Below are 55,247 nucleotides of genomic sequence, written 5' to 3'. Positions count from 1 at the left end.
TATAAGTTATACCTTTATGAAACGCTAAATGTTGTGTATTTAAGCATTGTGTTATCAATATAAAAAGAGAAAATATGGGCATTCATCGTAGCTTAATCTATCTTTTTAAGTTTAAAGATATTTATCAGTTAGGTTTCATTTACTATGTTTATGAACGGTGTTGATCAGTTCATGTTACCACCAACGGAACTGATAAATTGTTTTTGATGTATCATATTAACTACTCAATAAAAATTTGATGTCATGCGACACACTGGTTCTAAGCATACTAAATAATTTCTGTTCACTTATTACAAATCCAAATTGACCTTATACAAGTTAAGTATAGTTTTAGTAAACATTACTTAAATCCAAGCATCTTGCATATCACTATTGCATCGCTGCTTTGAAAGCTGTTACGACATATCTGTCCCCAGGTACCATTGACCTTGAGCTCGACGATACCATCGGTAAGACCTATACCGTTGACAAGCCGTATGTCAGTAATGTTCAGTGGATACCCTGTAATTCAATTCAACAGTTTATTGTATAATTAGGCCACCAGCCCATACACATTACATTACATTCCATTACATAATACATGATACATAATTATAGTATAACAGCCCTGTGATGCAATAACATTATATTTATGTTTTCAAGAAAACACAACAATTATACACAAAATTATTTCAGACATATTTTATGTACAAAGTCAATTAAATAATATTCTAGTCAGACGTAAGACATTGTATTATTTCTTTTGTAGCAAAATACAAATATATAGCAAGTTCTCTTAGACTTCTAAACTTTGACAAGACATTAAATTATAGAATATTAATATTCATTTGGAGTCTGATAATATACAGAAGGTATGTATTTAATCCTAAAGTCATTGTAAAGAGGATACACTAACAAAAAATGGTAAAAATCTTCCAAATAACATTCACAAAAAGGACAATTCCTACATTAAACAGTAAACTCATAATGTCTACATTTTTTACCATAAGGCTATGTGCTGAACTACGTTACCTTGCCATACAAGTTCTAATTTTTTATTTTTTTTTTCAATTACATAGTTTTGTTTAAAATTTAAATAATGGATGCATAATTTACTCATAGTACTACACCTATCTCTCCATTCCTGTACATATTGATCCTTTAATCTTTAACAAAAATAACTTTGGATTGTCAACACTTTGATCCTCCCAAACATAACTATAGCCATTTAAAAATAAAAGCACACGAACATCTGTAGCCCAGTTATGAAAACCCATGTTGTTAACATTTCATAACATAAATTTACAATATGAAATGTATTTTTGCAGTATTTATATATATATAATCCCCCAGTAAAACTGTTCAGAACTATATAATAATGTGGCTGCTTCTTTACATCATACAGTTTAAAAAAATGTAGTGCTAGGTAGACAAGGTAACTGATCTAGAGTGTTAATCATTAAAACTGCAGTCGTTTTGCTTTATTTGACATTTTTTCCGCCATTTTATAGATACACAATCTATTTGTAAAATAGATGCCAACATATGAAAAGACATTAACAACTTCTAAATAATCGTTACCATATTTCATTCCTCTCTTTCAGCTAGCCTACCACCTTTCTTGAACACCAATATATTGGTCTTGGATATATTAACAGTTTACTTTAGTCATTACAAAATTTATGTAGAGAACATTTAGCTGTTTCTGCAAACATACAACTGTATCTAGCATGAGGGCAATGTCATCTGCAAACATTAACATGAATAATTCAACCAAACTAAAAACCAACTGTATACCACCAATTTGTTCATTACATACAACTGTATATAACTCATTTATAAACATAGAAAACAATATTTGACTTAAGGAACATCCTTGACGGAGCCCCACAGGGAAGCCAGATACATTTGTTATCTCTGTCCTAGTTCTAAAACATGATTTTACTGAAATATAAATTGAATATATAGCCTTAAACAAATGACCTTTGATACCATTATTTCTTAGAGATGTGTATAATAAAGATCTATCAACAGAATCAAATGGTTTTTGAAAGTCTATAAATGTTACATATACTTATTTTCCATTCATTCTAAAATATTTAGTGACAACAGAATAAAGAATAAGTGCATTGTCGATAGTCCTATATACAGTTCTAAATCCAGCTTGATATTCACAAATTCTTCCATAAGCTTCAACATAAAAATTAATCGTCTAAGCTTCAACATAAAAGTTAATCGTCTTGTAATGATAGAGATATAAACGTTATTTAAAACATCTATTTAAGCGATCCTTCAATAGGTTGATGGGTTTTTTAAATTGCCCCTCATTAATATTGGACTAATTATTTTTTCAGTCCTTTGGTACAAATAATCTATTAAAAAGATTCATGTTATCTATGGGCGATTTTTAACATTTTGATATTCACAAAGCAACGGAGATACTATTTTGCGCATGAGCAAAAAAGTAAGGTCGGTGTATCAGTATCAAACAGTTTTTTAAACATTCTGACCTAATCCATATAGTTTATTTTGTGTGTTCAATTCTGACATAAGAAATTTATATATGATATTAAACATATAAATAGATTGAAATGGAATCTTTTATTTAAGCGATAAAATGTAAATAAACCATATGGGTTACATCAGAATTATCTTAAAGAGGAATGTAATACAATTAATGTGGTTTGATATCAAACCATCCGGATTTTTCTATCAAACATCACAATGGGCGTTCATTATGTAACATCCTCATCCGAAATACTATTCAGTTAGTTATCTTAGTTGAAGCAGCAAACTTACCTTTAGCCTGTTAAATATTAATGACAAGCGAATTGCATAATCTTGCATACTAGTAATTGGTACTGGGAGCTTTCTGTATTTAGCTTGAACGTATTAATATATATTAAGTATAATGATGGTCCATTCATTTTAAATGTGCGAAATATCAAATAACGGTAGTGTGTATTTATCTGTGATTGTGATAGCAAAAAACGGTTAAAGCAAAAGAAACAACATTATTTCAAGGGCAAAACATTCCAAAACGAAGTCGATGACAACCCCACCCTCTATCCATTGTTTTCATTAAAAATATTCCTTTTATCTTATTCGAAGATAATTCAAGGTTTAAATGCATTCTTTAAAGTAGTTTTCAGTCTGGTTAATATCTTTATGTAACCCTAGAATACACCTTTAATCTAATGTTCCAGTTATATTGCAGGTAAAGACGAAGGAAGTGGCGTTGGAAAGGCTATTACATCTATTGCATAGCAACATTTTAATAAAGCTAACATCTGACCTTAACATGCAAAGAAAATAAAAGAAAATCAAAATTTATAAATGTATCTCTTTCCTCTTGCAAGTCTAGCTCAAGTCTAGCGCATTAGCGTTAACTTATCAATCCAGAAAATAATTCAAACTTACCAGATGTTGCACATATAATGTTGTTTGACCAGCTGCCATTAGTTTGGCATACACTTGTGTGTGTGTTTGTCTGGTAGTCAGTTACACAAGAGGTTGTAAGAACTGTACCATTTGATGATATTGACTCAATGATTCCATTTTTGATGTCGATTTCTCCACATTCTGTCAATGAAATGAAATGATCATTCATAGTGTTCTCACAAACCATTTTACCTATGTGTTTCACGAATTAAAACTGGTTAGTGTTAATAAACTTAATGTTATGAAATAACTTTTATTTTTCATGTTATTACTAAATATTATAATAATGTAATGATCAGTAATCGTTTATAGGTAGGTTTTTAAGAATTAGGAAGTTTAAAGAGAAGACGTTTAATTGCTTTTTATATTTATGAACTTGTTGGCCATAACAGATAATATTTGATATGTTTTTCTAAAGTTTCTGTGACTCCTTATTTTAAAAGTTCACACCTATTAAAGATAATTAACATTTTCTGTGAACGAATCTGTACCTGTGCAGATTACCCCAATATCCCGTGAATGAGAACAAAAAGTATTGGGGTCGAAGCGACAATCTCTAAGGTGACTTTCATGTCCATAGCAATGAAACCTTTGAGCAAATACTGGACCTTTACCTAGCCCATAGTGTGCTCCCGTAAAGAATGATGTTGCTCTGAAATGGAAATTAATATTTTAGCATATAAATAGTCTTTGGTATTATTTATCTAACATTTAAAATGTGTTCAAAAAACAAATCTATTATAACATAAACGGAAATGTTCAGGTCTGTTTAGAATACAAATGCAACATAAGATTGAGACATTTGACAGGAAAACACGACAAATGATAAGCTTACATAAGAAGGATAAAACTATGTAATGATACAAGAAGATATTACATTCGTGTTCATGCAATTATCAAAATTTCATCAAGAATAGATAAGGAATAGTGTACTGAATAACTAAAATAGAGAGAAATAAGAATCCCGAAAGAAAGCCCAACACAGCACAATTGAAAATGTTGCAGGCTCGGTCTGATTTAGCCAGTTCATGGACGGTACTGTCAAGTGAAAACTACCGTCCACGCCCCCTAGCACCGGCTTAAGCAGAATTCAACATTTAACATGAACTGGTAAAATTTAGAATTTTGAAACATCCGCAGATGTGTTCATGTGGCGGTTATCATGGAACCTTCAATGTGAAACGTTAGTGCCATTCCATGTTAAGCGGCATATGGTTCCCAAGTAAAAAGATGTGTGTGCCCTAAACGAGAAAACAATGGGCGGAACTAAATAAAATGGAATTTTGAAAGGGGATCAGAAGTTATGAAGCCTGCATATCACAGATACGACGTCAACAGGACAAATTTAAAAAGCAGGCCACATATACTAAGGGTGATTCAACAGTATTCAAGCGAGGAATACTGGAACCACCCAACAAGAAAGATGCCAAATAAAAAGAACGAAAAAACCACAAGCACAACAATAATGTCGTGCTTAACGATCTTTAAGGATCGGAAATATAACATCCCTGATTGAATGTACGGGGTGACTTTTTACAGCCTCCACACGGCACAAACAACGCTGATGTGGCGATAAAATAGAGAAAAATAAGAATCCCGAAAGAAAGCCCAACACAGCACAATTGAAAATGTTGCAGGCTCGGTTTGATTGAGCCTGTTCATGGACGGTACTGTCAAGTGCAAACTACCGTCCACGCCCCCTAGCACCTGCTTAAGCAGAATTCAACATTTAACATGAACTGGTAAAATTTAGAACTTACGACGTAAATAGAAAAGAAAATAGGTGATGAGTTACATATGTAGGTTACACAGGCTTCTGCACTGGTTTGGAGAGTTTATGGCTGCCATTTCCCATCCAATGAGGAATTGGTTTATTTTTATTACAATTGAAAGAAAACTATACAGTATGTTTGTTTAACAAAAAGAGGAAAAATATTGAAGAGATTATTACAAAATTTAATATAATAAACATACGTCAGATTCAGTGTTCTGCATATAACTTCGGCGTCGTTCATGTCAAAAGCGTAATCACAGATTGTTCCCCAAACACCGTCAACCTTGATCTCAACACGTCCGCTAAATGTACCATTGCCATCTACAAGTCTTACTCCAGTAATGTCCAAATAATCGGCACCTGGTTATTGATACAAGGGATAATTTACTTTATGGTATTAGTCTCGAAAGTTATCTAGTAAATTGTAACAGAAGCATCCGTGAGTATTAACAATAGTCTGCAGGCCAATGAATATAGCAAATTGTACAGTTTAAAATATATGATTCGGATGATACATAAATAGCGGCAATTTTAGTAAGGTGATTGGTACTTGTAGCTTTCGTACAAATGCGCCTTTGATAGTTTTAGCGGTTATACAGTATAAACTATTTAGCCATATTCTCAAAAAATAAATACAGAAAATTTTTACTCATATTCAAAATAGCCTTTCAATTTTTGTTAAGAAATTGTAGGTCCATTTCCAAACATTTGCTTACACGTTGACAGGCCTGACACTGGTAGATGTTTTTAAACCTTTATCAAGCAAGAACATAAACAAATAACAACAAATCAAACAGAATGGTAATTACCATTGACATATGAAAGTAAGGAATTATAAGTTACCTGTTGTTGTGTGGACTGACGTCAGCAGGAACAACAGCATAAACCTTATCTTGCACATTTTATCTGTAAAAATATTTTTCTTTTGACTCGTTTTACTTTAACTACAAACACATGCATAGTAACATGAGAATACAGCGTATTTCCATTCAAAGAAAATTAGTTTCATCTTCTGCAACATTTACGGTACAAAAGTTACAGAGAATAAGTGTACATGTATATCATTTCCAACATTTACATGTACTCGTGTTGTTTAAAATACCTATGTGGTTACAACTACAATAAATTCACTAAATTATATAAATGAATAAATAAAGCGATGGCTTAAAGCCATCTTATGCCAAATACATATATGCATTTACTACAAAAAATATCTGCCACTTTCAAAAAGTTATCACCTCTGAATTGACAAAAGAAAATAGTACATGCTTAAAAGGATTTTTATATATTTTCAGCTGAGCCAAATAACATGATATGAGCCGCGTCATGACAAAACCAACATAGTGCGTTTGCGACCAGCATTGATCCAGACCAGCCTGCGCATCCGCGCAGTCTGATCAGGATCCATGCTGTTCGCTATCAGTTTCTCTACTTGTAATAGGGTTGGTAAGCGAACAGCATGGATCCTGATCAGACTGCGTGGATGCGCAGGCTGGTCTGGATCCATGCTGGTCGCAAACCCACTATGTTGTTTTTGTCGTGACACGGCTCATATTGTTTTTATTTTGTTTTTATCTCATCACATATCTATTATCGGCATGATCAATACTCGTCACGTATCTTTTTTTATCACATATGTGTAATCAAAACAAAATGCGAACTTAGACAGATATTCATATTCAATGGCAGATTTGATAAGCTATATAAAAGCTATTCATAAATTTTATAATAAAACAGATGTGTATTTTTTAGCTGGTAAATATGATGTGGTATGTACTGCAAAATTGATATTGACATCGGCTATCATATTCATCAGCTAAAACGTCCATATTTGTATAACATACTCGTATAATAGAAAAAAACGACAATGTTCACGCTATGATAAGTATATTCAACAGTTAAAAGTGTGTATTTTAAAAAATATTGTGTCAGCCAATAAAATATAAATATTTTGTTTTGAAACATAGTAATCTCTTATAAAAAAAATATTTTTGAATTAAATGTTCTACACTCTGATGAAACGAAAAACCTTTAAGTATCTATTCCATGCGCTAATTTTTAATTGTATGTCTGCACGTAAAGTTGATCCCTAATTTATTTGCATTTGTAAATCATATACTTATATACTCAATAAATGCGCAATTTGTTGTCAAATGATAGAAAAATATCAAACATTTCATTGATTGTTGCCAAATTATTAAAACAAAATATCATTGAATAAAGATGTTATATTCAAAGCGGAAGTTCTTAATATTAATATTTGCAATCATAAGTTCCAATGGGACGTTAGAATCCATATAAGTTTTGTTTGTCATACCCTTTTCACATTTCTGATGCGTGGGTAGTTGAAGCCTTTTATTAACACCCGCATAATTAAGTATTGCACCAGCTAGACCATGAACCATTATACATCTTATGAAATTGAAGAAGTCTTGTAAACTACATGTACTTGATAATCATATTTACTACCTATACACATTACATATTAACGTTATTTATATGGAAAGAAGCGCACGTTATCGTGATTAATCCCTGATAGCTTTAAAAGATTTTTCAGAAGGAAAAAACGAAAAAGAAACAAGATAACAAAACGTTTAACAGTACCTTATAGCAATACAACAAATATATCTTTATATTTTTGAAATACGGATTATCAAATAGAATAAAAAGAATTGATAAATTTTGAGACTCATGGAATCTGCAGCAACAGAAACCATTATAATGCTACAATATAGAACAAACAAACAGGGAAGAACATGCTCAAGCGGACATATTTTTCTTTGGTCTTCTCTTAAACATTGATGCATGGTAAACAACGGCCAAAAAGAAGTTCACATAAACTCCAATTAAACGAGGTGTGATCAAAAAGTTCTCGGCCCGATAAACTTCTAGCCATTACACTGACATTTACACACAATACGTCGATACCGATATCTTATTGAAGATTACTGACCGAGTTACACGCGGTTTTACACAGATAAAGTAATGATGACTATTTCTATAGAATAGTCTCTGTTATTTGGGGAACAACTTTTATCCTGTCACTTGTCTCAATTTCGGCCCGATAACAAGGTGCCGTATATTTTTACTGATCTACGGCACTTGATCACGTGGTATGCATGTTTGCCGGACTACTTTTCAAGAAAAAATATAAAAACTGTCGTTAAATCTTCTGTGTGTAGAATAACGAATTTTGGAAACGTTGATAAAACTTTGTTTGTTTATTTTATTTCACTCTATAATTTTTCAAGCGAAATAAAAATTATTTAAAGTGAAATAAATGTAAAATTTAACTGTTTGCGACATTTTAGAATAGCGTACTTGATTTGATTGTTTTGCACGTGCTGTTTGGCGCTACATTGTGACGTCACGTAAACAATACTTTAAACGTCTGTACAGCGTTAACGACTGAATAAAAGATATTGGTATCCGAATTCATTTTCTTAGTTAGACCATTTTCTTTCATTCTAGATAGTTTTCACAACAAAATTCGACAAAAAATTGTTTTTATTTATCACATTTTTCAAACAAAATGGCGCCCTCAATGTGAAAATACACGGGGAGATAATAAGAACGGCGAGTGCATTGGTGTAGAAAAATTAGGGCCTTCTTTGTTTATATAGAAACATTTCCGATAGTGTGATTAAAGGTTGTTTGCCTAATAAAATTCTTTAAAAAAACGGTGACGGGATAAATAGAATAATAGATTGGTGCCGTGGATGGAGAAAGTTTATCTGGCTCTGCTCCGGAATTTATTGGGTTCGCCTTCGGCTCACCCAATAAATTCCTCCGCCTCGCCAGATAAACTTTCTCAATCCACGGCACCAACCTATTATTCTCTATATACCCTGCCCTGGTTATGACGTAGGTACTGTATCTACGTCATATTCTTTTAACGCTGGCGTCGAATATTGTAACAAGGAAGAAATGAATTGTTGAAAAAAATCAAAAGAAATCGCTGATCAAAACAACAATCGATAGTAGTATCTTTTAAATATGAATCGATAAGACGTCAGTGATTATCTGTGTGTCCTATAAGCAGCAATTTTGTTGATATTTTCCACGATTGAAGCGGATTTGTTCTTGATGTCTTTGGTGGGAACATGCCTTTTACATGGAACACTGAATCAAGCAGGATATTATATGGACAGAGAAGTTTTCTTAGTCAATTCAGATTTAGAGATCTAGATCTTCAAAAGATTGTTGTCGAGAACAGTTTAATTTTAAATTATTCATATGCATTGTTTTGTGAAATGAACATAAGGTTGTACTTTGTCTAGCTTTACTGTACAGTATCGTAAATTGACAATTTTATTATGACGATCCATGGATCTACTCTCACCCACGGCTATTCATTTAGCTATGTCTGTATCTCGCTATAATGATAAATCATTCGCTGTGTGGTAACGATGATGATTGTAATGAAAACCTTTAAAAAAAGAAATGATGGAGGGTTCATCTAGCTAGGTGCACTTTGCTATTTTCAATGGCGTTAAGAATGGTGGAAGCAAGAAATTTTTGTTAACTTGTGCCAATTGTCCTGAATTCGGGAAAAAAGGTGTCTATAAGTCTAACACGTTCATAATAAATCAGTTATTATTAATCAGTTTTAAAATATATTTTATTTGCTTTTAAATCTTCAAAATAGATCTATAATTTTCTTTTTGCTGGACGAGATTGGAAGAATGTGATTAAAGACAACACTACTGGTCTGTATGGGAAATGTGGAAATAAATGCGATGGTGATCAGCAGCTTCTTGTGATGACTCCTGACATTTGATGAATTGTGGTATGAGATAAATTGGTGACTGATGTTAGGTGAGGTAGTAGTTTAGTTCCTTACAGTATTAGGTGAGGTATTTCCTGTTTAAATGTTTATTTTATACATTATTTTACAATGTGGAACCTAGGTTTAGATCTACATGTTGAACAAAATAATTATTCAGTTATATTTCATTATTTGTTATCATAGTCACATAGATGTGAATACATTGCCTTAATTTAGGGCCTGTTGTTTTTATGGTAAAATGAAGTATGCATAATTAGCAAATTATGTTGGATAAGAAGGGGTTAAAATCACATTAATTAGAAACTGATAAATTAATAATGCACCAATAATTAAAAGATACAGACTTCAATGCAACATCAATCACAAGATTAAGATATTAGATAATAATAATTATAGTAAATTAATAAACATTATATAAAAATAAAATAATAACAATAAATTAATAGTAATATATAATAATGAATTGATAATAATAATAATAATAAAAAAAATTATTAATGATGATGATAATAATAATAATAATAAAAATAATAATGAATTGATAATATAGTAATAATAATAATGATGATGTGATCTAATGATAATAATAAGACAATCATGAATTCATAATTATAATAATAATAATAATAAATTATTTATAATAATAAATTAATAATAATAATAATTTTTAATAATTGTCTTTGTTTGACTATGTTGTTTATAATTAATGGTGTAGGCTACATTATAGTACAGATTTATAACACACAATTTATTGCAATTTTAAGTTGACAAGTTGTAGTTCACTTGTAAAATTTATTTTCCATTGTACCTTTTATTTACTTTACACAACCTAAAAAGATAAATATTTTAATATAATAAATGAATAGCTTATTTATTAAATTATTATGAACCTCTTTTAATGATTTAGGCATAGTGAACACCATCCAAATATAAAACTTTAAATTTGAAAGTATATCATTTATTTTTTATTTTTTCTTATAGTTTGACCATATATCTACAGATAATTAAACTTAAAACTTTAAAGGGATATTCAGGCAAAATAATGACAAAGATATATAAATGATTTGCGTACTCAAATCAGGCTAAAATGACATTTCTTGAAGTTTCAGCATGATTTTGTTTGAATTCTATATATTTTGGGTTTGAAACGTAAATATATCTATATATGTTGAACAAAATTTAGACGCCAATAGAATCACCAAATAGTTTTAAAACAAGTCAGGTGACCTGAACAAACCTTTTAAGTTACAATAACAGATATTTTGGATATTGTATGATTGAAACAAGTCTATGTCATTCATTTGAAATGTTCTTTAACGTTTCCAGAGCTCATTTTGACAAATATTGCGAAATCATAGCGCTCTAACCTGACCCACGCGGGTCAAGTTAGGAAACCACCATTTTATTCTTTATATGGACAAAAGTTTTGTTCCATTGACTGTCTTATATATTCATTTTGAGGGCATTAACAGAATAGTGAATGAAAAATCCAAAACTAAGAAATGAAAATTTTGCCTGTGTCTCCCTTTAATTAAGAGGTTAAAAGTTTTCTATTTCTTTAGGTTTTCTTATAATCTTATGCTATATGATAGGTACTCATTCCCCTAAACTAGTAATAAAAGTGAACACCCTTCTTAAATTTTAGTGTTAAACACTGTTGATAATATTTACACAAAATCATGCATTCAACGTTTAACTTTTATTTCAAAGAAAAATCATTCAAGACAGTTTTCTCTTGGCTTTAGTATAATACCCAACTTTGGTTGAATTGCAAGACCAATTTTATGTAAACTCATATAGGGTATGACGTTTGACATTTAAAATGTTAATATAAATCGTCTTACTTTAAATTCGGTGTTGAAACAATATTTCATTGTGAAAAAGTACACCCTATTAATTACAAAATAACATGGTTATGATATTAAAATGACATTGTGCCTATTTTGCCATGGTCAAGTTATGCTGAATTGACTTTATGTTTCAAATAATTGACTGAAAAAATGTTATTGACCTACAGCTGACATTTTAAAATGTTTATGATAAAATATAAGTATGCCTAAAATTTAAAAAAGACTGTCCCAAACTTATATAAATTGATTGGGTAATTTCCAATTGCATTAATTTATCGTTCAAAAATGGAAAGTACATTATAAATTTGAAAAGATTATTGCAAGATGTAAACTTATTTGACTTTCACCTGTTCACTCATTATATAATTAAAGCCTTGGATGGGCATTATGCGTTATGTCAAAAATATCTATTACATACTGTTTAATACTGTTTAAATTCTATTTGATTAGTGTCAATTAAATCATTTAATGTACAAATATTTTCATAATTTTGTAATAAATTATTATGCACTTCAGAGTCCATACCATATTTATATAATTTTTGTTCTTAAAATGATTGCCTTTTATCTTCATGGTAATAAACTTTGTCGTTTTCTGTCTGGATTATTTTATTAACAATAAACATATTAAGGCACATAAAAACACTAACTTTACAATGTTTAAATAAAATGATGCAAATACTTTGGCAATGTTCTAAGGTTTCACTTTGTTCAAAATCTTAAATTACCATATTCTTAAGCAATTTTTTTTTCAGCAGCTACTTAATTTGATAATCAAAAATATCTTGGCTGATAATCAGCAAATGCTTTCTGTATTGCAGATAGATTAATGAATGCGGCTTTCAATTAAAATAAAATGTAAATACGTTAGTATTATTATAATCAATGTTTATTTAAGTCTATTAATTGGTTGAATTGACTAACAACCAATACAGAATCTGACAGTATAGCTGGATGCTGCAAATTGACCAGTGAAAGAATATTTTGTTAAATTGCTTATAACACTGGCAGTAGAATTTATGTCCAACAAAAAGCTTAAACCATTATTCTTGAAGTTTGGGAATTTAGTATGTTTTGGCCAATAAAGATATTTTATTAGTAAATATTCCATGAAATCTATTATTTGTTTCAAATCTTTTTACAGCTCAGTTAAGTATATTAGTATAAGTCACTATTTTGAATAAGCGCTTCACATGTAGTTGTAAGAAAGACAGTCCAGGACTGACCAGGATGGGTGGTGTGAAATGCTGCAAATTGAAAAATATAGCTCGAACCTATGTACAATTGTGGCAACCTATGTACAATTGTGGGGTAAAAAATTAGGACAATTTCTAACACGTTAATATTGCATGCTATTCTAATGACAATAGGTGCTAAGCATACTAAAATGTAATACCAGTGTTCTGCCTTGTCGACGATATGATGCATTGAATTGTTGCTAGTTTTCTTTACCGCATGGAGTGTAATAGTTTACATCATGCGATTTAAAAACAAATGGAAACCTGATTAATGTAACATTATTAAACATGTTGGTTGAATTGGAAGGATTCGAACCCATGGAGTGCAATTGGAAATATCTGCTCTCAGAGTCATGCAGGTCTCACGATCTTGATGGTCACTATTGTATTGGGCATATGTTTTCGGCGCGTTGGTTGGTGGCTGCCCCCGGGGGACCCTCGCCCACTTTGCGGCCCTCCAACCTTTCAGAACCATAATATTGAAAATTGGTTAAAAAAAACGTTGGGGTTATGGAGTTCAATTATTATTAAGATGAGTGCTGAAAAATGTGCAGCGAGTTGCATACCTTTACTAAATATGTATATATTAATAATTAATCAATTTTTTATTTTTTGTGGGAAATGAAGGTTATTGAATTAAAAGCATATACCAAATATTAAAACATGTTTCAAATGAAAAATACTGCAGTTTACATGGTTTTGGGGGGTGGGAGGGTTGTGGGGTGGGTGGCCGATCAGCGCGCCGAACACCTATGGCATAGAGTGGTTCAGGAAATGTATATATGAAAAGTTGATGTGTTGATGCATAATTTATAGTTCAGTTGATTGAATGCACTTATTGTATACATGTATCTAGCACATATTTGAAGCAGTTTGAACGTTATTGCTAAATTAATATCTCGAAAAAATGCACCGTCAAATGTATATACATTTAACTAGCACATATTTGGAGCAGTTAAAATTGAATGCTTTTGCTAAATTCATGTCAGGAGAAATGACACTGAACTCGAGATCTTGGTGGTTACTACCCAAATTATTGTGTTTCAGATAGTGTCATATTTGATTTATGAGCGCTAGTATATGCATATTTGTTGGAATGCTGCTTTATTTGCTAAGTTGCATTACCTACATGGCAGTGTTGTATTATAAATCATAGAATGGCTGGGCACGACTAATTTTTTTTCAAGTATTCAATTCGCCGGAGCCAATAATAGTATGATATTGGCGAAGCCAATATTATATGTTATTGGCGGAGCCTTCGACTGGAAAACGGGAAATCTCCCGTTCACCATCCGAAGTCTAGTGGCGGCCGGCGAATAGACATTTTGTGATACTGGCGATACTGGTTTCTGCTTCCCAGAACCAATTTCGCGCAACAGTGTCAATGCTGTGTTGTTGCTCATATACATTTGTGAAAATTGACTATTTTGTGAATGAAGAATTGAAAGACTAGTATTGCTTTGATCAATTATTTTTTAGAACATACTGTTCCAAAAAGCTATACAGTTTGTTCCATTTGCTTGTTTTGATTTTGTGTCATTTGTTTGCATTGCTATGGATGCCCTAACAGGGTTTTGTATGCCCGGTATCCAAACCTTTTGGCTTTTATTAATGGAGTCGTGCCCATAAAATGCCAAAGATAAACTAAAACATTACTCAGTGAGATAAATTACATATGCCACTATGTATGACTATAAAATAAAATTAGTTAAAGTATGATATTGTTTTGTTGTTGTCCCAGATAATGATGACTATTTCTATAGAATAGTCTCTGTTATTTGGGGAACAACTTATACCCTGCCCTGGTTATGACGTAGGTACTGTATCTACGTCATATCCTTTTAACGCTGGCGTCGAATATTGTAACAAGGAAGAAATGAATTGTTGAAAAAACCCACCCGCCCTCCTCGGTCAATTATGAGTGTGAAGTGTGAAAGACTTGAGCTTAAATTTAATATTAGTATCCTGCTTTTTTGTTGTTTCTGTCCTCTTTTGATATGTTTTCAGATTAGCCAACATAAGCGACGTGTTTCAAGACAGCTAGCCCTACTAAATACTACGGAAGAGGTATCTTTTAGGAAAACTGCTTGGGCCAAAACCACCAGCAGAGAGAATTCGACAACGGTGCGACTCCAGAGATGTGTTCTATGAACTTTCAAATACTAGGTCTGCTAAATTTGCATTTTGCGGCCGGCGAATAGACATTTTGTGATACTGGCGATACTGGTTTCTGCTTCCCAGAACCAATTTCGCGCAACAGTGTCAATGCTGTGTTGTTGCTCATATACATTTGTGAACATTGACTATTTTGTGAATGAAGAATTGAAAGACTAGTATTGCTTTGATCAATTATTTTCTAGAACATACTGTTCCAAAAAGCTATACAGTTTGTTCCATTTGCTTGTTTTGATTTTGTGTCATTTGTTTGCTTTGCTATGGATGCCCTAACAGGGTTTTGTATGCCCGGTATCCAAACCTTTTGGCTTTTATTAATGGAGTCGTGCCCATAAAATGCCAAAGATAAACTAAGACATTACTCAGTGAGATAAATTACATATGCCACTATGTATGACTATAAAATAAAATTAGTTAAAGTATGATATTGTTTTGTTGTTGTCCCAAATAACATAAAACATACTTTGATCATGAGAGGGGTGTGTCATTTAGACCAAATGGAGAAAGTTGAAATCAGATCCGTCATTAAGTACCTATGTAAGAAAGGGAAGTACTTAAAGGAAATCCATGAAGCCTTAATGGATACACTTGAGACGGAGTCCCCTTCCTATAGCACTGTGAAAAAATGGGCTGCTGAATTTAAGAAGGGCAAGGAGAGTATTGGAGATGATGAGCGGCCTGGGCGGCCAAAAGAGGCTACCAACGATGCAACTGCAGAAGCTGTGGACGATCTGGTCATTTGCGACATAATGCGAGATCTGCGAAGCATTGCTAGGGAAGTGGGTATAAGCTTTGGTTCAGTTCAGGCAATTCTGATGTTAATGGCATGTCAAAGGTTCCCAGATAGTTGACTGACGACCAGAAACGGACAAGGCTTGACATTTCAAGATATCTTTTTTCTCGCTACGAGGATTAACCTGATTTTATCTACCGAATCGTAACTAAGGATGAAACATAGGTCCATCACTTCGATCCAGAATCCAAACAAAACCCCAGAGCATGCAGTGGAAGCACCCTAGCTCACCCCCTCCGAAGAAATTCAAGAAGGTGCCATCAGCAGGGAAGATGATGGGTTCAATATATTTTTAATAGTAAGGGGATAATCATGATTGACTTGAGCAAGGTCGTACCATAAACGGTACGTACTATGCAGACGAATCGAGACGTCTGCGTCAAGAAATCGCGCGTAAAAGGAGGGGCAAACTGACTCAATGTGTTCTGCTCCTGCACGACTATGCGCGAGTTCACACATCCCAAGTTGCGATGGCTACTGCAACTGAGTGCGGCTACATGCATTTTTGTGAAAACCAGGGAATTTCAATGCATACTTATAATCTGCATTTTTGTTATTTACCCTGAGGCCCTCTTATCAGCAAGAAAGTGGTATAATGAAAACAGTCGCTCTCAGAAAATACCAATACACAGCATAACTTGAGACTTTCCTGAGATCTTCAATAAAAGTATTCCCTTTATAGTAATACATTAAATTTTTAATATTGAAATCATGAATAAAGTTATCAAATTTATTTATCTTATGGATAATATGTTTATTATTTGTATCTTTAAAAAATATCGGGCATACTAAATTATCACAGTATATTGTATGGAACAAAATTAATGCATTTATTGTATTTTGCTCGATGACATTAGAACTTGCATTATGCTTGATTCCATCTTGCTTGGTGACATTAGAACTTGCATTATGCTTGATTCCATCTTGCTTGATGACATTGGAAATTGCATTATGATTGATTTCATCCTGCTTTATGATATTGTAACTTTGCATTAAGCTGCATTCTTTTTTTCATTATTTCATTCAAACTTTCGTAGTGACTAATTCTTTCATTGAGTGATAACTATTAAACTTGCACAGGCCATTTATCGTACTGTTTTGGAATATTAAAATGTTAACGTCATTTACCTTTATGTATAAGCTACCTTTCTTCATGCTCTATACAAACTATTTACGCTTTAGTTCTTTTTGTATTACTTTTATGTAGAAGTCATTTGAAATCGACTTTTTTTATTCTATACTTCCTTTTGTACACCTAAAATTACACGATGGATTTTGTTAAAGTGTGACTTATATCATTTATCGCTCACATGGCGTGATTACTTATTAGCTTTGATTCACTTATTTCCATTATTTAGTGTTTTTGCTAAATAAAGCTCGGTGTCTAATGTTTTTTGGATTATGTTTGATCATCTTAAAATATATATAAACAATTTAAACAATGTCTTGCGATTGCGAAATGTTAAGGGGCGAGAACTCTGTTATCGAGATCAACGTAATTTTTCCACATTTCGCCTAGCATCGGAATTTTCCGTACATAAACTGCTGTGACCATACAACGGTATTCTTTGGCGATTATATAAATACGTACCAAGCACTAAATAAATAAATTGCTCAGGATAGGATATAAATATAAGTAGAAAAAGGTAATGCAATATAATATTATATATGTATACAGTCTTATAGAAAAAAAAATATTCTTGGGGGCAGTTATACAGTGGCGGATTCAGGCCTTGGCTAAAGGGCTGCACCCATCCCAACTACCAGCTCAGCCCAAAGAAAAGTTCATGAGCTGGGATGGAATATATACTTGTCAGTTTCATGCAATAGGGGTCATAGTGTACTCCCTTATCAAAACATATAATGCTGTCATCCAGTTGTAAAGCACCTGCCTATGTGCTGCAAAGGTCTTTATCTAATGACTTGAACATTAAAAAGGCAAATTTTATTGGCTTATTGACTTTACAAATGTCTCAGAGTCACTAATATATATAGTGGTGAATAGGTGTGTTACGCAGTACAGTATATAATGAGGAAGGAAGGAAGCTGTTTATTATTGTGACATGTGTATAGCGAATAACAAATAATGAGCATATGTGTGTGTGATTATATAGTACACGGCCCAATGGATCTACAAGTCACCAATTAACTGTGTCACAGACACCCCTCACACCACCACCACATTCATATACATTTGTGCTTAAAGATATACTATGCGCATCTTTCAGTAATATATTTTTAATACAGAAATTTATTGAAATATATTAAATTCTTACTGAAAATGTCTTATTTAATAAAAACACATAAATAAAATGTATGGGAATCTGCGTTCCTTATTACGGGCCAAGTAAAGTTGTGCCTGTCTTAAAGAAACTGCCATATTCTTTTAATAACACTATATATTCATAGTACCCACTTATAGTGTATAGAATTTAAAGCAAAATGTTTGTGTGAATCCAAATGATATTTATTTTATATTACAAAAAGACTGTGAAGCAATAAACAATATTTTCAAATATCAAGTTTGAGCATAATATACCTTTAAATTCAAGTTCACTATTACACATACGACTACGGAACACGCTCAAAAAGTTGTATAAACAATCATTATAAGATGTGATTTGCCACTTGTAGGAGGAGTTATAAGAGACATCTACTACATTTTTGTCACATGCTGGCCGAATCTTCAAAAACACGCACTTTTCGCCTGTCGCATCGTCTTCTTGATTTTATCAAAATGTCAGCCCCAACTAACACTGTTTGGTATACGCCCATATAAAAAGGGATGTAACCTTGTTTACTCCACGTGCCAAAATATTATAGCGGGACCATCCGGAAAATAACGGGATGTACCCACAAAGCGACAATTGCTGTCATAATATGAAAACAAAATATTGCTTCTCGCATTATGCTTACCGCCAGCTGCTTAGTGCGTACTGTAACATGCGACTATAATATTGCTATCGTTGTCATCTGCGTTGTCGGTGCTGTGCGATCATGTATTGCATTATATTTGTAATCAGAGAATATACTGAAGCATATGAATGCTAAGACACGTCAAATTCGCCAAGTATTGATCAAAATCAATTATTTTTTGTGAAATAGTGTCGACAATTTAAGGCGCAGATTTATAGCAAATAAAGGTACTTACATGACCTTACCATTTTAGATCTAGTTATATCAAGAACAAGCAAAGAATGTTAACTTAAACACCGAACATAATACGCTGTCCTTAAAACAGATGGAACTAAACATAAAGCATATTAAAATATGCGAGTTTTGATGGTTTGGAAAGGAACATTTGAAGTTGCAATTGCATGATAGTGCATTCAGTAATCATAATGCTAATTGTATTAAGCAAAGCGAAGGTTTCCATTGTCAAAAAGAAATATGAAAGCAAGCATAATGTAAGTCCAAATATCATCAAGCAAGATGGAATAAATGCACTAATTCTGTTCCATGGCTAAACAATGGATGCCCCCTGTCACTAGTTATGCAATTATCAAATAAACCATTAAGGTGTCACCTTCCCTGGCCAGTTTGGTCATGTGGTCTAGTGCACTAGAAATGCACACGGTGTGCACTTCTAGTTCAGCTCTAGTGCACTAGAAGAGCACAAGGGTGGGAAGTTTAGTGTGAACTCAACTGTATATTGTGTCGTTATTTATCCCCTGTACGTTTGTCATTTTTGTTATATCATATATGTACATGTCCTATATATTTGTCCTATTCATTTCCCATATTTTACTCATTTTCATTCATCCTTTTCATTCATTGCAACATGTAACACTCAATGTCATTCTATAATTCATAACAACTTATTTCTTCTAGACGGACCTAACATTCACTCACCCGGATTGGAAGGCACGCATGCGCACATTGAAAATACTTCCATTGGTTTACGCCACGAAATGGCTGTGTTGCTTCTTCTTTCCACTTAAGTAAATTATTTTATTTGTTTTCGTGCCATTACAGGCCGAAACAGCCCCCCTTTACTAGGAAAAAGGAACCCTACGACATTGGTGGCCAGTGTAGCTTTCCTTATTTTCACCAGAAGGTGACGTACGAGACGTTTTGGGGACGATTCTGTTGGATTACCATGTATGACGTCACAGACTTCCATTTTCCACCAATCAGATTGGCCATGGTATTTTTAGCCATTTCCGGAACAACAACAACAAAAAAATGTTTATTGTAAACAAACATGGGAAATGATTTGTATACGAGTAGTGCACTGTTTCGTCATATAAAATCATTTGAGCTCATTAATATTATCATTACATGATCATGTCAAAAATTGTTCGTTAATTCAACATATTTGTCGTCAATAGAAAGGATTTAAATGTGATAACAACAGGGACATGTAATACCGGATATATTCATCAGCAGCTGTTCTTTGACATTGGTTACATTTAAAAGTGAAAGTAAAACTGAACTTTTTCTTATATGAATATAATCTTACAGTGACATTTTATAGTATAAACTTATAAAGTATAAGGTTAACTTAAGTTGTGTGTAATGTAAGTAAATATTTCACTTAGAAACTGGAAATTATGCTATTTGTAATTTTTCAGGTTGTTGTATGTTTGTATGGTACTTTCAAGCACAGTCACACACAGTAACAGTGGTTGGCATGGGATGCATGTAACTGTAGGCACTCTTTCAATCATCTGTCATCCATCCATTCAACAGTCCTAACTCATTGGTATTGGTAACATATTTTTTTCTCCCCTCCCAACCTACATACATGTATATACATGTACTTTCCTGATTCCTATATCATGAATCTATTATGTAGCCCTTGATTCCTGTAAAAACTTTCGAATAGTCCTGAATATCTAGCCGTGTGAACTGTATTGGCGGTATAATTGGTATTATTATCATTATTGGTTTTATTTATGTCTGTGTAATACCCTCTTAAAAAACATTTAATACAAATGAAATGGTATAAAATTAAACACACCATTGCTATGTCTTTGTCTCCATGTACTGCGGATTGCTGAAATGTTTATATCAAGCTTGGCTACTTGTCCGTGTCTAATCAGATGACCATTACCTAATTGCAAATTTATTTCCATAATTTTAAAAGAAATATTTGAGACTTGGTAGAGTGTTTGTGATCACCCTAAAATTTCCATAGTATTGATTTGTTGTTTTTATTTATATTTCCAGTTTATTAACTTACAGCGATGAAGTGAGTTTCAAGTTTATAAGTCGTGAAACAAACTTAGTCAACTTGCATGCTGAAAAGTAACTTTTTACAAGTATTTTGAGAAACAAACCAAAAAGTGCATTTGTCTGTTTTGATGCATCATGAGTATTTAATCTGTAGTAAATATAAAGTGCAATTTAAAATGGTAATTTGAAATAAAATTTTGAAAAGATTTTGTTTGAAGTTTGTTTTTCTCAATTTTCTGTATTACAGTAAATTAGAAAACGCTGGAAATACATCACTGCAGGGTATAATGCTAACGTTTTCTTACTTGAAATTAAATGAATGTTTGTACATGAGAGTGACCTTTTCATATTGTGGTTGATTATTATGAATGGTGGTTGGTATAGCCGTTTACCACTTATTGATTAGAAAATACTGGAAGGAAACCCAGTTGATGTTAAATTAGTTGTATGTATGGTTTGAATATCATCAAAAGTTACTGAATGAGAACTATGGTCTACCAGAGGTGCCATTGACACTACACAGAATCTTGATTGAATTGCATAGTGTGTGACTTGCGTGACAAATATTGCTGTTAGTACTTGAGTACAGAATACAGTACTATTTTATGTTGATGTTTTGTGGTGCATGTATGGTGTACATTTAGGCGATTACAATTTTCCTGAATATTATGTGACACAATTTTACTCTTTTTTTTCCGTCTTACTGTGTTTGAAACTTAGTAAATGGTTATAATTGATGGTTCGTGATGTACATATGAAATCATTTATGTGTTCGACAGAAGTATGGCCTACCAGATGGACAATTTTATTTCCCGAATTTTATGTAACGCAATTTGAATTTTGATTTGTTTGCGTTAAAAACTTTGTTCCACTTTGCGCAAGTGAAATTACCATTGCATTTGACACATAACAGATTTTCCTAAGATTTCTTTTTATAGATTCTTTTTTATAAAATGTTCTTTGGATCTAGATTTATTTATATTTGATCCACTATATTTGTGTTGTATTTGATTTTGGAATTTTTTGGTTTTCTCAATATGGCAACACCAAAGGATAGAGATGAGGATGTAACAGGTTCACGAGATTATAGGCAAGAGGATAATATATTAATTCAATGTATATTGACATAATTTTGATGATTCTTATGTAACCCTTAATTATTATACAAAGGATACTTCTAAAACCGGAACAAGGCCCAAATTATTGCAACCTTGCGACACTGACCAACAGTCCAGTCATGCTTAAATACGCCAAGTACGCTTTTTTCCCACTCCTGGTCATTTTTTACTTACAAATCAAACTTTGAAAGGTAAGTTAGATTATATTCATCATCGAATCCCTGATTTACCAACATTTACTGGCATGAGAGCCCCAAAACCAACTCATTTGAAGTATGGAACAATGATGATCATTGTTGGATTGATGAACAGGTATATCCCATTCATATTTTATGTGAAGCCATACGTAAATCTGAAAGGTACCGCTCGAGGGATTTATTACATCTTGGAGAGGATACTTCTGTAGCGCATAAACTTACAGAATTAGAAGATGTTTATGGGAACGTTCAAACTTCTGAACGTCTTAAGGAACAGTTTTATAGTGAACGTCAGAGAGAAGATTGTCTCTTATTATAGTATGAAAAAAGAGCGCCTATTGAGCTGATTACCCGGTCCAGTTAACAAATCTGCAAAATCAGAAATGCTTCACATTAGATTATGGTCTGGTTTCCAAGATTTGGAATTGAAAAATGTGTCTCGTTTTCTTTATGAGAAATCTGATGACTATAACAAATTTAGAAAGGAATTGAGGGCAATTGAAGAGGATCTTAAGCAATCAAGTTCATCTTCAAACCATATCAAAAGTAAAACTGAATGTAAAATTCAACCTTCTCCAGGGGTATCAAATTCTAAAGGAGAGAAATCTGATGTTGTAGAAGCCAAACATATGCTACCTCTGTTGAGAATAAGTTTCTGAAGCAACTACAAACACTTTCCAAACAGATGCAGAGTATGGAAGTAAAACTGAGTGAGATGGATGCTGAGATTAAAGGATTGAAGAATGATAGAAGAGTTAGTTTTTATAAAAATATCCCCGGTAAAAATTTTGGTAAAAGAACATCTGAAGAGAGAAGCCTGAAAAAACCTATTAAAAAGGGTTACTTTTTAAACAAAAAGTAAAACCCCCATCGTAAGGGAGATGGTGGTCATAATACTTGGATGGCCTAGTTTTTTCTCTGCCTCATATTGGTTAGAAAATGAAACCCAGGGTATTTTTCCAAGGAAGCTTTAAAATTTTTGAGACTTTAATGTTTTTCCTTTTGGGTGAAACATTTTTTAAATCTTTAAATCCACAGCCAGTTATGCACAATTCGGAAGATTTTTGTTTGGAAATTTCTGGAGCTGGTGGTAATAAAGTGCCATATTGAGGTTATTCTTTACTGGAAATATTTTTCCTGTTTCAGATTTTACCCCTGTTCCTGTTCAAATACTTATTGTTCCAGACACTAGTAATTCTGTTAGTGTGCCATTGATAATATGGACACACATTTTGAATTTCATGAAACCTTCAGGTATTGAGGGATTGTCTGTTGTCGTCCCACCATAGTTGCATAATTCTGAAAGCAAATTTACTGTGAATGTTAAAAGGGCGTAGCCGGCCCATGGTTACATTTTAGGGGACAAATGTTGTTGAATATGAAATCAACTTAACTGACCTGACTCCTTTTAAAGACGCATATAGACGTATTCCCCCAGGTATGTTTGAAGAAGTACGGGAACATTTAAGGAGCATGGTCGAAGCTGGAGCTATTCGTGAATCTCATAGCCCTTTCTCTTAGAACGCAAGAAAGATAGTTCATTGCGTTTATGCATTGACAATCGAAAATTATATATTCGTACTGTTAAGGATGCTTATTTTCTTCCTGAGATTGACGAAACCATTGACTCACTTGCAGGATTTAAGTATGTTTCTAAGTTAGATCTGGGTATTGGCAGGTCACTATGAAGGAAGAAGATAAACAGAAGACTGCTTTTAATATTTTCGATTTTTGGAATGTAATCGAATTGCATTTGGGTTAACCAATGCGCCTGCGACTTTTCTGCCTAAATAGAACGTTGCATGGGTGAACTACATTTAAAAGATTGTCTCATATATCTTGATGACATCATTATCTATTCGGACAATATAGATTCTCATTTTCAGCGTTTAGAATCAGTTTTTCTTCGTCTTGAAAAGCATAACCTTAAGCTTAAAGGTAAAAAATGTGAAATTTTCAGGACCCATGTTCAATATCTTGGACATGTTGTTAGTTCTCAAGGTATAGAAACTAATCCTAAGAAAATAAGAGCCCTGAAGGAATGGCCGGTTCCAACTTTTGTAAAAGAACTAAGAAAATGTCTAGGTTTTTCAGGTTACTATAGACGTTATATAGAGGATTTTTTAAAATCGTTAAACCTCTAAATGATCTTTTAGTGGGTCACCCTACTAATAAGTATGCAGTCAAATGTAAAACCTTTACACCGTGAAAGTGGGAGAAAGACCAACAGGACGTATTTGGTATTTTGATTCAGAAAATAGATAATCCAATTGCAGGGCGTCAAGTTTCCTATAAATTCCTATAATTTGGAGTAATTCCTATAAATTCCTATATTTCCATGAAAATTCCTATATTTCTGTGAAATTCCTATAAATTCCTATATTTAAGGGTAAGCAAGAAAATTATGGATTCTGTAGTAAAACAAATACTGTATATTACAAGCAGTTTGTGTCATCTGTTTTTATATATGCAACATTTACTTCAAAATTCATCTTTCTTATAAGTGTAGCTACCCTGTCCAGCCCAGGTAGTCCAGTTTTTCCTGCTGGATTTGTTTAAGGGAAGTCAAACATTCTTGCAGGTGAAGCTGTCTTATATTCTATTCTAAAAAGTATTCTGTTTCATGTTGAGATATACAATGCTCAAATTTGATATTAGAAAATTTGATAATTGCTACACATTCTTTTTATAAATATGAAATAAACATGTTTTGACTTCATACAAAGTATGTGTGATGTTTAAAATTCTTCACACTATAGGTGGTGACAAAATGAATATATAGTGTGATTACAAAACAAAAACTGGCATTTTTTTTTGGAGAAAAGATCAACTATACTTGACCAGTAATATAGAAAGCAGCTTCCCAAACATGCATGTAGTTCATTCATTCTTTTATTCAAGTAAATTTTTATGGATTGCGATAAAGATATTTTACTAAAGAATGAGCATAGTATTTCATTAACAAGAGTAAACATGCCTAAGGCTAAAACAAAGTTTGAGAAACAGTGCTCAACTGAAATTAATTCAAATAGACGAAAATACATACATGGTGTGTTAAAGATAGTTCAGATCATATTGTTAGGTGTACCCTTTGTAAGACAGAAATCAAATGTGACAATAGTGTACTGTGTAATTAATCAAATACTTCAACATGCAAAAGGGTCACAACACAAGAAATTAGGTGAGTCAATTCTGTCAACAAAACAGACTTCACTTCCATTCAAAATACAGTCTAGTGCATCTTGCAACACAGCAGAGAGTGTAAGGTCAGGTTAGGTCAGGAGGCAGGAAGCTCAGGTACTGCTGTTGGTTCACCAAACTTTTGTGATGCTTTACCTTAATGAAGATGTATGCCGGAGTCATTTGGGAAATGAAATGTGCCACATTCAATATCATTTTTCGGACTAATGATGGCATATCAGACACATTTATAGAAATGTTTTATTGCCTAGTTGCTGACACGTTCAGTTTGAGCAGGACAATGCTGTCCATGGACTGGGACAAACGTTGACCAAAGCCATTTTATATAATGTGAAAAATCAGCATTATAAAAACAAAGGGTAATTTGAAGGACAAAGACAAAAAGGATAGTACAGAAGATGAGGATTTTTCATCAAAAAAAAAGGAAAAACAATAACACCCAGTCATTTCATTCCAAAGCAAAAGTGAGATTAATTTAGCAGCATTTATGGTTGCAACACAAACATCTTAATAGTTAAACATTTTTTCAAATGTATGGTACAGTAGGCCAGTGTAGTTAGTATTTCTGGGCTTAACAGTTACTATGATTAAAATAAGTATTTTGGCATATAAATGGACACAGATACAGAACAGTACCTAGTGCTTCATTTACTGATTTATGTTAGTTTTCCAAGTACATGTATGTCATTTTGTTAATTGACATAATTTTATTGAAATATTGAAAGTTGTTATACCTGTTGTAACTTGTAAATAAAAGAAGAGTGAAGTGAGTGGAGGAGGAGGCTTAAAAGTGCAAAAGTTCTTTGTTTTTCTTGTCCTATATATTCCTATATTTCTGGGGAAAATGGTCCTATATTTCAGAGGTAAGTCCTATATTTTTTGGACCAAAATTCACTTGACGCCCTGCAATTGGAGAGCTCATGTCCCTGCACTTGTTCATGCGTATAATTCAACCCCACATTTAAGCACAGAGTATACACCCCATTTTGTAATGTTTGGACGTCATTCTCGGCTAGCAATCGATGCTTTTTTAGGTATCGAACCTAATCGTTCTAAGCCAACAGATAAATCCACACATTTTTCTGTATTACGTACCAGACTTAACTTTGCTTATAAGGCAGCTAGTCGTGAAGCTTGTGAACAAGGTCAAAGACATAAGAAATGGTATGATCTGCGGGTCAGGGAAGCCAAGGTTGAAATTTGAGATAGGGTTCTTGTTCGAATGTTGGAATAAGGGGTAAGGCAAAGTTGGCTGATAGATGGGAGAAAATGTTTATGTGGTGGTCAGTCAACCTACGTCCGATGTTCCGATATTTGAAATCAAACGGGAGCATGGTAAGGGAAAACATCGACTCCTTAACAGGAATCTCTTACTCCCATTGACAGGTATTCCGATAACAAAGCGTAAAGCTTGTGACCCTGAAATCTCAGTTGATCATAAGAGTGATTTAGGTACATCTTCTGGTCTATGCCCTGATAATCATTCTAATACTTTTACACAAACCATCCCTAATATTGATAATTTTGTTCAACAAACGTTGATACTTCTATTTCAGACTCATCAGGTAAATATGTTATACCAGCACGTCGGAATAATCGGTCAAAAGCTTATGGAAAGTTGTCGGACAGAATAGTACTGATACGCAAAAGCAGCTGACATGTCTGTCTGATGAACCACTTAGGAGACAAAGAAGATATAGGGTCCAGTCTGCATGGATGAGGAATAGTGTATGGTAATTCAACTGATTCTTAATGCTGTTTATAGTAGTATATCAGTTGTGACATATTCATGAATTTGACAATTTTATTTTAATTGTAAAACATATGTTTGATTTTATCACAATTGAGTTTTCTATATTTTGTAGAAATCTTAAATAAAGCAAAGATTTCAATTAAGTTTTGTTCATTAGTTGAACAATTTTGAAAGAAACATTTTAGTACAAATGTACTAATGATGTACTAGTGGGTACAAATGTACTCTTTTATCTATTATATTTACTAGATGTGTTTATTTGAATTATATTGGAGTGCACGCCTATTTTTCAAATATAAATACTTTACAGTTTTCCTTATCCTCAATTTAGATTAAACATATGCACGGTGTCAAGTGATACGCATCATTTTTCCGCATACCGTCGATAATATATCATCTTGCGCGCAGTACCGTATGATTCTTACGCAATCTTCTAAAAAATGCAAGAGGGCGAAAATTTCTTTCTAAAATTGATTCTATTTAGACAGTTTGCATACATCACGGAAGTTTTGAATGTTTAATCTATGTGTGCAAAACATTATGCAACTATATTTGCCTATTTTAACCTGAAACTAATGAAAACACTTTTATACAGTCATGTGAAACATTTGTGTTGTTGATGCGAACATTTTTTATTCTTTTCCGACAGTAAAGTGGTCGGGAAAAGTATCAAATGTCAAAAGATCACATAAAGCATTGACACGAGCTGATCACATATCAATTTTACACAAATAATGCAAAATAATGTTGTAAAATCAAGAAGACTTTGATAAACGTGGTACCGCATCATGCAGAACCATGGCACCGCTTTTTTGCGGTAATACTGCAAACATGTACTTTAAAATGTGTTTAATCGTTTTTGTTTTTTTCTTTTTTTTTGTAAAAAGGTAAATGTTTGGTTACCGGTTAGGGTAAGCGGGGCAGTGGATTACCTGCGCCTGGAAGCAATCTGCACCTCTATAGGTTTTTAAAGATAATTTCCTATAAAAATTCTATGCTGTCAGTTTCTATTCAGTTGCATTTTATGTCTTTTGTGAAGTTAAACTTTTTATTTGGAGTCGGGAATTACATAGTATTTGCTGAAATCAATAATAGAACTTTTACTCTCACATTGCCTAATACATCGCACAAGCAAGCCAAAGCTCATATTTCTAAAACAGTAGTTTTTTACATTTGAATTATAGTTACTTAACTTATTGACAGGGCACGTAACTTACGCATGCTACTGAATTTAAGAAAGGCGGCAACGGTGTGCTATTCTCCCTGTATTAATATCTGTGTCGGCATGCTCGTATTTTTTCACACTTTCTTGATACTTGTGGTTCCAGTTGTTGCTAGACTATAATAAAACTTATAGATAACTTTAACCAAAACAGTGTAAGTTTCTTGCTCAAGTAAACATGGGATGGCCGCTGACGGGGTTCGAGCTAACGCCTTGACAAGCGATGCCAGAATTGCAAGTCCGACGTTTCAGTCTAAAAGTCACGGGTTCGATTCCTATTTCTTCCAATATATTGACTCAAATTGTTTAGTTCAATCTATATGTTATTTATAAACATTTCATTTACATGATAATTGACAAATAACAAATTATACATATTGAGTAGGAGTTTTTGGATTGAGTAGGAATCTTAAAAAGCTTTTTTTAGAAACTATCTCCGTAAGCACTATCTCAAAGAGTATGTATAAAATGGTAACAATTATATATGACTATTTGTGTTACATTTATTCATAACATTTTCAATATAAACTTGCTTCTTTACATGTACAAGAAAATTAGCAATTTGCATTCTAGTTGTCCTTATCGAACCGATTCTTTCAAATATGACCATGGTACCACGTGTTTACGCCAGACGCACAAAAGAACCAGGTTTGCTTCTAGAACAGAAGAATCTTTAGTATTTATGCATTTTCCTCCGGTTTGTAAATGATTGATAACAGCTTCGCCCAGATGGGCAAAAATAAATAAACACAAATAAGATTATTCAGCATAAGGTTAATCATCATGATGCGTTGCAAGTCTAGCGCTAATGTATACGGTGCCACATTTTTCGGTGCGGACCCTTGATACGGTACGAAGAACTCGGTCAGTTGTCATGCTTTTATGATTTTTTAAGGAATAAAACAGATCTTGTGTGCAATATTCTGTGTATACATTTCTTTGATGCTTGCAGTTATATTATATGAATATTTTTATTGACAACATAATTTTCTAATTTTAAGAGTATTCCAAATGATCCTTTTCCCCAAGCCAGCTCTAGCTGTTTTCATTAAAACAAAGAAATCGTACAAGTCTTTGATAAAAACTAGGTAAAACAAAACCTTCAGTGATCATAATATTCCGTAGACACACTTTTATTAATACACTTACTTTAAAAGTGAGACTTTCAGGTCGTTTTCCATTATGCATGTTGTGTTTATGTGTTGCGAATTGGAAGGCACGCATGCGCACATTGAAAATACTTCCATTGGTTGGCGCCACTAAGTAGCTGTGTTGCTTTTTCTTTCTACCTTAGTAAATTGTTTTATTTGTTTACGTGACATTACAGGCAAAAACAGCCTCTCCTTTATTATGAAAGAGGAACCCTACGACACATCCAAAATGTCTCCAACTTTTATGAGAATCAGCTCAAATTCGGTGTTAAATTAGACAACTTTTAGTGATACATTGTACATTTAATTTAACGCCTACTGATAGAGCGTAAAAAAGTGTAATTGAGGCCACCATATTCATGTCAATAGCTATACATGTATATCATATAATAATGTCCTTTTTGAAAGCTAAAGCTGTTGAGCGGTTTTTTTGTACACGTTGACGTTCAAAACACTATAATGATACCACAGTTCCGTCACTTATGTTGAATAATTTCATGTGCACTTGTATTTAGACCACAAAATAAGTACAAAATGATAAAAGCTGTTAAGCGAAATCTCGGTAGAGCCTAATTACCGCCGTAAACAGTTATTATAGAGCCAGTTATTCCTTCTGTACCGGCAGCCGGTGTAATATTCTTATAACCTATTTTTGCACTGATAGGATGACCTTTATACTCGTATATACTAATAGATATATAGAACGGTTTCTAACGTAAAATGTTTTACGCGAGTACTCAGTCCTCATTTTAAAAATGAGGGAACAACAAACTAACAAAAACTTCAGCCGAAAACCGAAACCTAGATAAGTAAATGTTTGTAGAACCTTAATTTTTTCATAATTATATAAGAACTCAAAATTATCGTTCCTGTATTGAAAACCATTGTAGCAGTCTTATCAACTTCAACAGTTTGTCCAATGGGGTCGAACGTATAGCGGTGCCATACTCTTTCAAGCGAGGTGAAACCATACGATACGGACTAATGGCCGTCGAAGACGAAAACGAAAGTGGGTATGCGCATGTTTGTTTTCAAATATTTGTTGTCTACTGTAATTTCTTGAAGAAAAGCATTGTGCATGCTGATCAGAACTAATAATTATGCGTGATCGTCAAAACAAAATACTAAATTTTATAGTATTGAGGAAGTTATTGAGGTATTTCTTGCTGCAAATTCAACCGTCAAACTGATGTACACATGCAAACAAATAATGTATCAGTAGTTTTCAAACTAGATATTCGATTAGTTTACGTCCTTACATGTTTATTTTTGATAACAAAACGATATAAAAGAGTAGTTTTCCATATCTATCCGAAAATATATATAATATTTCCAGCTTTCTTACTATACGCCTAATATTTGGCCCGAGAAACCAACTGTACGCACAAATTTTGGTGTGTTTTTCTGTGGTGACGGGGAGTTCCTCATTACAGTACATTCTTATTCAATATTGATGAAATATTTAGCTTTGTGTTTGTATGTTTATCATATGTAAATCACAGTGTCAATTAAAACAGTAGTGTCAATTAATGTATTATACATTGTACTATGATAAAGTTAAGTTAAATATTCTCATCTCACAAAGGTTAAATATTAAAATTAGATATGTTATTGCACAGAAACTTAAAATTTTATCAAATAAGCAATAGTAACGATAATATTCGTTTTGTTTATTCCATTTATTCAGTAAAGGTTTTATCATTTAATAACATGTTTTTCTATTATTAATTACATATTTATGTTGTCAGAGAAAAAATAACTTTAATTAAAACAGCAACATATGAGAAGTGGAATTACTATTTATTACATGCACTTGTCGGAAAAACACGCCTACCATCCGTTCTAATGTTCATTCAATACCTTGAGAAGTACGAAGTACATGTTATAAATTGTGTTGTTGTGTTTTTCTTTTTTTGTGTTTTTTTGTTGTTGTTTTTTTGCAATGTGACTTGAAATATTTATTTTAAAAAATACTTGTTTGATTTCTTTTATGGATTGGATATTACATATATTTTTTTAGAAAATTAAAAAAAAACACTGACAAAAGCCTATTAGATGACCCTTATTTATTTAATGTCATTTAAGGTCAAAGATGAAAGCCATTATGGCCATTTTAGTATACAAGCTTGAAATAAGTCCTACTTTTGCCTAATTTCCTACTTCTTTGCCATACTCTTACTCTGTTCCTTTTTATGAATATTCCTACTATTCCTACTTTTTGAATAAAAATAAATTAAAAAATGTATATATCAACATATAAAAGTTGCAGAATGAATAAAGGAATGATGGCATATACTGTTTTACTATTGTTAAGGTTCCTAAAGACTCCTTTAACATGATTCTGTTGATCTCTTACGCAAGCTATTGTCTTTCTAAATGTGTGTAAACTGCTGTATTTTCCTTGCCTAAGTGGCAAGTTTGAGTTAAAAAAACAGTTTGAACTTTTATGTGAGTGATGTGCGCTGTAGAAATTATAAGCTTCAATTTTTTGAGAATTTGTTACATGCATATTTTTTGCGGATACAAACATTCGCGGAAATATACTCAACGCGAAAAGCGCTAATTTAATAAGCTCGAAATAATGCCTAGGAATACAGTATTGCCTAATTAATATCAAGAGCAAAATCAAATGACAAACATATCATAGATGAACGAAAGTGGAAAATAAACTTCAAAATTAAATTGCATGGATTCTTCAGTAATAAATTAGACTACAGAAACAAAACTCAACACAAATTCTATGATCAAAATTAGAAATAAATCACAAACAAGATACAGTACAAAAACAAGACTCTTGTTGTTGAAAATGGCGACATATTTTTGGAATGACAATACTGTAACTATGAACGTTGCTTAAAATTGATAAAGGACAAGAAATATAGTTTCTAAGATTTTAGAGTAAAGTTTACTTTTTCCAACTCCTAATTATCACAGGTAGAAATCTAACTAATAAAATTTAGTTCAAATAGTAACACTTATATAAATAGTGATACGAAACTTTTATTTGAAGTAAATCCTTAAGGAAAGAAGAAGATATCAAACCTTTTTTTTCAGAAATCCGGAAACGGACACATATGGTAGATCTCTTAGTGTTATCATAGGGAAACATGTACAACAAATGTGAAAATGAACAAATATCGAACCTTTAATAGCGAACAGTTATTTCATCGCACCAAAACCCAGCGTACACTCAAAAATTTTGTCCGGTAAGCTTCTATGTATATACATGATATAGGAGCACAAAGGTACTTGCTATGCAAATCAATTATGATTACCCTTATAGAATAAAAAAGAAAAAGAAATAAACTATATTAATATAAGCTTGCTTTTAGCGATTTTATTCACCGACACAAAATCAGTTGCCGTCAGTTTACTTTCAATAACTTTTTTAAGTATGAATTTAAGCCCTTGTAATTTTGATGAAATATGTGTCGGTCCTATCTTCACATCTTCAATACAAAATATGTAATTGTAATTGAAGATTTATGAAATAATTAATAAAATAAATAATTAATAAAATACACTCACTCTGACGTGTGTTTACACGAATAAATCCGCCATAAGTCCGTATCGCATGATTTCACCTCGCTTAAAGGAGTATCGCACCGCTATACGTTCCACCCCCTGATATTGATTTAATTTGTTGAGAAGTATTTGTAAATATGAAAATAACAGACTTGGTGTAAGCGAAAATAAAAGTGAGGTACCACATTGGGAAAATCTTTAAAAAGTAGTCAGTGTGAAATTATACTTTGATAATTTTCACTGTAAAAAACTATCAAATATAATTTTCACGGATAAATCAGTATACAATATTAAACCAAACAAAATAAAGAAAAATCTCCTTAAAAGATAAATCTGCCTTTTTGAATGAATACATTGAATGTAAAATAAGACTTCAATTATATCTAAAAACGTACTTTATGCATTCATGAGATCTGTTAAAAGTTTCAAATTTGTTGACTATAACAAAAACCGTCACTGAATAAAAGCGTAAGGTGTTTTTCTTCAACGCGTATAAATAATATTGATTTATCGGTTAATAATTCTGAAAACATAATACATGTACCACTAATATTATCGAAATTTTAAATAAATTAGAGAAATAAAATGAAACATACCTTGCGGCTGACACGCGTTACTCAGATATGAGCTTTATCTAGTACACACATTTTCAGAAGTTTATATATCATACAAATATATTAGAAGCATCAAGCGAATGGAAATGTCTTTTTCTCTCCAGGTCAACCTCTTTTATATTGGGGAATGTTCGAGGGGTGATGAAAAATATCGCGGTAAGATGCTTCCTATTTCTTTTCTTAACACATGATATTCATGATAATTCTACTGAGTCGAGATTAATTTCATACAAGCATTTATCATTTTTTGCTCAATTTACACATTTGATTACAAAATTACACGCCCTTTAGAAAAGTACTCGTCTAAAAAATATTTTCAAGGTTGACGCCAACAAAATAATTTATGTCGACTCTGAGCGTGTGAACAAATCTGCGAATATTTCTCCGTTTTAAACGTTGAAATCTGGTGTTACCGGACATTCGGAGACTGCTATATTTTCAATTATGAAGCATTGGTAATTGAAATATAAATAAAAACAAAATTAAGAGAATCCAGATTACCATATACACACCATGCATATCATGCTGCTCGATCTTGCGTATGGACGTATGGAAAGACATTTTACAACAAGCAGACGACACAAACAACGCTGATTTTATACTTAGATACGTCGAATGAGAAGCGTTAATGGTCCCCTGACACACCATAATTGAAACTGTTGCAAGAACTTGTTCCTGTACAACAGTCCTTTATTTACCTAGCAATTTACCTTACATGACTCATACACATGAAAATGTCTTCTAATAGTTTAACATGAAAATGTCGCTATATATAGAAATTAGTTAAATCCGCAAACGTGTTTCTACACTTCTTGACTTGTGAAGAATAATAACACTATAATAAGTCAGGTTGACTTTCAAGGCTGGCGATACTGATCGTTACGGCTGGTATAATTTTCTTTGATTTAAGCAATCATTGGTAACTATGGGTTCACTATACTTTCGTTTCTGACTCGATTGTTGTCATATTTATATGTTAATCAGATATTTCTTTCTTAGACTAAGTCAGCAGTTTGAGAGATTACTGTCGGAATTTGTTTTGTCTTACGTTGAGACCATAGGTTCAATAACTAAGCTAACACTTACACGTTTCCACAAACGTTTTGATCACCCCTGAGGTTTTAAGTTATGCAACTTGTAAAATGCTTATAATATTTATTCAAATAAGCTAACGTAAATAAAATTTCAATAGGCCGGGGATGTTGGTTGCAATTTATAATGTGGCTGACATATCGGTATCTTATTATGTTTTCACTACTACGTCGCAATTCCCATCGTCGTGTCTGTAACTTGATCAGTTTAATGTAACATAAACCTACTTAATTGTACGCCCAATATTTAAAACTTCATCATTTACAGGGTGGCATCAGTTTATTATTTATAGAAAGCGATTATGACCTTAGACGGGCGTTTTACATTTCTGCTATCCCACATAATCATTATCCATAGTGGGCTAAATACAGACACGTGCATCGGCGTTCTGTTCTGATTTAAATCTTCATTTAAGATTATGGTATAATCAGTGGTATTAGCTGCATTTTCATCGGAAAACATTCAGCGTGTGAAATATGTTTGTAAGTATAGAATACCTTCAGGTACATTCAAGCTTATTTCAATTATAATTTAGCAATATTATTCCAGTTTTGTCCATAACAGTGGGTAGAGCTGTTGAAACGCTTCCCCTTCGATGCATAACTTCGTTAAACGACTTAGTATTGTCTTGATCACATTATTTTAACTACAAATGAAAATTCAATCTTTGATCATCTTGATCCAACTTTCTGTTATCTGTTTCTTTTATAAGCCAATGAAATGATCTGGCTGATATGCTGCTATAGTTGATAATTGTTTCATTTTAAGGTTCCAAAAAAAAATAATAAGGATTTAAAGGGACACAGGTTGTTTTTTTGCATGACGGGACTTGAAATAATTTTAAGAGATTAATGTTCCGTTTGATGTAGGCATTGACCAATAACTTGTGTAATTTCAGATCATTTGCTCGCTTCGTTTTTTCCAGAATAATTATTCTAATTGTGAAAAATGACCCGAGATTAAAGCTTAAAGGCTTTCCACTCAAGTCGGGCTGAAAAGCACAACAATATGATTTTTTAAGTATATATCTTAATTATCTTTCTGTTTTGTTTCCTCCAGCTGATTTATGTAAGAATTTTTTTCTTAAAAATCAAAAATTTTGTTTTAGGTTTTTAGACTTCAGTTGAACCCCTCTATAAAAAGTCCACTGAGGTCTAATATCCCGAAAGCATAACATTTGAAGTCTTTTCATAAATCAACAGATGAGCTTAAAATGGAAAACTATATAATAATGTATAATTATACTCGTTAATAAAATGATGATCGATTTTTAATGCAGTCTTGCAGTCGATTTGAGTGAAAAGCGTTTCAAAGCTTTTCAATTTTGGGTCAATTAGTGCAATAAAATTTAATTGTCAGAACAGAACAGATATTTAATTTTTTTACTTGTACAATCATACATCGTCATACATATATATGTATAAACAATTTTACAATACATACCAATATAAATCACAAGATTGCATCTAAACATGTCTCTTTCATATCAATATAGAGGATGAATTATAATATATTAAGTTGTATGTACTATATCTAAGTAATTTCTATGAGACATCGCATCTCGTACATACCAGGATAAATTTAAAAGTATACTTCTATTGTTTGATTTTAACATATCAGTGAATTTAAGCATACTAGGTCTTATATAATAGTATCTTTTTATATATTTTTTTCTTATATCAATATAACAAGGACAAATTAAAATAAAATGGTATTCATCTTCGACGTCATGTAGATTACAATATAAACAATATCTTTCATTTCTAACTAATTCTATTTCTATGAAACCTACCAGTTTGCACATGTAATGAATGCGAAGATCCTTAAAGTACTTGGTATTATATCAAGATAGTTTTCATAATATACAAAAGAATCTTTAACATGATTTTACAGATACAAAACAGGACTGCTTTCTTTACCAAAAGAACAATCAATTGCCCTTTGCTTAAACATCGGTAAAAATATGTTACTATTTACAGAATCCCAAATATCACTAAAACCATGATTACATAATAACAATTTTAGATTTGATAACCATTTTTTCTTACCATTATTACTGTCTTCAAGAGCAATGTTATATACATTTTTAAGAATGATATTATCTGTCTCAAGCATTTTAAACCAAAATCTTAAAATCTTAACATATCTTGAAATATATAAAGGATAACGTGCTAATTCATAATACAACATTATATGAATTAACTTTTATATTTAATATCTTTTTACAAAATTTAAGATGAAGTCTGTCAATTTCCTTTGATTTAGTAAAACCCCAGATTTCAGCAGCATAATTTAAAATTAAACCAACAAAAGTGTCAAAAAGCTGACATAACACTTTAGGTTTTAACTGGTATCTATTACAATTAATCAGTAGTACATTTAGAGCTTTATGAGCTTTACCAATCAAATGTTCTTGATTTAAATTAAAACAACCAGTATTAGTAAATATTGTTCCTAAGTAATTGAATCTATCGACAATATCTATATGTTTCCCTTCGTAATAAAATAATTAATTGTTTTTTAAACCTCCACGTTTTCTAAAAACAACATCTTTGGTTTTATCGATATTTACATCTAAGCTCCATTTTTTACAATAATCATTTAATAATGTCAAACTTCTATTTATATCATCTGATGTATTTCCTAAAATGACCATATCATCAGCGAACAGTAACAAAATCAAAACAATATCGTTTAAAGTCAAACCACTATTTACATCCCTTTGTAAAAATAATTCAAAGTCATCTAAAAAGAGGGAAAATAAAATCGGTGAAATTACCTCCCCTTGACGTAGACCTACAGCATAATTAAAGAATTCTGAGTAACTATTACATTACCTTACACACGATTTTACTTTACTATACACGTCTTTTATTAGGCGTAACAATTTACCTCTAATCCCACAATTACTTAATTTTAACCAAAGCGCGTTTCTATATATACAATCGAAAGCCTTCTTAAAGTCTACAAAAACACAATACAAACGTTAATTATTATTTATATAATTTTGAACAACTGTCATTAGACTAAATAAAGCATCAATGGTTGATTTTCCTTTTCTAAACCCAAATTGTGCATCTGACAAAATTATCCAAAATAAGCGGAGTGAGCGAATGATATGAAATTGTGTACACGAGTTATTGGTTCACACCTACATAAAGTTTAAAAAATATATTTATTCGGTCCTGTCATGTCAAAAAAACCTCAGTGGAGTCCCTACATTATCGCATTTAAAAATATCCAAGTATTTATCTATATAAGCAATGAAATGGACTGTTACCTGAATTTATTATGTTGAGTTGACTATTTAAATGAAGATAACAAATATACTCAAAATATAAAGATGCAAATGTTCCAAATCGGTTTTCAACCTTACAATTATCATTGACACTGAAGGACCAGAAGAAACACAACAACAACAACGGAAAGAATAAAGGGCAGTAAAACACAAGTGGCACGTATACTGCGAATGTTTGATGCAGCAATTTACACAACTATTACATGTTGTATCACTGCTGTATTTTCATTTGACAGTATCGATAAATGAACATTTAATTACCTTAATGTCCTTTTTTAGTTACTATATATAGTTTAATACAATTATACTACATTGTACAATTTCACTAACGTTTTACATGCAACATAAAGAGAACATTAAATACAAAACAGAATATAGCTTATACAGAAAAGGAAACATGTATGTTCATAGTATGAAACAAAATATATATAATAATACTAAAAACTAGAGATTTTGATGCTTAAGCATCAAGTCGCCGGATAGAAAAATGATTGTATTATCATAAATATAAGAAAATATCAGTTTAATTAATGGTTCAAATATAAAGAAAAGAGGAACAATAGGTTGAGTGACTATTTATTCACAATAAAACATCATAATTATATGAAGCAAACTTGCTTAGCAATATTGTCAAGGAACTGCTATGATTATTAAATAAGCAAGTATTGTCTGGCAATATTGACCTGAGACTCATTAATTTTCGGGAGGTGTTTCGTTATATAACTTATTATGATTAATGCTAACGATTTTATTGATAGTATAGATCTCGATATTAAATCAATAAATATTGCTCGATGGCCTAGTGGTGGTAAGTATGACGAAGATGTGACCTAGTAGGCCAAGTTCGAATCTTTGAAAATCCCTTTTGCAGTTTTCATAAAGCTATTTTTTATTATTTCTTTTAACTATATGAAACATAAGTTAATATAGCGTGTTTCATTTGTAGCATTTTTTTATTCATAATTTTGATTAATTTTGTAAGGCGAGTGATATTCTTGTAATTCTACTTGTAATTCTACCTTATACATATACCGTAATACCAGATATCGAAACCGTATTGTTTACTTCAGAATCCGATAATTACCGCCAAATAATTAACGGTCATCGAATATTTGAAAATATATATGTTTTTATTATTGCATGAAACAATGCAATTCTACCTTAAAACTGGTATCTGCATAAAATAATATTCTTCCGCGCTATCGAAAAAATATATAATTTAGTTGAAATTAATATTCCTGTCGTTACATACGATATAGTTTACGTTTAATTGCCTTTCAGTTCGATAAAATATAAACAAAAAGATATTTTATTAGTTTTCTTTATGCATCTAATACGATTCCGGATCCCTACCGTCATACCGTTTTGGTAACCTGGCGACGGAAATCGACGGAATATAACGAAGACGACGATTACCACTATTTATTTCAATAAATGTGCCTCTTAAGCATAAATCTATTTTGTGATGTTCAACCTAAACTAAACTATTGAACGTTGACAGAAAGGGCCAAGTTTAACCCTTTACCAAGAAAAAATGAAAAGGTTTTGAAAACTTATTCTTTAATGTGTAAATTATGAGTATACATACCTTTCTAATGAAATAAAATATGAAACTGATTAATGAAAGATAACTTTGTTATTATTTATACATTTGCATCTCTTCAGCCTTTTACTTGTAGTCTTATCAGCAATCTGTTACTATAAATAGATTTTATAACAAGAACATACAACGTGTAGTCACGTGATTCTTACAAAAGAACAGGGAGAATATGTTTGTAATTAGATAAAATAATGAAATATAATAGGTCTCATAAGATATAAGCAACCAAATAATTTAAATGTGTCTTTTCAAATATCATTCATGATTTATCAATCATAAAATAGCAACGCTTGACACTTAGAAAAAAAGTAAAAGTATACCTAAATTCAATGACTGGTCCAAAGGGATACATTATTAATTCTGTGTGTTGCTTTTTAAGAAGTCAATATTTGTATATTTCATTTCAATTAGAAACGTTACTTTATGTTTGAATTAAGATTATGAAAAATAATTGTGGTCCTTAATTGTTCAGTAATTGATTTGCTTTTATATTCAGATTTTTTTAAGGCCTTCTCCTACCATAGATATAATAATAAACTGTTACAAATATAGTCGCCGGTTTCTACCGGCGACTAATGATGAGGGCTTTCCCAGAAATAATGTCGTAAAAAGAAAAAAACATATTTATAAGACATACCCATGCCGTTTGTAACTTCATTTTCACTATTACTATTTAAGTAAATTGATGTGTTTTTTTCCTTTTACGAAATCATAGAAAACAGTATACGAGATGCAGTTATAAACTATATACACTTGCCCTTACCTAATTATAACAAATTAACATATTTTGAAATTTACATAAAATATTGTCTTCTCACAATAATAAAGCTCTTTTTACTCCCGAATATTAATAACATTTTTTCACATTCCATTTTGTGTCGGCTACTCCTTAAAATCGTCATCGTCTTTCAATTTTATGTCATTAATTTCCGCTGGCACTTTTAAAATAAGTCAATATATTCTCCTAGAAAGTAATGTTACATCGGTAAAGAATTTGGAAAATCAGGAAATTGTAAAAAGTATTCCCTTTCTCGTAAGATGAGAATATCGTACGATAAAGTACTTTAATAACATAGTGTGTCTACTTCAATGAAATTAATTTTTACTTTTTTATATTTCTTTTTATTTTAGATTTTGATTACTTATTACAATACAAATTGATTACTAGCAAAGTTCATGATTTATTAAGCATATGTTTATAATTTTAAGAGAGCTTGACAACTCCCTAGTGGCGGACAGACAGAACAAATAAGGCTAATATTCTGTCAATAACAAGTTATAGTCTGATTTTATTAACCTGTCAATTATGAATACATTATAGCACTCATTTCACTTCGGTTTTGTCCGTATAGTTTACGAGAATTAATATGGAGTATATGAATAATGTTTTGAAAGTCACACTATCTTAATGTTTACGTTCTGGTCATATTTGCAATGGCACAGCCGGTTGAGTGATTACCTATTATATGAGAGGTCTGTGGTTCGATCCCTACTTTTGCAATTGTTTTCAGACCTATTCTTTTTATCTAACTAGGGCTTGCAAAATTGTCTACACGAATATGGAACAACTTAGAAATACTGATCTGTCTGTTTTGTATTGAAATATACGGCATTGACCTGACATTTATTGATTGATTTTCTTGATTCTAATATTAATGCTATTTAAAAAGAGTATGATCTTTACTAAATAATTGCAAAACATATAAAAAGAACACAAAAAGAACAACTTCAAAAAAAAACAAAAAAAAACAATCATACCTTCAATAATGTTGAAAATTAAATAAGAAAAAAAAATAGAAATACGCGGTGGCGATCATACAACACGTCTAACATTAAGAAATAAACCGGTAGTTTACCCTTTTGTGCTATAACGGTCAGTATAACTATTTCAGAGAATCATATTAAATGTTATCGCATCATACTGCATACTGCGTATATCGAACATTTATCGAAGATAAATATATTGTGTGCATGTACGTATAATCAGTATGAATTTGACAGGTTAATTAATCAAATCAAACAATAACTATACTGGATACACTTTCAAAAGAGTTGTGTTATTTTCCTCTTCCTTTTTAAAATCCTTTTGATCACATGATAAAGTAAGAGCGGGAAAATAAATTTTTAGACTGCTTAATACGGTAAAGCTCGATGTAGCCAGGATCTTTCAAATAGTCTAATTGAAAGACCATGATGTAGCTAACGAGTGCTGCTGTGATAATTTCCACTCGCTATTACTGGCTTTAAACATTTGTATTTAAAAAAGGTATAACAGAAGTGTTCAAGATAATCTTTTATGTGACATTTAAATTAAGGTTAAGGGAGATCCCCTCGAGCACAATGAAAACCAAAATTTATTGGAGTAAATTGTAGACTCCATTTTGATCGTGTTCCAGTGAAACAATGAAAACGAAACAAGTCGTGTCCTTTAGCAGCAGCTAAAATTTTCACAATACACTAAATTGATACTAAAGATACTAGGGTCAACGATGTTAGGAAATCATACGACTATTATAACATACCGCGAAGCCATTTTAAAAGAATTGTTTGAAAGAAATGCTAATTCTTCAAATCAGTCCGTAAATTGACATTTACTACATTTGCTCGATGTATCATACATATGAATAAAATATGTAAAACAGGGAAAATCCCTCCCTGGCAAATATAAAAAGCGACCAATCACAGACTCGGGTAAGGAGACCTTGCAAGTGTTTCATTTTACCTTTGTTATAATCATCATCATCGCTTTGGCGTTATTTGAAACTTGATGTGATAGTATAAAGACTACTTGTTCATTAAATGCAAACGTTATGCAGGTATGGCCAATGTTCCGAAAAGGGTAGTTAAACTATCATATCGCTTGAATTTAAAAAGAAACTGGTGAATGTGTACATAGCAACATTTGTATTTATATGTTTTAAAGGAAAACTTACCCATTCAAAGTGTCATTATGCTCATTTTTCATTGTCAAAATAAACTGAATTGTACGGGAGCCCTGTGGGCATTTATCATTTAAAATATTATTACTTATTACCTATTCTTCATACCTTTTACTTATTATTTACAGATTATTACTTACATTTAGTATTGCCCCGCACCATGTTTGGCAGGAAAAAACTCTGCTCAGATCAAGACCAATATCGAAAACGGAAGCCCTGGAAGGAAAATTATTTTTTATTATTTATTATTTTTTACTTAATACGTTTAACTTAATTATTAAATATAATCTACTACTTATAACTTATAATTTACTATTTATCACTTATTACTTATTTCAGTCGAATATATCATAGTTACATAACACCGTAATAAGGAAGCCCTGGAGGGACATGTATTATATAAAAAAATATTACTTATTACCTATTATTTATAACTTATTACTTATTATTTACAGGTTATTACTATATTTAGTATTGAAACGCGCCATGTTTGGCAGGAAAAAACTCTGCTTCTTCACCTGTGGACAGGATGATCATACTGTACTGTAATCTGTACACAAGAATCTAAATAAGGATGGTGAAAATCTAAAAAAATAAATATTCTCATAGATTTACTATTCGTAATAAGGAGCCCCTAACGTCTGTGTTCTTTAGAAGAACTGGTGTCACTCAAATCAGTTATTCAACAAACAAACGAAAGGAGTGCCTGTATGAAGTATGCTACTCATTGCGCGGTTACGATTAATTTGTTTAATGATATCTTGTCATACGTTATGGACGGTATAATTACTTGTTTTTCTTGAACATGTAATATCAGTTATAAAGCCAGGCTATATGACCCTATACTAACAGTTGTTTGCATATTTAACCTTTTATGTATATACATATATATTACCCCTCACTTCTTTCGAAATGTTAATTTCACATAGGCCTATGGGAGTTATTCCTACTGTTAATAAAAGTGTACCACGTGACTAAAAAATTTTACAGTATAAAATCTGGTCATGTGGTCTATTTTCTAAATAAAATAAAATAAAATGGCCGCAATTTTTTTTTTTCTCGATTCACTCTTTGACAAAAGGGAATCACCAGGGTAATTATGACCCCCATAAAATCTAGTTGTTTGCACCCTGGAGTGCTTTTCGCTTATAAAATATCTTTTTGTTGAATAGTCAAAAAGTAACATCCGTTTTCAAAGAAAGAAATTGCAATGTGAATTATTATGTATCAAACTGGAACATGCAGACGATTAAAGCATGCAACAAAGGATTATTTAAAAAAAAATTATCAGTGAAACGTTACAGATATGGTGGACAGACATAGGGTATTATCGTTATTTTGTAAATGCACTTTGTCAAAACCCATGCAAATACAGAAGGATCAGATTTCACAGATCGTATCAGTATAATATGTTAGTGGGTTTTTTTTCTAAATAAAACATAACTTATTGTATGTTTATGACTGGTAGATATCATTGCTTGCTTAAAGAATAAAAGAAGAAAAAAACTTCTGAAGAAGGCTTACGGTACACTTAAAACTTAAAAGGTAAGGACAGTTTAGTTATTGTTACTGTTGGTTTATTTTTGTTACAGATAGATTTAGTTAACAATTTTAGACATCACAGTATTTGTTCGGGTAATAAAATAAATAACACATGGGTTTGTGAGTTACAGTAAAAATATCATCCCTCGTAAAAATGCTATTTCTACGGTGGCACAAAGGTGACATGTGTGTGTGTGTGTTTTTATTTATCTCGTGGCCACGAGATACTATGTCGTGGCCACGAGATACTAAGTCGTGGCCACGATATAGCTAAGTCGTGGCCACGAGATAAATAAACAATCAGATTAAACCATTTATGTGAATTTTCCTTATTAACTAGACATGTGCTATAGTACAAGGATGCCCCTTCTTTACCAGCCTGTAAAAGTGCCATTTATACAACTTGTTGACTTGTCAATTATTTTACATTTAGCGTCACTGTGACCCTGATTTTGACCCAATGACCTCGAAAGTATTAGATGTCATCTACTGATCAGGTGCAATGATCTTTCTTGGTTACATTAACCAGGCTTATCCCTTCTAAATTATTCATCAGACAAGGATTTTACCATATAGGCTATTTACTTCCATGGGCAATGTCCCTTACAAATAAAATAAACCAGGACTTATTCCTTCTCATGTTATCGTATATACAAGGCCGTAGTACGTACAAACTGACCAATTCGATCACAAACTTGCCCAACAAAGAGCTATAGTCAAAATTAATGTCTGATGGGCCTTGGAAGATGACTTTCTAATATGATCTTAAAGACAAGTTCAAAGTGAATATCTTCAGTATTTTCAAAGATTAATGTTGCATGTAAAAGAAAGTTGTTAAGTTTAAAAAATTCATAATATATATAGTTTATTCTGATTGGTTAATTATCTCGTGGCCACGACTTAGCTATCTCGTGGCCACGGCTTAGTAACTCGTAGCCACGACTTAGCTATATCGTGGCCACGACATAGTATCTCGTGGCCACGGCTTAGTAACTCGTGGCCACGACATAGCTATCTCGTGGCCACGACATAGTATCTCGAGGCCACGACTTAGTAACTCGTGGCCACGACTTAGCTATCTCGTGGCCACGACTTAGTAACTCGTGGCCACGACAAAGTATCTCGTGGCCACGAGATAAATAAAAACACACACATGTCACATTTGTGCCACCGTATATAACCCTCGGCTACGCCTCGGGTAACAGTATTTCCATCCAACGGGATGATATTTTTACAGTTACCCACAAAACATGTGTTATTTATTTACTGTTCTGCTTGATACATAAGACTTATGTGTAAACAAATTATCAATCTTGATCATCATTATTTTATCATTTAGATTTAAACTGGCCTAGATTATTATAAATTGTATGTAATATTTTTGAAATAATGTTTTATTTCATAAATGTTGGTTTTAATACTATTTCACCTATAACGAGGACAAAAATACAGTTTCCTTTCGAATTCAAAATAAGTCTTTTTTGAGTAGGTGCACATAAACAATTGTATTGTATACTATATCTTACGATACAAAATGCATGCCCCGACAGTTTAATATATGTTCATGTTATGCAATAGATTTTAAATTGCAAATTCGCTATCAACAAGGACATTAATATTACTATGTTTTATATACACTGTATAGGATGGTCTCCATGATTGAATGCATAAATGATACTTTTCTATATATAACATTAAATGTGTCAAGTTAAAAACAGGTAGGATCGGGAACGTACTGTTATTAGATAATGAACATCGTATCAACAACAAATTTTTCAATAGGTGAACTAAAGAAGTGTTTTGAATTTCATCAAATAGTTAAATAATTAAATGATAACAAAATGGGTCTAATATTCAATGTTATTGTTCTAACTGATTTGTCTTAAAGTTTATGATCGATTCTTTTTTAAGCAACAAAAATACCCTTGTTTACTATTGTTCGAAGACCGGGTGATGTTGAATCAAGTGAGCACTTAAATGGTACAGTAACTTTAAAATGCAATATATAAACTTATATATATACTAATGATTAACATTTTCTATGTCTTTGATATTTTTGGATGAAACCCCATTGACACCATTTATAGTGATATTTTACAGATCCACAATCGCAGGAGTTTTTTACACTCTCAAGGTCTTGCTGAGCACGGACGAGGGTATCTCCTGAAACGCGCCGATTACTGGGAAAGACGCGGGCCTCTCAGTCCTCGTCCACCAATGACAGCCATCGGGTTGAGGCAAGCATCCGAGATGGGCTAATCTACCATGACAGGCACACCTGACATTTCGAACTCATGTATGTCTGGTTCTGTCGAGAGCCCTAGAAAAAACGAAAGAAATGAATCCAGAAACACCCTCGATGAAGCGACTTTCTTGTAAAATTATTCAGTAGTTTTTTTATTGTAGAGTACCCTGTGTTATAAAACAATGCATGCAGATAAAGTCAAATAAATCACAATTATTTGAAACAGTTTTATTTATTTTTATCAGAACAGTATTTAATACATGATAATGTCTAAACAGAACTGGAAAAGAGTTTATTTGATGTAATAGCCATTCAAAATAAGGCATATAAGTGTTTACACACGTACATGGCACGTTTATTGTACTTCTCTCGTGCGACAACAAAGCATTCTTACTTAAAGTTAAAAACATTTTAGCATGTATAACTGTAAAATTCTTATGTATTTCTTTTATTTGAAAAAGTCATGAGTACATTGCAAAATGATCGGATATAATCATTTCTAATACAATGTCGACGCATTCTGAAGCTCATCATATTACTATAAAAATGCACTTTATTATAACTTATTAAAATATGCATGTTAAAATGAAGAAGAAATGCGTTGACATATAAATAAAACAATGGAACTATATAAAAATAATGATATATGCGTTAAAAACTGTGCAAGCAAATAGCATTCATCAGAATTCGTTTCTTAAGCACTTACATTAAGTAAGCCCCTGCTTACCAAACAATTAGATTGGAAATAAGTAAAGACTTTGTCATCGTCTCATGGTGTGATACATTATCTTATGATAAAATATCATGTTAATAGACATAACTACCGCCTTGTTATTTATATATCAATAAAATATATATTCATTCATCACTTCTTTTTCTTCTTTCCGCTCTTCTTGTCTTTTTTGCCTCCATCTTTACCCTTTTCTGCTTTTTTGTTACTTTTCTTATCTTTCTTGTTATTACTTTGTTTTACCGAAGAAGCTGGTCTTGATGACGGGGGTCTTGTTAACCCGGCATCAGTTTTAGATTTTTCTAGCTTTGGTGGGCCATTAATGATAGTATCTTTTAATTGTAAGTTAGTTTTATCCGTAGGAATATAAACTGCAACTTTTACTTGTTCCGCGTCCTGCAAACTCAGTGTCGTTTTCTCTCTTTCTGGCATTGTCTTGGCTCTTTCTATAGGTTTAGGTTCGTTTGTTGTGTTTCCCTTGTCAACGTCATTTTCATTTACATCTTTTTTCTTTCCACCTCCCTTTCCTCCACCACCTTTCTTTACTGGTTTCTTTGCTGCAGCTGCAGTCCCTTTCTTGGATGCTGCCACTTTTCCCTTGGCTGCGACTTTGGTTTTTCCTTTCGCTGGAACTATCGCTTCCGCAGGTTCTGAAAATAATATATAGTATAAAATAAAGACAAGTACTATAGACAAACGCAAAAAAGAGATTTGTATATCAAACATGTTCGTTTTCAATACGATTACATTGAGCTTAATATGAGCGATATAATATTCAAAATGCAAACAGAATTATTGATATATTTAATCATCATTTTCATCACCTTCAAAATTTTCGTCTTCCGATGGTGGTGGATTCCTGTTCCCAAAACAGCAAGATAAGAATGTCCACTCAGTGGGCTGCAAAAGAAATAAAACATTTATAGAGAGTTTAGTGGTTTCATCACCGTTTGCTTAGTCATTTTCTAAAATGATACTGGAAGTAATCACGATCCCTCAACAATTTATAAAACACGTGTATATAATATGTAGTAAAATTAGGTTTCAATACCTTATTTACATTTATAAGCACTATTGCTTATATATCTATTTCAGGTTTCAGATATGAGATGCCCCACATTAAATGACAAAATATTTTATAAATCATTAGAATCCTATTATCCAACTTTCATAGCGTTATACCTTGTCTTGTGGCTTGAGTAGCCCTGCTGGTACACTGACAACTCCCTTTTGACCTTTTTCACCTCCGGGTACGGGAGTACTTGTTAGACGCAGATCAGATTTCATTTTTGTTGGAGCCCTTGTTAATGCCTCACTCTCTGGAAATGTACTGTTTTCAACTACATCGGAAAAAAATATTTATTAATCTTTAAGTTCATATTCTAAAAGCTGATTACAATATACATTTTAAAGGTAAAATCGAAAACTATTGGTTATGATATGAGCTGTTGTAGAAGATTATTACTTAAGTCCTGAAATATTTCCATAGTTACAAAAGATAATTGGTTTAGAAAATATTTTATATACCTACTTATATAACATGTAACTTTCTAATATATACATAAAAATGTTTTGTTTCTCAAAATAATTCATAATGCATACTCGTAAATACATTTTTAAATGTTAGGACATATACAAGAACATACATTATATACAAGGACATAACACTTTTAAAACTCATTAATGTTTCATACCATCTGTTAATGTAACGTCGCCATTTCGTGGCGAATCTTGAGGCTGAACCTTTGATTTGTTTTTATTCTTTTTGCCACCTTTATCCGCTTTTCCCTTTGCCTTTTCGCTACTTTCATCTTTTGTTTGTTTAACATCTGATATTTCTTTCTTTGGAACCTTACCATTTTCTTCTACTTTAACTTCTTCATTTTCAGCTTTTTCTTCTGATTTTTCATTTTTCTCCTTCCCTTTGCCACCTTTTCCCTTTCCTCCTTTTCGTTTGCTTTCTTTCCCCCCTTTTTTAAGCTTCTTTGTTTTCTTCTTTTTCAGTTCCACCTTTTGCAGGTTTCTTTTCTGGTGATAACGACTTTTTTTCTTCAGGCTCAACTGCAAGAAATTTTGAAAGATTCAAAAAATCACTGTCAGTCTAATGCATTATAAGTTTAACGAAACTTGTTGCAATGAAAATTTAAGTTCTTTCTTCAAACGTTAAAACATCTTTGTCTAGACATTTCAGAAACTGCAGTTAATAATTCATTCATATCTCATAAATTAATCGCAATAACGGTGAAAACAGTGTCATGTTCACATGCTCGTTTTATAGTTCCTGCTATTGCCAACCCTTTATTATCAAATTGACAAACATACCCAGTCTAACTGTTTTTACTTCATCCTTTTTCTCGGGACAGCACACAAGGAACGACAAGTCAAGACCCTGAAAATATGTGAAGAATGTTGGTTAAAGTCTCTAGTTTTACACACGAGTCCACTTTAATAAACAGAAGTGTAGTTTAAAATTTAAAAATATAAATTCAAAACATGTACCCAGCAATACTGGTTAATGCATTCATCCAAAAATTATCACCAGAACATGAGTATGACATATATTAATCTATTATTAAACATTCCTGTGTTGTTGTTGTTTTTGTTGTTGTTGTTTTTTGTTTGTTTGTTTTGTTTGTTTTTTTTTCTTTTTTTTATTAAAATGTTTGATATATATCAAAACCATTAACAGACATTAATTATAAAATTATATGTAATATAAATCTAAGGTCGTTTTTGCTTTAAAAATGGCGCTTCTTTCACCTAGTTTGTCTGCCCCTGTCCGTTTGGTTCCCTTTAAGCCATTGTTGCTTTCAGATTTTGTTGGGGTTTCGTAACTTATCTTTGCTCTCCTTTGATGATATTTTTGTCTCATTTTTAGATACACTTACCAATAGTTTAAGCCTAGGCTCTTTGTCATCATCGTCATCTTGAGACTTGACTTTGATTTGATGTACTGATGATCTTTCCGATTTCATATCAAAGCCTATACTTGTTGTTGTTGCCTGTCTTTGCAAGGACTTTTCGAGCTCGCTTTTCTCCCTAGTTAGTGCCATGGTCGAGGAGCGTGTAATTGCACTCATCGACGTTTTTTCTCTCGTCATCTTTGCTTTTGAAGATTCGTTTATTGTCTCGACATGAGCGCTTGTACCATCTGATATATGATTAAGAATATGGTACCATTGTTTCATATCAAATCGGGCTTTATTTATGTAAAGGTTATACAATTTTCAATTCTTTAGAACAATACAGATCAAATTTGTGAATTTTTCCATCTTAAATTTATTTTATTTTCTCTCTCTTTTTTTCTTTATTATATCATGCTTTGTAATAAATCTACACTTTTGTATTGTATATTTTGATTCAGCTTATTATCTATATAGAAAGATATAAACCTCAACAAAATGAGCATTATATTATAAAAATCTGCCAGTTTATATATTGAGAAAAAACTTTGCTTCTACTCTAACTGTTATTGTTTCTGTTGGTGTTTTGGTGAATTTATTTGTTTGATTTATAAATAACAATAGCTATTACTTACTTGACATAATTGGTTTTTCTGCTTCTAGTGTATCAGATTTAATTACACAACAAAAGCATACTTTTCTTCGGCAAAATGGCCAACATGGGGTTTTGCCAAGACATTTATCCAAATGACCACATATAGTTACACAGTGTCCACGTTTGTACAGGATGATGCTGACCACGACAACGGCAATAATGATGACAAGGAGAAGAACGACCACAACGATGATGACAACGTTGCTACTACTATCAGAAGCAGAAGTTGGGGCTGAATAATTATAATAATACTCATCATAAAGTAATGATATTAAATGATAATGATGGTTGTGGTGATGATGATGATAATAATGATGATGTTGATGATACATGATGATGATGATGATGATGATGATGATGATGATGATGATAATAATAATGATGATGATGATGATGATGATGATGATGATGATGATGATTGTACAACAACAACATTAATCATCAAATGAAACACATATCTTAAATAAGATAAGTGAAGTTTAATTCATTCTAAGGAGATAACTTGATAACACGTACAACTTTTTAAAGTTCAGTAATATGTGTTGATTAACATGAATTGAAATTATCTAGCTGATTATGGTCCATTAGAGGTATGGTGTGATTAAAATGTATAAAAGTCATTAATGGATATTTTCTAATATAAAGTATTAAGAGCTTTCAAATAGCATTTTTAATTTAATGGTCTATGCAAAAGAATTTCTCCCAGTTATCCAAGATGTTTACAAATGAATCATACCACAGTTAACTGAAAGTAAAAAGATAAAAAGTAAAATTAAATTATTTTTGTCCGTATAAATACTGACAGATTTTCAATTACAAGTATAACTAAAACCATTTAGAATATGCACACATCAAAAGAAACAAAGTTTTAGTTTTACGGCTCAACAATTTTAACAGAAATTGTATTAAACACAGATACAAACAAAGCATTAAAAATTTAAAATATAAATTTGCAATAATCGGCTACCATTCACTGTGAACCAAATCTTGAATGTTTGAATCCTTAAACAAGAAAAAATCTCTTTGATACAAACCCAAAAAATTTCAGTTTTTTTTAAAATAATTTTTGTTTCGAGAAACCAAAGGCCGGGAAAAAAAGTTTTGTTTTTTTTACTGTAAAAAATTTTAAAAAAAATTTTTGAATTTTTAAAAATAACAGTCTTACCATAAAAAATTTTTATCGAGTAAATATCCTATAACCGTCGTGCCGTCGGCTGCTGTCGGATAGCTGCTGGCTTTCTGGTCTGATGTACAATTACCCGACACTACAGATACCGAACTGCCGTCGGAACACTGGAATTAAAAAAAAAGAAATGACATAAAATAATCTAAATTATGATTTCAATTACGCATTTTTGAAATCTAATATATGTAGTTGGTGTGTCTGTGACAGTACCTGAAAGTCATATTATGCCTCATAAATGCTTTTATTTCTATTTCTTAAAAACTTTTATTGATTAGTGTTCTGCTTTCGTTTCCAAAATTTTAGTAATTCATTGGTCAAGTACCTGAACCATATTATTCTTTATTGTTTTTTGGCAATTTGAACTGTTATAGTGAATTAGTAGTTTTGTCAAAATACCACTTTGTTTACATTTTGCTACTTATATAAGAGACTATTGTACATTTATCGCTACTTTCTTAAGGTAATAACTATTAAGTATCTAACATGCTCTAAAACCACCATTCAGACGTTATAAAAGTCATATTTGCCCTTTCTAAGGAATTCAAAATTTATTCATTTCTGAGGCATAATGAAAGAATGAATCGGTGTTTGCAATTAACCTTATTTTGATATTTAACAACAATTACAAGATGGCGTCACTATAATGTCAATGTCTCCCACATCTTGTTAAAACTGCATCAAATGTGTAGGTATCTTTATCTGTATCCTTAACATCTGTAAGGGGTCTGCTCTCCAAAGTCAGAGACATTAACCATTTGATCATGAAGCCCTTTAAATAGTACTTAATCAATATTATATTAATATTTACCAGACAAGCAAACTGTGAGGATGTCCCTGATATAGATGCATCTCTGTTGTACACCACAGCACAATCGTAACTACCTAAAGAGGCCTTAGCAACACACCATAACTCACCGTCAGCTGTTGGGGACACAAAATATTACAATAAATTACTAATTATATTAACAAATGCTAATGAAGAAAAGCGTTAATTTTAGTGCGCGTAAAGGAACATTGACGAAATTACATTTCTACGAAACGGAAAGAACATGACTTCTTTCACTTAAAATGCACCCTGTATTAGTGCATCCTTACAACAAATCATATCAGTGTTACATAATTACAATTTCACTGACAATATTTAGAAACCATCACAATAGTATAAGTACAATGTTTTCTTCTTAGATATATATAGCTTTGAAATTCTATATAAATCTTTAATTTAAAGATTTGAAGGTATGCCAAACAACACTCATGAAAATATGATAGTGATAATATAGATGTATGGCTGTATACCAGAGTAGGCAATTTCTTGTTTGCAGTTTGTATAGTTATTGAATGACACGCCGTTTTTTTGTGTTTTAATATTATGGTATCACAAATCCTCTGCCCCCCTACTTGATGTATTTATAGTCGCGGTGAGTAAACAATTTGTCTGAGGAAGTGAATTCAGCAGAGTCGGCCATTCCTATAGTTTCATCGAAGTTTTATGTTATTGATATTCAAATATTCAAAATAAATATCCAATGCATGGAATACGCCAGAGCAATTTTAGATAAATGTTTATGTTTTAAAGTTTAATCATACAAGAAAAAATATAAACAAAGCATAATACCATAATGTGTGAAAGCCTAAATTTCAAACCCATGTCAGACAAGAACTATACATAAACAAGATTTTGGAAATCGGTAAATATACATATTTATTGCCCATCAATCAATAAACTCCAATGTTATCTTTAACTGTTATTTAGTATTTTTCTGGTTATGCACAATAGTCCTGCTTTTTTTTGATATTGAATTGTTCCTAGTTTGTTTCTCTAGATGTTAAGTAAAAAGTTGGACTGAGTGAAAGGATTACGACTAATTGTAAATTTGTGGAAACAAAGTGATCCTCGGAAGTATCAATCACAAACAAAATAACATAAGGAATTGCAGACTCGGTTTGATTGCAATTCTGCTAACTACTCTAGAATTTAAGATATTTGACTAATAACTTTCGTAAATAAAAACTTACTCTATTAATACACATTTGGTAAGAAGGAAATGTAAAATTTATAATAAAGAATGTTTGCAGGAAAATAAACTGAGTGAATTAATTTGCATTCTGTAGTGTAAAAGCATCGATACCGTTGTCATAAGATATTTCAAGCTGCTTCTTCTAGGATTTGTTAAAGCTTTAACCTACCTTGTTTTACAAGAACGTGGAACTCTAGGGTCGGTATGCTAACTGACGTATCACATATTGTAGAGACTGTTGATAATGCACTATCAGATGAGAACCATAGCCGCTCATATCCAGCGTTCGGTTGTTGAACTAAAATTTCAAATTTCATTGAACACATGTAGTTACTATTAAAATAGAAAACAAAAAATAACAAGAGGATTATTAAGTGTATCATACACAGCAAAGACGTACATGAACAAGTTATTTAAAGAGCAAGACACAAATCAAACTCACGCGAAGAAAGAATTAAAATACAATAAGTCTGTAAGCCAACAGTGTAACTGTTGTACCTTAAAGTTCCAATACCTACCTTGTTGTAACTTATAGCTATAGGAGTTTGTTGTAATTTGAGTAAGCTTTATACACATGTAGATGAAGATTGTCGTAGTTGAATATGTTATTGAAGTTGTGGATCTAAAACAAAACAAAAAACAACATTTTTTTCATTAAATCAATTAAAAAATCATGACAACATTAAATGTCCAGAAAAGTAAACCTTTCATTTCCTGCAATTTAATGTAAAATAGAAATATGATATGATAGCAGATGTATATCTTGAATTGTCCTCGGTTGATAGACGATACTAAATAGTAAACCGCCAAAAAGCAGTGATTGGCCATTGCTTGTGACTATTTTAAAGGAAATTGCTGTAGGTTTGTTCGTGCCAGCTTACAATCATTTTGAAATACATTATTGAGGTATGTTATCATTTTAAAATTTCCTGTGATACACATTAAGACAATGTAAACATTGAAGGCATCTGTAATACAAAACAATATGTTACTGTGTGGATTTAAGAAATCTAGTGATCTTACTTCAGAACTAGTGTACTAG

At 31.9% G+C, this 55,247-nt stretch overlaps 2 protein-coding genes and 1 long non-coding RNA gene across 3 annotated transcripts; all 3 read right to left on the bottom strand.

The window, feature by feature from the left end:
- Positions 1–234: 234 nt before the first annotated feature.
- Positions 235–34,102, bottom strand: LOC132733825 (scavenger receptor cysteine-rich type 1 protein M130-like). Its single transcript, XM_060720535.1, has 6 exons — positions 33,980–34,102; positions 6,038–6,100; positions 5,395–5,554; positions 3,912–4,072; positions 3,400–3,561; positions 235–501 (listed from the first exon to the last, which is right to left on the bottom strand). The coding sequence occupies exons 2-6, from the start codon at positions 6,093–6,095 to the stop codon at positions 341–343; spliced, it is 702 nt and encodes a 233-aa protein (XP_060576518.1). The 5' UTR covers positions 6,096–6,100; positions 33,980–34,102; the 3' UTR covers positions 235–340.
- A 13,342-nt stretch (positions 34,103–47,444) lies between these two features.
- Positions 47,445–51,228, bottom strand: LOC132733824 (uncharacterized). Its single transcript, XM_060720519.1, has 7 exons — positions 50,982–51,228; positions 50,332–50,594; positions 49,766–49,832; positions 49,138–49,504; positions 48,626–48,783; positions 48,268–48,343; positions 47,445–48,093 (listed from the first exon to the last, which is right to left on the bottom strand). The coding sequence occupies exons 5-7, from the start codon at positions 48,728–48,730 to the stop codon at positions 47,579–47,581; spliced, it is 696 nt and encodes a 231-aa protein (XP_060576502.1). The 5' UTR covers positions 48,731–48,783; positions 49,138–49,504; positions 49,766–49,832; positions 50,332–50,594; positions 50,982–51,228; the 3' UTR covers positions 47,445–47,578.
- Positions 51,229–53,612: 2,384 nt separating this feature from the next.
- Positions 53,613–55,247, bottom strand: LOC132733826 (uncharacterized). Its single transcript, XR_009626228.1, has 4 exons — positions 55,229–55,247; positions 54,724–54,827; positions 54,375–54,503; positions 53,613–53,655 (listed from the first exon to the last, which is right to left on the bottom strand). It is a non-coding gene; the product is annotated as an uncharacterized LOC132733826 (long non-coding RNA).

The sequence above is a fragment of the Ruditapes philippinarum genome, unplaced genomic scaffold, assembly GCF_026571515.1.
Source record: "Ruditapes philippinarum isolate M1 unplaced genomic scaffold, ASM2657151v2 ctg1388_1_1_1_1, whole genome shotgun sequence".
In the NCBI taxonomy this organism is placed as follows: domain Eukaryota; kingdom Metazoa; phylum Mollusca; class Bivalvia; order Venerida; family Veneridae; genus Ruditapes; species Ruditapes philippinarum.
Note: the sequence above shows the minus strand (reverse complement) of the source record. Positions and strands in the feature narration are given on the sequence as shown.

Coding starts and splice junctions, on each gene's coding strand:
- LOC132733825 (XM_060720535.1), bottom strand. CDS start 6,095: ATGTGCAAGATAAGGTTTATGCTGTTGTTCCTGCTGACGTCAGTCCAC. Junction 4,073..5,394: donor TGCAGAACACTGAATCTGAC/GTATGTTTATTA, acceptor TTTCCATTTCAG/AGCAACATCATTCTTTACGG. Junction 502..3,399: donor CATTATATGTGCAACATCTG/GTAAGTTTGAAT, acceptor ATTGAATTACAG/GGTATCCACTGAACATTACT.
- LOC132733824 (XM_060720519.1), bottom strand. CDS start 48,730: ATGAAATCTGATCTGCGTCTAACAAGTACTCCCGTACCCGGAGGTGAA. Junction 48,344..48,625: donor TACTCAAGCCACAAGACAAG/GTATAACGCTAT, acceptor TTTCTTTTGCAG/CCCACTGAGTGGACATTCTT. Junction 48,094..48,267: donor GGAAGACGAAAATTTTGAAG/GTGATGAAAATG, acceptor TATTATTTTCAG/AACCTGCGGAAGCGATAGTT.